This window comes from Watersipora subatra, chromosome 2 (genome assembly GCF_963576615.1).
Source record: "Watersipora subatra chromosome 2, tzWatSuba1.1, whole genome shotgun sequence".
NCBI classification, from domain to species: domain Eukaryota; kingdom Metazoa; phylum Bryozoa; class Gymnolaemata; order Cheilostomatida; family Watersiporidae; genus Watersipora; species Watersipora subatra.
Window position 1 is genome coordinate 16237739 of NC_088709.1, and position 72089 is coordinate 16309827.

Consider the following 72089-nt stretch of genomic DNA (forward strand, 5'->3'; position numbering starts at 1 on the left):
CACATACACACTCTACTCTCAAACCATACTTGTTGGGCTTATTCTTCATGTAAACTCTGAAATGTACCCTACCACGGAAAGGACAAATAGCTTCATCAACGGTGATACTTGCACCAGGCTTGTACAGAGAACCGAACTTGGATATCAAGTGGTCATAGAACGGTTTGATTTTATACAAAGGGTCATGGTTAGGATCACCACGTCTGGCATAATTTTCATTGTCATTTAGATGTAGGTATCTCAGGATGCGCTTGAACTTGTCTCTACCCAGGCCAATAGCATTTGGAATGCATGACAGCATTAGTGCTGAAGTAATCCTCTATGGTAGGTTTGTGAACTAAGCACATGTGGATCACCATAGCAAAGAATTGGTACAGGTCATCAAAAGTGATAGGCTTCCATATCTTTCGGTCAGTGTCAGTAAGAGTTTGATTGGCATAACGGTTAGTCTCACTTTTTAGTAGCTGAAAGAATGTGCGGTCATATATTGCACAGAATGAATCCATTATTGAGCAGCCAGGAGCTAGCTCTGAAGTGTTCAGACCTGAAGTGGAACCGTCAAACCTGTCCAAATGCCTTGGAGAAGGATTTACCCAAACAAACTCAGCTGCTGCCCCACCAGCCCGTCCTCTAGTGCTCCTGACACCACGTCCTGCATTACTTCTGGTACCATGACTTCTACCATGAGCATGAAAACCTCTGGCTCTTCCTCTCTTAGTACTTACTGGACTCACACCTAACAGAGCACACAGAATTTATTGAAAGTCTGCGCATAGATGAGTCATGTAGATTGACATCAAGCATTTGCAGAAACAATAATTCTTCTCAACAAAGGAATCATGCAGGATGAAGAATTTCACAATGAAAGCACAGTTGTGCTAACATACCATCACCGGTAGCAGATACAGTAGGAATAACAGGGTCAGCATTGTCATCAGATTCTGATAGCGCACCATCAAAATTAATCTCCCTGTTCTGATCAAGTGTGACATCTCCAACTGTATACTCTATATATGGGTATGCATATTGAGCAATCAACACAAAGTAGCCCACACAGGTCTTCCAGTCTAATCTATCATGCTCATTCTAAGAGAAGCAAACATAAGGTAGTAAAAAAATTAAACCGCAGAGCAATATGATGTAATCTGATGATAAATTTATATTTTATTTATTATATACTTATTATATTACTACTAGTTACTCTATTTATCAATTATATACTTATTATATTTACTACTAGTCACTCTATTTATCAATTATATTATATTTGCTACTAGTTACTCTATTTATAAATTATATACTTATTATATTACTACTAGTTACTCTATTTATCGACGGTATATATATTATATTTACTACTAGTTGCTCTATTTATCAATTATATACTTATTATATTACTACTAGCTACTCTATTTATCAATTATATACTTATTATATTACTACTAGTCACTCTATTTATCGTATTATTATATTATTCTATTTTCTTTACGTAATTTTTACAGAGATTTTGTTCGTTACTACGACTGAAACAAGGTTCTAACACATAAATGAAAGCTAAAAAAATACTTTCCTTCATCACTGTCACTCTCTGACTCGACTTCACTCCCACTATCATTGATAATTTCCTGAAAAACGTCCTCCATAGATCGACGCGATGTTCTTCGAGTAGCGGCCATTTTGGAATAAAAACGGGCGTTACAATACTGGAATTTCCAAAGCGCAGGATGGTTGTAAATTCGCGGTACTGAGAGGAAACAGCTACAGGGCCGATACTAAAGGCTTCTAGTTTATGATTGGACCAATCAAGAGCTCCTAGGAAATCCGTTTTGTAAGAAAACTATCATGTGACTCGATCGCGAGTATATTCGTCGCTAGGCAACCACGATGAAACCGTTCGGACGAGTGTTCTCGTCGCTAGCCTTCTAAGTGTTAACAATAATACATGGCATATGTTGTATATGTTGTGGACTTAAATTTTCAAGCTAGCCAAAAATTATTAGACTAAACTGTAATCTTTTGACTAGTTCAAATTTTTTAGGCTGGTCCGCATTTTTCAGACTAAAAAACATATTTGGACTACAACATATATATAGATGACATATATTATATATATAATATTAATAATGTTAATATATATATTATAATATTTGTATATATAAAATATATATTATACCACATTGCTATATTATATAACATATTATACCATATTTTACTGTGAAATATAAAAAAAGCAAGATTAGGATGGCCTTTTAATGTAGTGAGCTTCTTTCAGAGGTTTCTGTTCGAATGATCACTTTTTACAGGGACCCGATTGCACCGACAACACGGTATTTCTTCTCCTGTGAGCACGGGAAGAGTCAGCAGCCTTAGCTCGTGACATATAATAAACGTTTTTTAACATCTATGTTCATGAAAGTGACGGTCTAGATTTTTTTTACCAGAAATTTGTTGCGGTATGAAATAGATGATCTTTGAAGGAATATTGGATGACAGTACATCTCTTTTCATTTTTTCTTCATCTCTTGCTCTTCATCATCATCACCTTACACAGCTACTCGAGGAGTAAAAGGTACCCATTAGCATTTCGATTCATCAAGCAAAACTTCTATGACGGTGATGGCTTAGCTAGCGTACAAACAATTTATAAGGCAGCTGACCTCATAATCACATCATTCAGAAGCCTTCGTAACAAGAAAAGCCTGAAACTACGCAAGTTCATATCCAATGATGCAAAAGAAATGAAAGAGTACATGAGACAGCATCAAAGTTTAAGCAAGTTACTAAGGAGGTGTGTAGAGCAAAAGATTAAAAACATTTGTTCGGCACGAAATAAAATCTGCTTTAAATATACTGGAATGGGCACACGTATGCTAAGAACTGTACCTATTACGAAACAATCGCTACAATCAACAGCAGAACAATCACAGCGGCCCGTTTTAATGATTCAGATGACACAATTATCACCACTGATTATTTAGTGACACAAACGCTATTACAGGTTGCTCCACGACCAAAAGAGTTCTCAGATGAAGACACCTATAACAGAACTCGATGCGACAGAGTGCTAGCCTTCGCCAATGACTTATGACGCATCTGGAAAACAAAATACTTATCTGACATTACACAGAGATGAAAATGGACCACTGTGCAGGCGATTATCAAGGACAACGACATACTCTTGCATAGTAACAAAGACCTAACAGAGCGCCAATAGCTTGGGCTGAAACATTACCATAAGATTTGGAAACAAAAGCTTCCGTCAAATTAGAGTATCGCTCACAAAGGGAATAACCCTAAAAAGACCTGTTCAAAATCTTGTACTTCTGCAACAAAAACCTAGGATTCAGCTACTTATCGCAGCACTATACCTTTTATTTCCTTTTTATGAATATTTACACTTATACAGTTTTTATCAACGAGCCTTGGCTGTGTGATTTAGTCATTTATATTAGTCAAGCAAAATGAGCAAGAGAAAATGTGCAAGAATGAAAGAGCTAAAAACTTTCTTGTAGCATTGGTGCAAAAAAAACTAAAATCAGATATTTTGTAGACTGTCAAAAACTAAACAGTGAGCCATACAAATATGTCTGTAGTGTTACAAGAAAAAATAGCTTCAAGAATTAGACGGGGGAAAATTATTTAGCCTCTTGGACTTGACCAACGGATACTGGCAATGGTAGTTAGGTAATGATGCAAAAGAAAAAAAACAGTCTTCACTGCCAGGATGAACATAAATGAGTAGGAAGTAATCCTGTTGGGTCTTACCTCCGCTTCATTAACTTTTAAGCGCCTGAAGGAAATAGCCTTTTAGTACTCCAGTAGAAGACCTTACTAAAATGTATAAATGATACTATGGTCTTCATCCCAAATCTTGAAAATCACATGTAACAACTACAGGAGTTTAACAGATTGGGACTGGACAAGTTTACCTATCACGAAAACTAGAGAAATGTAAACCGCTTGCAACTCGATTTAACTGCTTAGGTCATATGGTTAGTAAGGCAAAGTGGAGATGGAAGAGAAGGTCGCTAACATTTGGTCAAAATCAGTACAGGTCTGTACCTGCATCAATTATCAAAAAGTTATATAAGGCTGCTCTGAGGTAGCTCAGCCATTAAACTGCCTGACTTTTAAAAATATACCCAACATATGGGATATGGAGTATCAGTGGGGTTTTGATTTCTTTCAAAAAAAGTCTAAATTTCAAAAAAATTCTATTAGAGCCAGATGACAGCTCCAGTTATGCTTGAGCTTATTTGTTCTCAAATAAAAAAAGAAAAAAAATTGGTTGGAGCCAATTATTCTAAGGAACATGTCCAAAAAAATGAAATTATTGTACAAATCGACATAAACTGTTCGTGATCATAAAAGGAATAAGGCAATTTAAGCCATACTTGTATGATCGGAAAAGCATTGTCAAGACAGATCATGCATCACTGGAATCCTTGAGCCTGCATTTCAATACCAATTGAGAATACAAAGCCTAAAAAGGAGAACTTGTAGTAATACCAATGCTATCAGTCTCGGTCTCAGAACTGTTCACGTGATCATAAAACCAAAAAACAAACAAATTCATTGAATGCGTAAGAGTAAGGGTATGCATATGAGTAATGTTGAAACAACTTACTCATAACTATATATAACTACTATACTACAACTACTAGACTATAAGTCATACCTTACTCAAACAAAATACGTCTTGGCAAAGTACTAGAAAAACCATCTCATCTCCAGAGTTCTACCAGACATAAAACTGAGTGGAACTGACTGCCCCTCAAAAATGATGCCACTTAGTAAAGGAAATCAAACAGCCACCTACCAACTCAATGAATCTGTTTCCAAAGGTAAACACTATAGTACCGGACATCAGTAACAACAGGTAGATAGAGTGAGAGCAAAAAACTCATGAGTGAGTCGATCACATCAGCAATTAAGCCCATGTCATGTTCTGAAGAAATAGGAGTGCAAAAGTATTTCCTGTTTTGACCTGCTATCCAGGCACTAGAGACAGGTGATTCATTGGACACTTGTGTAGAGGGGGAGTGGTACATAACTATTGTTGCATTTCTAATATCACCTACTGCTTAATTAACAGGGAGAGATCTCTGTGCCTTGATTGAAAAAAGAGATTACAAATAGATACTGGAAGGTCGTCCACCAAAAGACCCAACAGTTTGAAGACAAAATGGTTTTGACTTGAAATGACTAGTGACGCTGAGCATTTTATTAGCAGCTTTAAAAAAAATAGGAGGCAAAACAATAAAACTTAGAAAGCAGAAAATCATTCATATGCAGATAGACCATAGCAAGTTGTTGCCATAAACTTGTGAGGTTCACTATCATTAGCAGAATGAGAGAATACATTTATTTTTATCTTCACTCATGGCTTTACCTGCTTGAGTGATACGACCCTCTACCAGACAGGATGGTAACTACTGTGACCAAAAGAAAATACTCAAAACATTACATTCAGACAAAAAACCATAATTCAAATTTGAAGTCTTGCAAGCATTCTCTGAACTCTGGGAGTAAGAAGACATTGACCGCACCATAGTCTCCGTCGGAAGATTTATTAGTAGACCGCTTTGAAAAATTCTCTCTGAACATTGACAGGCCAAGAAAGCAAGAACTTAGGGAAACTGCTTGCGCAGATGATGAAGTGCAAGTGCATTCTCATAGAGTAACTAAAAAGCTGAAAATTCATATTAGTTAATGGCAAAAAACTGGACTAGTCCACAAATTCATGCAGTCCATTGGCCAACCAGTCTTTCTCTGTTTGTGAAATCTATTACCTGACAAGAGTTCTCACCCTTTAAACAAATATATATCGATTCAGAGTTGTGCTATGTAACTGATAATATGCAAGAGACGACCAAATTTTCAAAAGTTCAAAAAAGGCTATTAAACAAGTGCTAAAGAAAAACAGTAACTCATGTGTAGCCATGCTGGCGACCAGATCATATCCTCGTTTTGGAATCTGCTAACTTGTAGAATAATTGTGTTATTTCACTGTTAACCTTCAACCTGATACTGACATCATCAAGAGTCAGCAATAAAGGTCATAAAACATGCAAAAATACCATGACAGTAATATCAAGGCGTAACTGCTAAGACGCATAAACAACAAAAACCTAATTCACACCTCAAGTAGGAGACAGCAAAATATTCAATTGTTTTTGGTGGCATTATCAGATCGTTGATGGTTCAATGTGGCAAAAAAATCAATAAGACATTTCAGATAGCCATTAGTCTCATTAGTCCTACTATTGGCATACGATCCGAATTTTTTACAATGACATACTTTAGTAGCTAGCAAAGACTGCCCCCCTATTTGTACACTTTTAAACTTTACCCACTGACAATGATGCTACAGGAAAAGTTACCTAGACATATTTTAAACTGTTTGACCGATCATTGTTCTGATGTTTTAGAATATTGCATTTGTGAAGCATATGAAATGTTTGTCTACAGATTTGCTTAACTAAAATTTCATTGTTTTTTGGGAAAATACAATGAATTTTTAGTTTTTGGGAAAACTGTTCTTTTTGGGAAAACTGTACTTGGAGTCTAACTTGATTTTAGTAAAGCCTTTGATACCCTTGATCCTCAAAGTCTTTTATATAAGCTGAAACCACTAAAGTTTAGTTCAAATTCCATTAAATGGGTGGAAAACTTTCTTTCTCAACGAAAGCAAGTCACCATTGTTGGACAATCTGTTTCTGATGAACTAAGCATTACATGTGGTGTTCCCCAGGGATCCATACTTGGCCCTACACTTTTTTCAATTTATATTAACGATTTACCTAACATTTTAACAGTGTTTACTCCCATCTTGTATGCCGATGATACAAACTTGTTTTTAGAATCTGAGGACTTAGATGAGCAAACTTCTGCAGTAAATAATGAACTGAATGAAATCCAAAAATGGTATACTATGAATAAACTAACATTAAATGTAGACAAACAAACTTTATGATATTAAAAAACAATAAAATAAATACAAATTCCCTAGGACCGCTTTAACTTTGCATAGTAAAATTTTAAACCAAGGCAAAAGTGTAAAATTTCTTGGTGTTCACATTGATACAAATTTATCATGGAAGGATCACATAGACCAACTTTTTAATAGTGTTAGATCTTTGTTAGGATGCCTATATAAATGCTCAAATTATTTACCTCACAAAATTTTGGTTCTAATTCACAACGCATTTATTCATTCTAGATTCAGTCACTGTATTGAGGCTTGGGGTAACGCCCCAGGTAAATACTTAAACAAACTCCAACTTCTACAAAAACGAGTTCTCAAGATTTTGCATAAAAAACCTAAACTAGAACACACCCGCCTGCTTTTTCAAAAATCTTCAATTTTTACTGTGAATAAACTCTATAAATTTCGAACTCTCATCGCGTCTCATCAATTTTTCTACAGCCTTAAATCACATCGCATTCCTCAATATCCCACTCGCTGCTCTTTTTCAAATCTAAAGGTACCTCCCTCTAAATCTGCTTCAGGTCATCGCAGAATGTCTTATCAGCAGTCAGCACAATGGAACGCTCTGCCTGATGAACTGCGTAAGTTTGCGAGTGGGAACACTTTTAGACGTGCCTTCAAGCTGTACCTGTTGAGTGATGACTAGATAGTTTCTGGCTGCTCGCTGTTAACTTGTGTCCCAGCGCCTTGACTAGCAATGCTACTGCGCAGTTTGGGCCTCATCATTATTTTCTTTTGTTGTTTTTTCTGCTTTCATATTTTTTGATGAAATAAAACAAAACATTGTGTTATAAAAACAAACAGTGTTTTGTAAATATATAAATTTTAGACAAATCTCTAAATCAGATGTTTTGCAATGCTTTATTACTTAAATAGCAAAAAATGAGGTTTTTTGTCATTGCAGCTAATCATTTATTCTTATGTTGTTTATTTAAATTACTGATTGATTTTGATCAGCTTGAGAATAAAACATTGAATTAAACAAACCAGATAAAAACAAACAGCTCTTTGCAGAACTGGCAGAATTGGGGAGAAAAGGTGTGAGTAAAAAATGTCGATATGCTTTTAGGTGCAACCTGATGGGATCATGCCAAGTGAAAAATATATATCAAGTGTGGCATTTGTGAAAAGATATTAAAATTGGCTTTTTTGACTCCTGTACAACAAGAAAACTTTTACTACTGGTTCTGTACGCAGTAGGTTTCTTGTTGCTGATCTGCTAAAGCAAGCAACCTTGGCTCAATTTGAGGCTCAAATGGTTAAGTCTTGCCTAAAGGAATCTTTAGAGGATAGTACCTTCAAACAAAAACATCACCGATGTTCACAATTGCAAAGTTTCATTATTCTTGTTTGAATTCCTAAGATTTACCTGAACTCTGTTTGACTCGGTATACATTTGTAACCATGCTCAAATTTCTAGCAATTGATTATAAATATTCAATATAGCCTACCTTCAATATATTCAATATAGGCTAAATAGCCTATTTTGTGTAGAGAAATTACAGACATATGCTCTTATTGTAGTGCACTTGATATAGGCTAGCTAAAGTAGGATACAGCAAAACTTACACCTGCTGGCACTCTTCATTACGTTAGATGAAATGTTTATTGTTAGCAGGTGATAGATTGCTGCCCAATTTATGGTGAGTCTTAGCAGAGATGAGTCATGTTTTGCCTTTTGTATAGCAAACCGATTTGAGAAAGCTAATAGGTATGTTTTATTTTACTCTTCTTTGCTTTGTCACTTTTTTGTTTTGCCTTTTTGCTTATAAATTACATACTTGAAAATTTTTAAACAATGTTACTTTAGTCTTGATGGTGTCATGATTAGGATAAAATAAATAGTATATAACTGTGACAGTAAATAACTATGACATGAGCAATCAGGTGTCACTGCTTTATAACAGTATATGTAGGCTATGTGCTACATTTGACTTTTTGATTTGTGTATACTTGATTAATTTGGTTAGTTAATGATGCAGGGTTTTTTACCTTTTGATTCCAAGTAAACGAAAGCACACAGGCAATGCCTGTATGCTTGATGAAATAAGAGTTGATCGAGGTGAGCCTCAATAACTCATTTTTACTTTCTGTTTCACAATAATAAAGTAGTATATACAAGCATACTGCAAAATTTCATTACAGTAGTACATAGACTGACATTTAATTATATATTCTTTGATTTCATACTCTTATAGCAGTGGTGAAAATATTTTACTACACAGCGAGCTTACCATTATTGCTATTGTAAATTCTATATGAACTAAACAAATACCTTTCTGTTTTCATGAATTTGGGTATTGTGCGTTAGCAACGTAGAGCAGGCAATGACAAACCGATGACAATCTCCATGCGTGCAAACCCCAACTAACAAGAACTCAATAGCATGAGCTTTTAGATGAATAAGGCGATCGTTCGTATTTGCAGGCAATTAATGTTACAAATCAAATTATGCTTGAAACTTTACATTGAGCTGGTATGCAAAAAAACTTAGCATGCTGACAAATGTGGATTTTCTGTCAGACCAATCAGCTAATCAGTTTAACAAGGGAAGAGTTTTATGTGATGGTTAATTGCAGAATGTTTACGATTTAATGATATATAAGCTTTTACCAGTGCTAAAATCTTCCTGATGTAAACATCCCAGCAGTTCTGCCCTCAATCTCATTATGACCCGTCAAATTGGGTTATTTTGTACTTCTCAACGAGGTAAATGTAGACACTTCTCTGGCACGCCTTTGTTGACATGGTTGGAGAAAATTTTGTTTCAGATGTTCACCTCAAAGAGTAGCTTTCTGTATTTGTATAAAATGTCTTGAGATAAAAGTGCCTTAAAACTAAAAGCAAACTTTGCTTCAGGCAGAATTAGAGATCAGTTGGAAAAAATATGTGGCGATTGTTACCAGCAAATAAACCTCAGTCTTTTTTCAGTGTTAATAGATGATACCATGTGTATTGCGTAAATTGTGTTGTGCTCTCTATACGTTTTACTAAACGACCTGTTAGGAAATACTATTTTTCTTGGCAGGTACACATCATTTAATATTCATTACCTATTGCTATAAACTTAGGATTAACTGTCAAGCCACTAAGCGCTTTTTTTGCAGATAACCGTCTGGCTTTCAAAAATTATTGTCTGCTCAATTTAGCACACGCAAGAGTGCCAAAGACGTATATTAATAAATATTTTTTAGTGTTTCTGTAATACTGACATATCGTAAAGTGATCTGTAAGCTGTATTAAAATAAAAACTAGCGGTTAGTTGCAATATGAACCTTGGATTACTATGTTTCAAATCTACAACGGATAAACAGCAAATGTTTTAAGCTGCTATCCTATATGAGCTAGTCTTATATGAGGTACAGTGTACAGTATCTAACTTATCTGACAACCACTGACTACTGCCCTAACTTCCAGCAATTTCAGCCCATAGACAACTGTAATGCGATACATTAAACTAGAGTAGCTTGTTACATACCGTAGGAATAATTGATTTGGTCTATGAAACGATTTCACTTGTCTATGAAACACTTCTGGTTGGTTTATTTCATTCGAATTACGAACGTCCATTGAAAGCGATCGATAAAGCGGTTCTTATTATTTGCAACCATTGGTCAGAAAATTTATCACATTGTTTTAAAAGATGTATTTTGATTGGCTTATCTTTCACCTTTTTCCCGTTATGGTATGTGAAACGTTTGTCGGTGTAATCTTGAATATAGTTTGAATAATATAGTCATTCCTTTGTTTTAGTGTACATTGTAGAGTCACGCAAGTTTTAGTGGTGTTACTTATCACTCTATGATTTGCCTGTAAGTACATAAGTTTCTGTTTCCTTTTGCTTTTGATCAAATTCCAGTTTCTTCTTCGCGAACTTATTTAAATATTGGTTAATAATTTGAGCAAACACGTACTGTACGTTTTACTGGTTATTTTAGTAGTCATGTTTGTTAATACATTAAATAAAAAGCTAAGGTATTGCGTTAGTTGTCACGCAAAATGCAATTTATGGCGTCTTACAGTGCCTCGCGTTCCGTGTTCTCAACTCGAGTTGTTGAACTCGTGTTGCTGTTCAAAGAACGCGACCTGGGTTTTTGATGAACTCGAGTTGTGTTACGAAAAACTAACCTGGGTTTGTAAAAAAAAGCAAAGTGAGTCACTGGGGTGTCTCATTTACAGAACTGCATTTGTGCATATTATGTAAAATTTAATAATTGATTAATAACAACAATAATTTATATATATATATATATATATTTAAATTATATATATTTAAATTATATATATTTAAATTATATATATTTAAATTATATATATTTAAATTATATAAATTGGCGATATTTGTGCATATTTATTTATATAAATATAAAGAGACAAAAACAATTGTAGAATGAAAAAGCAACCTAAAAAACAATCTTTTTGGGGGCCAGGCCACTTCTTTTTCAAATGAAAAAAGAGTTATCTTTCTAGAACCTGACAAGAAACTGAATGAACACCGAAAATAAACAAACATAGAAATTATGGCAACGACGTTTAATGATGCACCAAAAATATTCCATATAAAAAATATAGCTAGAAAAAATGAAATGAGTTGTTTAGTATGACACCTTACAGCACTTCGCGTTCTATGTTCGCAAGCCGAGTTGTTGAACTCAAGTTGCTGTTGAAAGAACTCGGCTTAGGTTTTTGATGAACTCGAGTTGTACAACTCGAGTTATATTTACAAACTCGAGTTTGTAAATATAACTCTTGTTGTACAACTAGAGTTGCAAACTCTCGAATTCGTCATTAGCTCTAGTTTTACAGTACATACATACATAGTTTAATTTTTATAAGCTAACAGGTGCCTATTGATGTACCATTGTTAATATAACCAGATATACGGTTATGCTACCGTAATACCAATATATTGCACCTTACTTTTACAAACTCGAGTTTGTAAATACAACTCGAGTTGTACAACTCGAGTTACACAACTCGAGTTACACAACTCAATTTGAGAACACGGAACGTGAGGCACTGTAAGGCGCCATAGCAATTTGATATCTCCAAGTTGTTAGTACTATAACTTCATCTAAGCATTCTTCAAAGAATGGATACTTTTGTTATCATGACATTCTTTGTTCGCATTGATGTAATGTTGATCATGAAAAATACATATTGAGTAACAGCTTTTATGGCTTTTCCAATAGCATGGGCAGCAAAGGCATTGAGATTCATGATGTGCTGTGAATGTCGACTTTCTATACATCCGATATCGTTAATCACGCGGCTAAATGTAAATCCCACATTTTATCTTGCATACGGTCTGTCTGCATACTTTGCGTGCAAGCCTTATCAGTGGTCTAAAAGCATTAAATTCACCATTGTCATTTTCAAACATTCAGTACAGTAACTCATGTGTCGAAGTAATCACGGTGGCGTGATAGCTTTATCATGCATAAAGCAGCCGCAGTTTATTGAAAACCATCATTCCTTTAATAAATTAAATTATGTTTCAAATGCTTGAATGTTCGAACCATTGTTATGTTTCATGAGCTCATTGCACATCCATGCATTGTCTACCGTATCGTTTCCCAAAGTGTGTCTATTCTAGTGATACATACTAGAATAGACATACAATTCATACATACTATTCTATTCTATCATTACGTGATCAACTTCTGTCACCTCTGGAAATGCATTAGATTTTTACTGTACGCGTTGTGCAAAATGCCGACAATCAGCGGGTTCAGCCAATTGTAGCTTCACTTGCCAGTAACCTGACTCATTGTACTACTTATAAACTGGTGTAACAATTGTGATTGATGAGCTATCAAGGCTACGTATCTCCGCTTCATTACTCACTTAAGCACACAATCAAATCTATTCTCCTATTAGACATTAATTATGCAGCTGCGCTACGGTTACAAAACATGGACAATAAAATATATTGTTGCTATAGCTACAGTGAATTGAGACAACACACGTCATTGTTGTAGCATAGATCTAGGAAAAGGGGAAATTTGTGAATGCATATGCTGTACATAAAAACAGGACTTTCCGAGTATTAATTACACATTGCCTCATCGTAATTGATTTATGAACAACGTGTCTTGTCTGTGTGTTGTTCAGCGAGCAGTTTGTTGTATAGTGTGTTGGTAGTGCGGGCTGCAGTTCAATGTTAAATACCAAATAGCATGGCATGGTTTTGCTGAGCATAAAATACAATTTTACTATGTATTGTTTATTGGGAAACATGCACATTTGTTTAAAAGTCAAGAGTAATAACTGGCAAACCTTGTTGTATTTGAGAGGCCAGCTGTAAGTACTACAACTGCTTTGTTGCTGAAAACTGTTAAAACTGAAGAGTGGGAATTGGCACAATGTTATGTAATAGGATATAAGATTGGTACACAATGGCAACACTAATGGGGTTTGGAATAGGATAAATCTGCAACTTAAAACACAAATTTGGCAAGTTGAAAAGGCCTTGTCATAGGCTATAACAAGCTACAACTCCAAGCTTAAATAAAAGTCATGTAATATAATTACATAATGCGGTAGTATCGTTTTGGGAGCTGAGCAGAATCACGTTATTGTTTGCATACAAGTGTAGAAAATAGATGACATTTTTCTAGCACAAGTTTCTAACTGTTATTGTCTCACCATAGGGAACGCTGTTCCAAAAGGTAGTCAATTGACTGAAGCAACCGCTGAGTTTGATGAAAAATGAAAAATCATTGTGTTGTAACTTAAAAGGTTTCCATTGGGAGAGAAATGTGTCAAATGATTCGGTTTTCGGTAAAATAAGTTTGGATAAATAAAACTGCTGCCGGATATCATAAGAAAGTGGGTCAAATACTGACCTGAATCAATAGTGGGGGGGTTCTTGTAAAACAATTGGTAAGTTCTACAATTATTTTGTACCTTTAGCTTTACAAGTCATTTAAATCAAAGTCATATGGTGAGACATCGCTGTTCGCATTCATTTGCGACATGATTTTTGTCTTTGGTTAGCTTTCATTTCTTTTCAAAGGAGATTATTTCACTCATCATTGACTTAGGATTTATAGAGACTGAATGTGTGACAGAGCAATGAGAAGTACCTTCATAATGTGCCTAGATAAAGCCACTGGTATATTTTTAATTCTTATAAGGCAAATGCATGTATTCATTTATAATTTCCTAATCTGATTGAGCAGCTACTGCTCCTATTATATGAGAACAAGGATCAAACGTTCAGCTACTACTTTCAGGCTTTCCCGAAGGTTGATTAGATGTCCTCTTCATGACTAGGGAGTTTAAGAAGATTCTCACAGCTTGCGTAAGTTAATGTTCTTGAGGACTCATTTGCTCTCAACTACTTTGGCTCACTTTAAGGATTAATATTGAGTTTCCATGATTAGTTTTTCGTTAATGTACATACCTGATAACATATGTAAAAAACTACAGACATACGTCTGTAGTTTTTTACAAGGTAATATAATCTGTATTTTGAAATTATGATGTAAGAACACTGGCAATTGTGAGGCTTAGATGGTGTCGTAAGAACATGTGAGGCGATCACTCTCGCTTTTAAAAACGCCTGTAATTGACTCACTCTAATCAAACAGGAAGTTGACATCGCATTATGAGGTCATGCAATCTTTTTCCTTGAATGTAGTATGCAAATTCTTCAACATGCTGGTTGTAACAATCTACCGTTGCATCAATGAGTTGCACAATTCATTCTCCCTTATGTCAAACAGAATTTGCTCATTGAAGGAAATGCTTTGAACTTGAATTTATCTGACGAGTTCTTCACTTCGATTTTTTATCAAATTTATGCGTGCTGTTCAAACATTTTCGCATCATGCATCATATTTTCAGGATTGTCATTTCATATTAATGAGAAAATAACTCCAAGACCAGATTGGACATTTTTGCATTTTGTTGTGTTCCTACTTTGTGCTCGGTCTATGTCAGGCAAAAATATATCATGATGAGTTTAGCTTTCCCTTTACTCACATAAGAAGTCGACATTAATTTCGGTGGGGACAACGTTTCAGATCTAACCAAAAATAATTCTTATGGTAGAGGGGTGTGAGGGTTAATAGTTATTTCCCATCTATAGAGGGCGTTTCTTGGGTGGGAATTGCTGGTGCACTGATTGGGCATATCTCACTACTATGTCATACATAAGTACGTAGCTTCTTCAGAGTTGCATAGTTATGGTATTTTTCTAATCAAGTTTTAACCTCAAAACTAAATATGAGATAAAGGTATTCTTTGGTGTTTGCCTGTGACTTTAGGTTATTGAACTTTACAAGTTTCATATTTTGCTGTCTTAACTTTATTATTCTGCGTACTGCATCTGAAGACTGCTTTAGATTTAAGTATAATTTGTATAATTATTCCTCTGACCCGGCTTTTATTTATACAATTTGGAATCTCTATTTGTCATATTTAAGCGGCTTTTATAAGTGATCAAATATGGTATAGTTCAATTAGATAATTCTATATTGTGCACGGGTGTAAGCAAACTGACGCATGGGATGAAATGTTTTTCGATTATGGAGAGCGGACAACTACTGTCGGAGCCTGTATAAACAATTATTGTGTACTGATAGTCGAGCAGTCACCGCTGTTTAACTCAATTTATGCTTGGTTTTTTTTACGTACAATTAATTTTTCCACAAACCTTGAGCTTATACCCAACTTGTTTGACAATGGCATATGACTGACAATGGCAAATGGTGACAGCTCCATGATCATTATTACTCCAACGTGTAAAGTTTTCTATGATGGTGACATGTCTAGACAGGTGATTTCTCGGTGGCTCTGATTGTATAAGGGGGTTGCGGTTTTTTTGTGGTGGCTATCGTTTGATGATGACTGTTTTTAGAATTGATAGTTCTGAGCAGGTAGCTGGTTTTTCGGCGAAAAACCAACTTACTGCCAAACTATTCAAAGTTTTTTTTAATTTTCCAGTCAAGTTTGATGGATTCATTTATGTTGAGTGTTGTTTGAGAGTTTGGAAAAGGAAGCTGCGCTCAATTATTTAATTTTTATTCTAACTACTAATACAATCTTGCGCTAAATGCAAATTTGTTTATTTGGCTCTTAAATTCATTACGATTTTTAAGATTTTATGCTTAGTTTGACGAAAAATTATGCCAAGTGTTGATTAGGTATTTTAAAGAAGAATACAAATGTTTTAGTGTTGTGAGTAGGTTCGAGTGTGTTACTTGATGGCAGTAGAAACATTACAAGAGCTTTTTTCTCAAGTTTTGTATCTGGCATTGCCAATAATTTAGAACATGTTACATTTGTAGCTGAATAAATTAGCTTTTTAGGAAAAGATATTTGGCTGTACATTGATCTTTTCTACATTGATCTCAACAAGCTGGTTTTTAAACTGAAGAGCAGTAGATCGTACCGTTTCTCTTTGGGACCCTCTTCTACTTGTGAAATACTGCTCAGGTAATCCAAATTATGGCTTGCTTATGTAGGACTCCTAAAACATTTTCACGTAGGCCACACAATCTAATTCAAATTGCCCTCAAATGGAGTAACAACATTACTTCCCTGTAGTAACGGTCATAGTGTGCAACAAAACAACACCTGGCCTAAATAATGAATTCTAAAATAATGCAGCTTGTTTATGTGAAAATTTATTCAAACTAATTGAATAAGTACGCACAAGGAGTCAAAAAACACTTCAGCAAACGTTACATCTGATCATGCCCTGCATATGCTCTATGCCACAAGAATGTCGTCGGTCTATCTCTGTTTCAGCGCTCTAATTCACACTGTTGCTTTACCATTTTATCTTGAGCACTACTTATATAGTGGATTTTGTCATTTTTTCTTCAGCATTCATATGTACCTTTATATAAAAACGTTTGTAACATTTGCATTTTACGTATAGCCTAAGCATTTTGTTTCTTATCACATTCAAAAAAAATTCTCGTGTATATGATTCATGTTTTTAGAAACCACGAGTTTACCGATCAGACCTAAAATTTTAAATATTTTTCTAATCAATCATCTGTATACAAAAATATTCTCTCAGCATACAAAGGCTGAGGTTCTGTATAACACATATGATGTCATGATACTGTGTTTGCAGTCATCAGACCTAACTCATACAGCAATGACTTGGTACATGAAGAAATGTTGGTTACGTCCAATTAACCTGTTTCTTACCGGGAATATTGGAAGTATTTTCTGACAGCCTAATAATCATTTTGATCAAAAGCACCTCACCTAGAACAAAACGTGCATGCTTCAGATTAATGCCCTTGGGTGCCTAATAACAGAATTGAGTAAGAAAATCAGCAAAATGACTATATTTAAGCAAGATTAGGCAGCATGGTTTAATAGCATCACCTAAAGGCCCGCAGTACTTGGAAAGCCTACATAGGCGTTTGCATTTAGCCACTGTCCATAACCAATATTTGATTGCTGATTGTTGATTGAAAGTCGATTTGTGATACTATGGTTACATCTCAGCAGTCACGTCAGTCTATTAAGACTGACAAGGAATATTCTCTCAAAAGGACCGATTTTTGAAATGTTTTATCAACGTTCATCAATCTTCGTAGTGTGATACTTGTCCATGACAATATTTTCACCAGTCATTTAATTATCAACTTTCTACTGATGAAATCTGTGTCCTGAACAAAGCTCATTAAGTTTCTGTGACACAAATTGTGTTGACAAAAGCTCCAAACATACCCTAGGACACCTAAATTTCGCTAGTATTTAGTTTTGTGAGTAGCATACAGAGTAAAATTTCGCTGCAACCTAATTTCGCATCTCCGATGAGTGCGAAAATATAGTGATGTGAAAATAAATGCAGTGGAACAAACATAATTAGATTCCTCAGGTTCGGTTCATCGGTAAGAAAAAATTTTCAATTTGGAACTAGTTTGTAATTGTGAACCGCAGGTAGAATTGTGTGGATGAGATTGATAATGCAATTCGATCGCTTGCTGCCATTTGTTTCTTGGACTATCAATGAACAAAGCTATTTAATTCCGCGTTTTCGCTCGTTCATTATGGTAGTTTAATTTCGTTCGTTATGATAATTTAGTTTCGCTCATGAAATTTTCGCGAGAGGATGCCTCCGCGAAAACGTGAAAATTAGATGAAGGGAATACATAAGTGTATTGGGGTAATAAGTCAGATGAAAATAGGGCCACAGACCTGCATCATGCCAGCAAAGATGAGCAAGAATGAGACCAGCAGTCAAAATCAATGCACCTTGAAAGATTGATCTTATTGAAAAATTATTGCAGATGGACGAAAGTCAGATCTAAAAGATTGACTTAATAATGCCAGAAATAGCCGTATGTTGCTAAATAATAAATATGCTTCTCAATTTGTAGACACACAAGGTCAAATAATCTATTTTGCTACCGACCGGGACACAACTAACAAAGCTATTGTTTTGACGTTCATGAAGACATAGAATGAGGTCATAAATCGGATTAAAAAGGTCGTTCTTGCTAAATGTCATGGACCATCTAACAAATATCACAATTTCACATTTTATTGATATCGATCTTTTAGTTGGTCGATCGAATTTTGGGCTTACACAGTGGCAGAATGTAGTCATTAGCTGATATCCAGCTCGATTAGGTTAAAACAACAATGAGATAACAGGCATACGCTTTTGTCAATAATGGCTGAACGGGTGAGGCCTAAGTAGGCTTATTACTACCTAAATCTTCAGAGATGTAATTCTATCTCTCCGTATACTGTCCAGGAGATTCGTGTCACCCCAGGTAAACTATCACACATAAGCTGAAAGTTTTGGGGGGAAAACCTTCACGTTTTGATGACCAAATTTATGAACTACGATACAAAAAGTGTTATCTTAGTTTCACAACAGTAATTGGTGCCGAATGAAGTAGGTCTATTTAGGTCGATGTTGGAAGTTAGGACTGCATTGTACTTGGTTCGCTTTCTCTGAAGGGAATTAATCATGGTTAAACGTTCACTTGCAACAAAATTCACATTACAGTTATTTGGTATCAAAAGATTCACCATGTCGTACTATGCTGTGTTGTAGTGCTCCAATCTACGGCGGTCTCGTGATGGCCTCGATTAACTGTTCGTTTTTGAGCTTTTAAGAGCTTGTAATCACATTTCCACATATTTTGCACCTACAACACAGCAGAGTAAGACATGGTGAATCTTTTGATACCAAATAACTGTAATGTGAATTTCGTTGCAAGTCAACCTTTAAAGAAATATGATCAACGCTTTGTTTTTCTCAATTAAACTATTTAGATGTTAATTAGTTTTTCCACTTGCTCAAACTGTTAGCATTTTCTCCAACCAAACCCCGAAACCCATCACAAATAATTCAGCTGATATAGGACAACCCATATTAAAAAACAGAACCAACACTACAAGCACAATTCTTACTAAAATATAAAAAAAAATCCTGACCTCTAAAATTAAATATAGCTTTGAATATTAATTTATAGCATTCTTTCTCATGCTTTGCTTTTTCAAATTTGTTACCCAAGAATAAGTTAATTCGGTGTTTCCATAGATATATATACCATAGATATATACATATATACATAGATAGATATATATAGGTATATATATCTATGGGTGTTTCATATGCTTTTCCTTTTGCTGGTTTCATGCTGCAAAACATACTATAATCTAACATTGAGTCAAATTAATGACTTTCTCAGAGTAGCCCACTCATTGGTTAGCATACGAACAAGCTACACCCGCCTATTCCATTAGCTATTATACATCACCGAAATGCAGGTTTGTTGAAAGATCATTCTAGTCGAACTGTAGAATTAATAGAGTTGTCTGCACGTTCTGACACTATAAAATGGACAGTTTTTAATGAAGTTTATGGCCTCTCAATGCATGCATTGATGAATGCTGAACTAATGCTGTCGCCGCAATCCCAAGAACGTGGATTAAAAATGTTAATCTTGGTTTCTTGTGTTCTTTTATTTTCAGCTTTATCTTTAATGAAAAGATATTAATATTTTTATTAATATCTTTAATAAAATTATAATCGCTAATATTTTTTCACCGGCAATGCGACATCTACTTTTTTGCAACTTCTGGGTCAGTCTTTTAGTCTTGAGTTGGTTCCACGAACAGTATTTTCTTCAAGATCAATCTTTCAAATTGAATATTTTTAAATTGACCTTTCATTGATCAAACTAAAGTCATAGACGATAGATGATTTGTTGTACAATGAAAAGCCTCTACAAATGTTATGGACCTGTGTCGCTTGGCAGTGCAGTTTGTTAGGTAGGTGAATTATTGGGACACAGCTTTTGTCAATCATGTTTAGGGAAGATCAGTTATTAGCTAATTTAATTGAAGAAGCCTATTTGTCAGGAGTTTTTGTCAATAAACCTGAACAGAATGAGACTTAAATACGCTATTTAGTGGTTATCGTCTCTGTAAATGTGATGCAATCTTTCAGGATACTATCATACCTCTACAGTCAAACTTTCACACAGAAAATGTGAAGCCTTCACAAAAGCGCAATAATAGATAATCAGTATAGGTTTACAGATGATGCGTATTAACTAAATTTAGAAAAAATCCTAATATTTTGTTGCCTGAGAGCTCAACAGCTTTAGATATGCAAAATTTCTGTGTTTGCCTTTGTGATTATGTCAAGTAGGTCTATATGTTTGTGGATTCTGTTGAGGTAACATGTGAAGCCTTTGTTGTTGAGCTGAGCTTAGAGAGATATCTGTCAGCGTAGTGACCTATTGATGGCTGCCCTACACCTCCCGTACCCGCTTACGATGCCGTTAATAATCCCCTATGGTATTCACTACTACACAATGTGTAGTACTCATTGGTAGTTCATTCTCATTATTCCGCTTTCATTGTGTTTTAGTCAGCTCCTTTGAGTTCCTGTCTAGTAAACTGTAGAACAGCCAGAATGGCACTTGATTATAACTTGTTTGTTTTCTATATCGACTGTTTATTTAATGATACTTAAATGGAATAGTATACATGTATATCTAAAGCTAACATTTGCCAGACACAGTTGGGTGACACCTAAACCAACTCTTCCACCTCTACAGAAGGTTCTCGATACAGAAGCTCAGTTTACACATGATGTTTTCATAGAGCAGTTAGTGAAATTCCGCCACTGATTATCCGCTGTCACTGTCTACCTCCAATACATCTGTCCATCTTATTAATCTCTGTCATTGTGCCTCTTTGTCTGTTGCCCACCGCTGTTAACACTTACCGTGAAACCTTTATTTTAACGCAATTGCGTTCTATTTTTCAACTCTTCTCTCATAGTGATATTCAAATAGAAGTGGCGTTCAAATAGGGGTGGCGTTCAAATAGGGGTGTCGTTCAAATAGAGGTGGCATTCAAATAGGGGTGACGTTCAAATGGAGGTGGCGTTCAAATGGAGGTGGCGTTCAAATAAGGTTGGCGTTCAAATAAGGTTGGCGTTCAAATGGAGGTGGCATTAAAATAAGGGTGGCGTTCAAATACAGGTTTTATGGTATTTGTCTCAGTCCACCCCTAATACATCTTTCTGCCCATACTCTATACCTTTTGATATGTTTTTGCCACTGGCTACCTGTGATATACCTCTCTGCCATTCTGTTCACCTCTGAAACTCTAGTTCACCCCTGTTTACCCATGATACACCGTTTCACCACTTAGTCTATCCTGATATATCTCTCTCTCTCCCTATTAGCCTTGTCCATCACTGCCCACCATCGATACACCTCTTCGCCACTGTCCACCCCTGATACACTTTTCCGCCATGGTCCACCGCTGGTACACTTTTCTGCCGCTGCGCATTTTTATCCACTTTGCCATGGTATACCTCTTTGGCCCTGTACATTCCTGATACACCTCTCAACTAAAGATTACCTATAATATGTCAACTATTACTTCTAATACACCAGTGAGCACTTCTAACACACCAGTGACACCCTCTAATACATTTTAACCTCTTTGCTCCTCACAGTTCTTCCTGAATAAACCTACATTTTTCAACATTGTCTGGCCATAGTAGGCTAGCACTTTCACTCCACCACTGTATACCCAGTACTAACTGTTAGCAAACTGAATTGTGGAAATGGCATGATAGGTGATGTATACTGTTTGTTTATATATGTAAACGCGTAGTATAAACATTCATACTATTGTCTTAGAGTGAATCTGTACATCTGCATCCGCTGCGGGTGTATCATATGCCAAGAAAATAACTGCAACCCCATATCCCAAAAGTTATGCATAAAATGTCTATATCCTAAAAGACTACAGAAAACAGGTTGCGGTTCGATGATAAACTGCAAAAACATTTTCGACTGCCCGCCATCTGTCAATATTTTGGGCTAATGTTTGCATAACTTTCGTAGCAGACTGTAACTAGGCGCATCGTGTTGCGGTTGGCAGACCCAAGCTCTGTCATGTATCTTAGCATAATACTGCATACTGTTTGTCTTATATCGGAGTTAGTTCGTTAAGTCCCCATGCCAATGTATTATGTATAGACCATACATAGGGGGCTAGTGCAGCTTCGCTCATGCGTGCTGTGTGGGTATATAAGCAAAAGGACCCCCCATGTACGCTCATCATATGAATTATTTGCGCGTGATAAAGAGACCAGCTTGAACAACTTCATTGCTTTTAAGATTCCCATCTGGGATCTTCACAAGAGTTCTACGATAACATTGATAGCATCAAAGCTGCAGGAGGCTAAGAGTAAGTTAGCAGGCTTTGTTTGAGTATCACTCTATATCCAGTGCATGGTCTATAATATTCGATACAAGTTAACGGCTTCATAGGATATATTGATATTAATCTGATAATTATTGTGGATTTTAATGAGATGTCGAACTCACACCGTTCTTGCATGTACTCGCAATTTGATGTCGCATGACTGTCACATCGGGCTTCTATCAAAGGACTTTTGAAATACCATCGAATCTCCATGTTCGGCAAATATATAGCTCCGCTTTTTAAGGTCAACTTTTTAACAAACAAATTATTTAGATAACCCATTCCGTAATACATTCTGGAAAGTAATTTCATAATTACATTCCAGAATAACATTATGTTACAGAATAACGTTACATTACATTATTACATGTTTTTATTCAGAATTGGCAGCTAATATTAAGTATGATTACCTTACAAAAGAATTTTTGGGGATGTGACGGCTTTGAATTGTTTGACTATAATTTCAATTGAAAATAGCAAATATCAGTTGGTCTGGTTCATCTCATAGTTAATTTTCAGCTTCCTGTTTATCAGGTTCTCGTACTAAATGGAACCTGATAAACCTACTGATCTACAGTAGATTTACAACCTACTGTAGATAGCTTGTAAATTTGAGCAATCATACATTGATATATGTGAGCATTTTGGTCTGCGCATACATTTAAAAAATATACACAATAATTTTCTATTATCATCGTCCGTCCCGTAATAATTTTATTCGAAAAAAACCAAAAAGTAAAACTATCACATTTTACAAATCATTGGTGCAGATAGGTGAATTCTATACCAAGAGTGGCAGCAACTGAAGCAAGTAACACAAACAGTCTAAAGAATTACCTTCAACTGAGCTTTATTTGGGTCGGCAGAGTCTCATCTATTGACCTGGATTTATAATTTTGATGTTTGTTTTATAGTTACAGTGAAAAGGTAAATCTCATTCTAGCGCAACCAGTATGACAGCTCTGTTCAAGCATTAGTGTTAACGATAACATTCTGAACAAATTCTGTGGAGCCGCTCTCAACTCAAAAAGGACAAAACACATATTTTTGGCATATGTATTTTATTTCCTTGGTTCTTGTCTTATATTTTTTCATCTAATGGAAATATTTTCTCAAATGCGATTCGGCAGGGTTTTTGTGAGGTTCATAGCTACTGCCATTATCCGTTTTTGAGATATGGTGTATTGAAGGATTTGTACATTCATCCAAAATGTAGCAAATTAGTGTGCCATTGCATAATAATAAATAATAACAGTAACAACAAAGAGTAGCACATTGTCAGAAGCTCCATCGTTAAGTATTATCCCTCAAAACTGCCAACTAAGTGACAACTCTCTAAGATCATTGCAAACACAGATTACTGCAGGTAAATAAACATTGCGTAAGATTGCACCAGGTTCACCAGATTCTTTCTCAGCGTTAACATTTGCTAGAATACCTTGCTATATTATTGTTACATATAATTGTATGTCATTGTTTAGTCAATAACCAGACCTATATGTATTTCTTTCCAAGCAACTGCAGGAATAAGGCCTATCATTGACCCCGGAACTGTCTGAAATTCTATCACCTAGGCCTTGGTAACTCAAGTCAAACCAATAACAATCCTTCGAATAGCTGACACAGAGCTACGGTGTTCTTTAACCGGCAAATATGTCATCTTTTGTCACTTCAGATGTATTGAGCTGCAATGCGGAGACTGCTTTGTAATAATATATACCGAGTTATTAAACATTAAATTTGAATAATTTGGTAATTTGTCTGTGTAGTTGACTTGGTGGCTTCCCTCAGGGTTTGATCGGCTTGACTTGAAACTAGCTTATAATATAATGTTGTTCAAAGTACATTGAGTATCGCTGTCACCAACCAAGGTGTCAAGCCTATCTAGTGCTGTGTAACGATTTGCAGTTATTAAGGTTAATCATTTCTGACAGTTGAAGTTCAATGTTTCTTCTTGCCACAAACTCGCCAGAGTTATCTGAGCACAAGATACTCGCCTACCTAGAGTTATTGGTGTTCGTTTGTGGAGTTGTGTATGTGTGAGAGACCTATAGTCTTACCCCATGATGTATTATGTTTGCAAATCATACCCTCTAATACTTGCTATTGAGCTTATATTTACACCTGACCTAGTCACACAGGTCGAAGTTAATACCAAAAATATAACAAAAAAAGCTATTTGCTTTGAGATATTTTTGCATTGTTACTGAAATCCTGCCTTCTGTGTAGCGCAACAATTATTACAGCAGATGAAAAAACTTCAAAGACCGTTTTCGAGATATACAATGATCGACAAACCTACTAGTTTTTGGATTAGAGCTCAGTTTAGTTAGTAGCGCTTTGTAATCATAAAACAAATGATTTTTATTTAATTAGATAAAAAGAGTACACTTTAAGCTTTGAAACGGTGTATAGATTTATACATTTAGAGCTGAGATGAGATGAGATATGAAAGGAGAAGATTTTTCGATGAGCAATGAAAAGTGGGTTGCCATAATTTTGCATACCCCTTTAGTCACGCAGGATAAAGATAATACCAAGATTTTAACAAAAAATTGATTTGGAACTAAACCAAAAGTCATTTAGCAATCGGTGACAATGTCGAATTTAATTACTCATATAGGGAGTATATCTATATACTTGGCTAACAAACCCGTCGCAACAGTTAGAAACTGTCATGGTATGAAGCATAGAATATGACGAAATCAAGAACGCAGAAATGCTTTTTAACATGAATTATAAATTTCATTGTCGTAATCCATTGATCCATTGACTCACTTTAGGACAAATACCGCTGCGACAAAGCATACTATATTCCGTGTAGCGTCACTAGCTGATAACTACTAATTGAAAACTTCATCCATGACACAAGCCACTATTAAATTTTAATTCGTGTGACGTCGAGCTATTCTTGTTTACATAGATTATTATATTGCACTAGCATAACTTCAGTATTTTTGCTATTTTTTGGCCACTAGAAATATTCCTAGCATTCCAGTGTTAACTAGAACCAAACCTGGCATGCAGTTGTCAACAAAACTGCCTTATAAATGTGAAGATGAAATTACACAAAATCTAGTAGATTTTTTTATAAATTTTTTGGTAGTTTTATATAATTTGTGATTGTTTTTTATGTTTGAGGTGATCTGACTGCCAGGATGTTTCAATATTAAAATTGACAACACTTAATCGCAAAAATGCTTGCGAAATGATGTTACTATCGTTGCTATAGTTGATATCGCCTATCACCTTCAAGTTGCAGCATTGCACTTCTCTCTTCTGTCGGTCTCTTTACAACTATAAGTATCATAACCGTACTTTCGCTTGATCTTAGCCTTTTAACCGCGATCTATTTTGTCGATTTAAATCTTGAAACGTTCTGGCAGTGAACGCACCTCAATCATAAAAAAATCACAAATTATAGAAAAATATCGATACTTTCTGATAAAATCTACAAAATTTCGTGCAAGTTCATTTTTAGCAGTTTAACAAATTAGCAATTTCATATCACATTTTTTTCACATAGAGCCATGCCGAAGCTTCATGGCACACGCACCAGTCTGTCTAGCATGTCTTTCCGAGCAGTCCATGTAATATTGGTACAAAGTTGACGAAGGCCTAGTGACTGCACAGTAGGCGGTGCGAGCCAAGAGCACCAATCATTGTTGTTGTTACTTAACTACTAGATACTGACGAAAAAAGTTAGTCTATGCTTTGGCCATCAACCTACATTGCTTGATCAATCAATTATTTTAGCATATATTCTGCTATATAATGTAGTCCTTCACTTTTCACTATCAGTTTAACCTCTTGTAATATCCTATTCGTAACAAGTTTTTGAGCGTACTCATTCCCTTATTAACCTATTGGCCGAGTAGCCAGAAATTTTTTGTTTTTAAATCCAAGGACACGCGAATGTTTGTCTTCAAAACTCTTTCCGTACGCTTTGTAAACAACCAAAGCTAACATCTAGTGTATGTTTTAAGTTCTAGATGATGTATTGGTTGAAGTTCTTCACCTTGTGTGTTCTGTGTACCGGAGGGGCTGCCCTGCAGTCAAGTAACTACAGTTCAACTGAGCTTAATATGTGCATACTAGAGCACATGCTGCTGACCTACACGGACAGCGACAATCTGACACTCACTAACATCGCCAAGCTCTTTGACACAATCACAACCGGATATCATGACAAGGCCCCAGCTCACAGTCCCCGTGCAACCACCGTGAGTGTTCATGTCTTCATTTGCTCTGCAGCCTTCATTTACCTGTGAATGGTTTCAAATAATATGTGTAGGACAGGCTATTTTTTAGCATGTGGGGTATAAATCATTAAACAGAGGCTGGGTGTCTCTTTGGCTAATTTCGTTCATACTTGGCAAACAAGCTGAATAATTCTTCTCCCAGCTATTAGAAAGGTAACACTGCAGTTAGGCATAGTCTTGAGTACTAAATTCTATTGGTTTATGAAAAATACATATAGAATATATATATATATATATCAAATATATATAGAATATATATATCAAATATATATAGAATACTAGCTGTGCTACCTGGCGGTGCTCGAGTAATACAAAAGTCTGGATAGAAATTGATTTGTATTTAACATATAACAACATTTACCATTCTAACCTTTAAGCTACATATCATGAGAGAAGTGTTTTGTGTAATTGAAATAAATTAAGAGAAAAATGAAAACAACTGTAAAGGTGTTAAAACTTTGTCAAACAACTGTAACTTTCAAGCTATTAGCCTGGCACATTGCCAATGGAAAATTGCCTAATGACGATACTCCATGACATTGCGCCAGCATTGTTGTCCAGCTGCAGTTATTTTAATAATAGCTATAGCCGGAATGCAGACAGACATATGACATACACACGGACATACTTTGAGAAATATATATATAGATATATATTTCTATATATTATATTATTTCTTATATATAGATTCTATATATATAATAGAGGCAGGATTTGCAGTCTTCTGCGTGAAAGTGCTCAATAATTAAAAAAGAGCAATGTAAAATTAAGTAGCTAGGATGAAAGTTTAATTTCGGTTTAAAATAATTTGATTACTAGTAGCTTCATATTGCAAAGCAATAATCATCAGATAAAATTTTATCTGATGATTATTGCTTTGTCATATAAAACTATAAGTAATAAAATTGTTTTAAACTGAACTTAAACTTTCATCTTACTTAATTTTATATTCTATATATATATAATATATATTGAGTATATATTCTATATATATAATATATACACATATAGAACTCCGTCATTCTCAACTTATCACCTCATAGGAGCAAATACATCTCTGCTTGATACAAATTTTGTAATGATAAACCAACAGATAAGTGTTCTCCATATTTTATATTATAGTATATATACCTATGTATATTTAATAGAATACATATATACTTATATGTAGTCAGCCTGTACAGCCAAATTCACATAATTCTCCGATCCCGGGTTCTTATGTCTCAAAACATCAGCCCGTCCAACTTCTATAAAAACTAGGTCTTAACTCTCGAATCACTTGATTTGTTCGTTAGAAAAAACCTAGACAGGACAAAATCGTCCAAATTTCTCTTTGAATGAAGAGTAAATAAAACAATTGCTATAAATAAGTAAAGATATAAAAACAATAATGGTTCCGTGTTATATTTGTACCTATTAAAACTTTGTCACGGACTCAACAGAATATAAAATGTTGTACAAGCTTTTAGGTTTTTCTTCCGAGGCGCCATCAGATTCAGTAATTGTAAGGGTTAGCCATTGAGTAGGTGGCTTCAACATTCACTTTTAGAATAAGTGACTTCAGCTTTTATAGTTAAACAATGAATGACTTTAGTAGACAGTACGACGGGCAAATTTGAACTTGGGAAAGGTATTTTTGATAACACAACCCTCTATGACGAATCATGAAAAGCTGGAAAAATAGGCAAGTTGGGATCGTGTTTTTTAATATTTGCACAACTTTGCAGATTGTTTAAATAAAAAAGCAGGTGGATTTTTGTTCGAGTGAAAAGTTTTCAATCGCTGTCCAAAACTATAGATATAAAAAGTAGTTATTGGAAAAGTTTTCTGGTACATACATGTAGTTTTCATGTTGAGCAGAGCAGGATTGTTCAAACTGTGAGTAGGTCATCTAGATTATGAGTTAGCTGCCAGAGCATAATTTTTCCCTGGCATTCTTTAGACAAGATCGAGAGGATTTGGCCAGTGAAATTACATAATTCCACTGACTATTTATTATTTAGTGGGCCAAATCACTTCCCCGATGTTATCACACCGTGGTTTATCTAACACTCGTAGCTTGACTCTGAAAAGTTGACAGCTGGATATTGGCCTTATACTTCATATCTGAATTTCCCGCAAATTGAGTGACTTTTGGGCTACTACCACATGTCGTTTTAATAATATAGACCAGAATTTGATTATTCTTTGCTTTGATTTCTAGGTGTCCGCTACAAGTTCCTGTTGGTTCATCGTGTCACAATTGTTTGTAATTGTTTGCTTTATCCGACTAGCTGGCCTCGCCGGAATAAACAAGTTTCATTGAATACTTGGAAAGTTTCGCTTAAGAAATTATAACAATAGCCTCTTTATTAACCGGAATGTAGTTGTTGCATGAAGAGGGCAAAATACTGATGAAAGCATTTTGTTTGTTTATTTAGTGAGCTATTGATAAGCTTACGGGCAGTTACAGCGGTTAACAGTTACTGCGGTTAACAGGGAGCAACACAACACTGACTGACATAAATAGCTCAAACGCATGTTTTCTTATCTTTCATCACAGATAACATTTGATCTGACGTTCTTTTGATATGACATTTTGATGTCTCAGTTTTTCGTAACATGATTTCCTGTTGTGATTATTAATATCAATTGATTAATATCAAAAGTGTACAATGTTGGCGAATTGATTTATTCAAGGATTAAACATGTAGTAAAGAAGTTATAAAACTGAACGAAACCTAGTAAGACATAGTTTTCCCAGAAAAATGTCCTTAAATATGCATAACACAATCCCGCTTTTTACTTATTCATGTAACGATTGTTTCATACTTGATCATGTCAATCATCTTATACTGTGAAAGTAAAAGGTTGTGAGGGCATGTATATTTGTGGCAGCGGTTGTACAGTCCCATATGACTTCTTCAACATCATGCTTATTCTTTCAACATGTAGCTTAGTATTTATTTGTTTTTATCTCACGAGTTGAACACAGAACCTGGGACAATGAATATCATGTACAGCTTGTCATGTGTTGCATTCAATCGATTGACCTTTTTTGTAATGGTGTGGAGTGCTATAGTGTGGTTACTGTGATTCATGAACATCCTTAGAGAGGCGAGGCTGATATATAATTACAAACCATCAGCAATATTGACAATAATACAAATATCCGGAAACCTTAAGCCAACGTCACAGATGTTAAGAAGATTTATGGCGAAATGTAAACAGTTGATAGTTGTTGAGCTATCGTAACGTATTTCCTGGTCGCTGATTCCTAGTTTCCTCCGAGCCTCAGTTTGCAATCGAAATTCCGCTCTTTCTTGGAAGGTCTTTCAATCCAGTCTCGATTGATGCAATTCAGAATTTAGGAATGTTTCGGTCGGGATACCGATTACAGAACCTAAGTATGATTGTTTTGGGTAGCGCTGAGCATTTATCCAAAATAAGACACGTCGTCCATATCATCAGTCACGTCTCGAGAGATATTCATTTCAGGAAAAATATGGAGTGTGTTATTTCTATCGAGTGTTATACCTGATCTTCTTGGGATAAATATAACATATCCTCTTAAGATGAATATGCCCTCGCCTCTCGAATTACATCATAGCTTGTACAGAATATCGTACAACCATTATTTGGGCACTCTATTTTCCGTTCCAATTGTCGCTTCTGTTGGAAACATTTCATATTCTTCTGGTTGTTCGATATCTTCTGCAGTGTCTTCTGACCTTCACTCCTCTTTTGCACAACTAAGCTAGTTGAATTTAGCATCCAAACGATTTTGTTAACAGGCAAAACTTTTTACGTGATGCACTTTAGAATACATGTATACACTTTCGTGCGAGAAATAGCCTTAAATTTTTAGCCTGAAAATACGTGGTGGCGCAGATTCCATCGTAAATTCGCAAAACTTTTTTCACATACATCAAAGTATCAAGACCGCGTTAAAAAGGGAACTACTACTAGTCTGATACAGTTACTCATTATTCCTATGGTGTTGCATTCGAAGTTTGACGAAAATCCATAAAGACTTGGAGCTGGAAAACGAACATCGATATCAAAAGAAACAACGAGCAAATTAAATGTTATTGATGTAGTTGAGTCATTATTAGTTCGGTTTTGTGGACACTTTTCTACTGATCACTTTCTATCATGTGTTCGTAACGATCAAGAATGTCAAATAGTTGCAGTCAAATAGACTTGGCGTTCAAATAAAGGTGGCAGTCAATTAAAGGGTGGCGCTCCATTTTTCAATTCTTTTCCCATAGTGGCACTCAAAAAGAGGTGGCGGTCAAACAAAGATGGCATTCAAATACAGGTTTTACGGTAAATATCCTGCTCTGGTGGCCACTATCTCTATGCATCTCCTCAAAGTTTGAACCAAACCTGTGACAGCTTAAGGCTGGTTCACCCTATATCATCGTATGTCGGTATTAATCACTCAATACTTCGGCAATTGTCTGCGATAACAATGTTCACACCATCACAAACCTATATGCGTTTACCTCAGCGAGCAGCCCGTTGTATAGCCTTCTCATTTTACAATGCAGTCACGGAAACGATGAAATACTAGTCCAGCAGCAACTGCCATAAAAATATGGATTGAGCAGGCCATGATGGCCAATCACCATTGCCGAATAGGTACACATTGCACAGGCTGTCGAGAATGCTCAAGGAACTATCAGCAAAGTTTGAGAGCTGCAATCTTGTATGAAGTATTTGCATTGCGTCGACGATGCCTTCGGTTTCAGTGCTCATAATCGATGAGCGATCACCGAGAAAACAACGATGACATATGATGAAATGGTGTGAACCAGCCTTCAGCCGCATAATATTTGATACAATGGATATGCTATTGTGAATTAGTGTGATTTCTAAGATGGCAAGTCGACCATCGCAACGAATTTCTATAACAGATATGCTGGGCGATGTATAGTTCAATCACAGCCAACATTCGATATTGTAGCTGATCTGTTATACTGCCAAGATAGATTACCCACGCAAATGCATCTATTGCTTCTACTGGTAGTTAATGTGTTACAAAATAAATGTTAAAATATGTATATATCATCATAGATACTGACTCTGATCTGCTGCTCTGCTTGGTCATCATAGCTAAACAATCGTTTGAAAATTAGACGAGTTTAATTGCAGGAAAACGGACTTTGATACGTACACAAACGATGAACAATTTAATAGTTATTGATGTAACTATAATGATGTAACAGCAGATTTTTCAGTATGTTCTTATTCGGCCGACATTACAGATTATTCAGAATTTAACAGCTGATCAATTTTTAGCAAACATTTTTCAGTTATTGACTAGTTTAGAATAGCTAATCATCTCAGTTAGACTAATAATACCTAGTTGTGTTTATAGTAAAACTAATAGAGTTTGTATCTTGTATGGAGCTCAAAATGAAATGCGAGGTCAGACTCTTGCTGGTTGTAAAAAAAGAGAGCTGTTTCTATCAAACGAGCCAAACTACTACAAAAAAGACCAAAAAGATTTGAGAAAGAATGTCAAAACTTTTCCGTGTAGCCATGTTGATATTCGTCTATATTCCTATAACAATGCAATAGCAATAATAGTTTGATAATGATAGTGAGATGGTAACAGTAAAATGATAACAACAATACGGTAACAATAATAATACTTCAATGACAATACGGCAAGAATAATGTGATAACTACAATAAGATAACACAATAACACGATATCAATAATACAATAACATTTATAATAATACGATAACAATCATAATATAATAACAATCATAATGCTGTAACAATCATAATACGGTAACAATCATAATACGGTAACAATCATAGTATGATAACAATCATTATATAATAACAATCATAATGTGGTAACAATCATATTATGATAACAATCATAATATAATAACAATCATAATGTGGGAACAATCATATGATGCATGTTTCATGAACCGAATACAGTTAGACATCCGTTACATGTCTGCAAATTTTGCAAACTGCCCTTACTTTCTGTAATACTACAAACTTCTGTTTTAGGCCTCTACAACAAAATAATGCATTTTTTTTAATTTAAAATATATTGGGAATAGATACAAACTTTGCTGAACAGTTATGTATTTGCTGCCTGGAAAGATCAGAGTGCGAGGCTATTTTAATAAACACCACGAATATGGCTAACCTGCAACATGTGGCTATTTTATTTTGCAATACTAGACTTTTGTTTGGACGCCTTTTGTTTAGACGCCTCATACTAGATGTTTTTGTTGACAGAACACATTGCATAGTTGGAATTTAAAAAAGTGAGCTTTACTGATGCTATCACGTTAACAACTACTGCGTGTGATCTATTTCATGGCTCCTTTCATTCACGAAAAAGCATGCTTGGTTTTAGTTTACAATAATGAGCAGCTATTCATACTGTGCCCTCAGTATGTGTGTCAAATTACTTCTAGCTACTCCATAGTAATCCTGTCAACAAATATTTTCAGCGCTGAGCTGACTAACGAAATAAACGGGCAGAATCTGTATTGTCAGGTAACTGGTACAGTCAAAGTCACAGTGGCAGTTTTCATAGTATTTCAAAGGTTCTTGAACAACCATATGTAGTTGTCATATCTTATTTAGTCAAACTTTATTTTGAGAAAGACTACGGTCCATATTTTTAAAAGCAGACCAAGTAGAGGAAGATAGTAATAGCAATGCTAGTGGAAATAGTGGTCGTCAAATGTGTCTTCATTTTGAAAGATGGTGTTTGTTCAGGACAATAAAAAAAAAATTATGCAGATTGGTTGCAAGGGTACACAGTGCTTGCAGAGATTACATGATACAGGGAACAGGCTCCGTAGAAGTTGAATTATTGCACATTTTTCAAAAACACAAAAAGTCGCATTATTATAAATCTTAAAATATTGTTATGAATAAAATATTGTTTTTTGCACCTTTTTAGACAAGTGCTTATTTTATGTCTTGCAGATCTGCATCAATGAATTCACTACTAGCTGTATGTTATAAGTAGACTCACTACTAGCTGTATGTTATAAGTGGACTCACTACTAGCTGTATGTTATAAGTGGACTCACTACTAGTTGTATGTTATAAGTGGACTCACTACTAGCTGTATGTTATAAGTGGACTCACTACTAGCTGTATGTTATAAGTAGTAGACTCACTGCTAGCTGTATGTTATAAGTGGACTCACTACTAGTTGTATGTTATAAGTGGACTCACTACTAGCTGTATGTTATAAGTAGACTCACTACTAGCTGTATGTTATAAGTGGACTCACTACTAGCTGTATGTTATAAGTGGACTCACTACTAGCTGTATGAACTCAGTAAAAGATATTCAGATAAATCTCAAGGGAGAGCTGACTGTTGCTCAGCAGACCCAGTAACTGATTGTCAATGTACCTACATGTATGTACCTACATGTATGTACTTCCTATAGGTACATGTCTGAGGTCCACAGATGGCTCTTCTCACCTGTATTCAACATCAAAGACAACTTTCACATTAAAATTGTCTCTCTATATTTTTTCCAGAAGGTTTTTAGTGTATCACTCAGTTTTTGCTTTGACAGGGTGGAGAGGATGAGGATGATAACATAAAGACGAGCCACAAGCACAGAAGTACAAGAGAGATACACATGGCTGGTGTGGCTGGTGTACAAGACAACCTGAAGTACAGTGGTCAGGAGATCTGTTCTCATTATCCTGAAGAGATGCTCCATGAGGTAGGTACCTCTAGGACTCGATCGCCTAAATGTATCACACATCTGAAGGGGCATAGGTTTTTATATAGGCGCAAAGTTTTAAAATACAATTTGAGTGGCGGAGGAGTAGATGCCCAAGGTTGTGTACTTGAAACTTTGGTACCAACAGAATGTGTAAACTGCATATCTTTTCAAATAAAACTGAGCCTATTTTGAACTCTCTCTGGCAACAAGGTAAAAATGATAGTGGCTTGTCAAAAACGCTTAGTTTGAGAATTATCATGGTATGTAACTTGATATAATAATACATACATTCGCTTAGTGAAACTACCTAATTATTTCTGGGCTAAGACCGCTTTCTACTAAAAGTGTTAAAAACCATATAAAATTGAATTGCGGGTTCAACAGTGCGGCTGTGAGCAGAACCCACAAAGATCAGCAACGTTTTACATAGGGAAAATGTTATTTTATCAAACTTGCAGAAAATCTTTACCTTGTAGTGCCATTGAAAATTAGTGCTCAAAATTATATCTCAGCGACACGGCTCTCATTGTTACTTCCATTTATCCTCGATTCTTGTACAATTTCAACATGCTTTGCTTAAATCTTTGCTTAATACCATAAAACCTCCAACCGAACGCCACCTCTATTTGAACACCATCTATATTTGACTGTCACTATGGGAGAAGGGTTAAAAAATAGAGCGTCATGGCGTTCAATTAGAGGTTTTACGGTATATTAAAGTTTGATGTGAATTGGATGTGCCAAATTAGTGGTAGTCATTGCATGTCATGACTTAATTGATTGGTAATGATTTCATGTTCTTTAAAGTGTCTTTTACTGCTTGGAAATCAACACAAGTATGGAAATTCGACCTTTTAAATGAATTTTTTCCTAAATATAATTTTGACGCCAATGAATATATATATATATATTATTACATATATTATATATATATAATTTATGTATATTATATATATAATGTATATAATATATATATTATATACATATATAATTTAGTATATATAAATATATACCCCTGTGAATGGCGTTTAGACATGCAGTGTATATGCCCTAATGCTAGAAATAATCTGTTACATTGTTCATCTATGACCAGACCACTCGGTGCAAATAAAATGTGAAGGCATAGACTACAGCGCAGGGGGTGTAGATGTCTCTGTGCCAAATACAACAAACTCCCAGCAACCATCACGTCATCTATTCATCATTATCTCATTATTTCTTATGTCTGTTTGCTTATGGAGAAGATGATCATTAACTTTGCACTTTTTCCCATGCATTTTCTCATAACAAGTATCACGTTTTCACATTTTGTTATTGTTGCTTAAAGGTTGCGAGACAACTGGCCAGGGTAGGGGTGGAGGAAGTAGGTATTGGCAAAGGGAGAGATGGAGAGGGGTCTCGTGTACTCGCTCTAAATATAAAATCTATGGAAGAGCTGTCAGGCGTTTCATAGGAAATAACAAGTGCTGACACGAGGTTTCAGCACCACTTTTGTTTGCCTTCTTGGCTTATTCTGAACATGTTATCTATCGAGGTAAATATTTTGAGGGATGCTGCCATTACCACCCGCACTTTATCTGCCGTGGTAAATGTGGCATTCAGCCAACCACTATTCTTTGTGATTGGGATGAAAAGCTCGGGGCAAGAAGTGCAACTATTTGTACCAGTACCATAACATTAATCTCTCGGTGTTGTAGTGCTTGCCGGGGAGTGTCGTTCTTGAACGCAGAGGCTATATGAATGGTATGGATGGCAAACTGACTCAGGAGGTGTTTGAATCTCTCTGTCCCTCTTTGCTCTTCCAGCTGACTATGACACCCTGCATCTACCATCCTCACACCTTTCTTGTTGAGAAGCCAACCAATCATCCGGTCAGCGCTACAAATACCAAACCGTATCTAGGTAGGAGGCTTATTAACTGGTCACTATGTAGAAAAACTACAGCATTTCAGAACATACATCGAGATGAGTGTATCAAAAGATGAGACAGCATTTACTGCTGCCATGCTGGGGTTATATCTTTAATCAGAGCATAGGCATTTACTGACCTGTTATTATTGATTATATAATCGCTGCTGTAGATACAGCTGTTTGTTTTTTGTCTCTACTCTGTCCAGCCCCTGTGATCATCTAGGCATATGCTTTCTCTCCCTTCAGCCAACAAGATGGGTAAGAATGCTGGATTGGTGTCAAATCATTATTTGTAGCTATGCTGACTGTTTACATATAGCCCTATGTGATCCTCTGCCATGTGTCTAGCTTTCTCCTTTTCTTGTGCTGCCTCGTTTAGGGCTATCTATTTATTTGATTGTTCATTTATTATTTGCAAGTTTTAAACACCACTTTTATCCACAGTCCTTTAAAGACCAATTTACGGAAAATTTTAGCATATTTTATTAGAAAGTATCGGTGTTTTTCTATCATTTTCAATTATTTTTATGTTTGAGGTGAGCTGACCGCCAGGATGTTTTAAGAGTAAAATCGACAAAACGTAATTGTGGTGAAAGCACTCAGATCAAGCAAAAGTGCATTTATGACATCTATAGTTTCAAAGAGACAACAGAATAAAGGCGTTTAACGCTGTAACTTGAACACAATAGCCGATATTAACTATAGCAACGATAGCAACTAGTAACGTCATTTCGCATGTATTTTTCTTTTGCGTCTTTTAACCGCAATCAAGTTATGTCGATTTCAATCTTGAAACGTCCTAGCTGAAAGATTGCCTCAAAAATCCAAAATAATGGCAAAAGATAGAAAAATACTGATACTTTGCAATAAGTTCATCTTTAAGCAACTCTGAAGATCTATTCATCACATTTCAACATTAGCTGAGTTGTCTTCTTTCGCTCGATTATAATTCATTACGTTTGTAGAAACTGGAGGTTTACTATTAGGGTGGTTTTAGTTCCAATTTGTTATAGAAGTAGTCAATGCCTTGTTAATATTAATTCAAGCGCCCTTTGCTTGAAGTTGCTCTTTCTGAAATTAGAACTTTTGAAAAACAGTAACCGTTAAAAATAAAACTTTGAAGGATTCCGCAAGTCAGGAAATCTAGCATTAGTTATGTCATTCTTAGTTTAGTGACAGCTATGAAAAGGTTTAGAGGCCAAATGAAGTGATATCGTTCTGCAAGCAAGATAAATTGACAGTAAGGTAGTTGGAGTAATAAAAGTTACGAAACATTGGTCAATTGGTCAAAAGATTTATTGGAATCTGACTTGATGGTGTGTTTGCGCACCGCTGAGTGTTTTCATGTGAATTGTATCTGTGTGTTAGTTGGTCTAGATTCTTTCTCTTCTTTCTTTCCGCGTATTGTGTTGTGTGCAAGTAATCATGAGGCACAGGAAATCAACTAGCAGTCTGTTGTTGCAGGCTAGAGTTAGTTGTCTTCTCTTGTATCGCTCTAGAAGTTTGTGCCCGTTTATAGACGCATTTGTTTTTAGATGGTTTTCAGTCTATTTCAGTGATATAGACACTGAAAATTAGTTTTATATTAGTTCAAAATAAAGAATGTCATCGTTCGCAGTTTAAATATAATAGCCTTATTTTCATAATATAATGATGTTTTCAGCATGGGTAGGTGCAGTAGCAGCCGTACTTGTGATCAGCTTGTGCGGACTGGCCATTATATCTTTCATCCCTTTGATTAAAAAGTCATTCTATCAACAAGCCATTCAGTTCTTGGTAGCCTTGGCAGTTGGCACGCTGGTTGGAGACGCCCTTCTTCACCTCCTACCACATGTAAGTTTGTGTACTAGCATTGTTCAAACTCATTCACAAATTCCTGTAGTAGCTTCTCTTAAAGAGAGAACAACTTCAATACAGGCACGGTACATAGGCCTAATAAGCATACTGTAACAGTCTGTAAAAATATTGAGGAGCAGTGTACTACTGTACACATGCTCCTTGATATTTAGGTGGAGACGAATTCTCTTCACCTGTAAAAATGTAAGGCCTACAACCGGTTATGTCAAGCTTGTATTAAAATATTGCACCTGTTGTAATATATACGGTCATAATACTGCGCTGCGCTCAACTCTGTGGATATCATATGGCCTTTTGATGTTTCTATGAATACAAAACCGTTTGGCATTGATTGCAATTAATCAGTTGCTAAATCTCTTGGTGTACCCTGTTGACTTTTCAGTGAACTTCTAAAGAGTCTCTTTTTGCTTGTTTCCCCGAGAGACTTTCTCCTTGCGACTCATGCATATTGTACTGTGTCGATGAGTAAATAGTAGTATTCGACATGCCTGACGTTTGTCCCCCTTTGATCTCCTGACTGATTTGTTTTTGTCTTTTCCTGTGTACTTGTTCAGCTATATGGCATTTCAACGAATCGGTCTTGTGACTTGGTGTTGTCACCTGTCGATAAATTTCATTCTTACGGTTAGTCAACATTCAGAAGTAACCCGCAATCCCTGCCAAAACAGATTGAGTGTCAAGGGCAAGCTGTAGAACAGCCTATTCTTAAAAAAAACTCGTATTATTAATGTAAATATTTTTATACTTTTTACATCAAGCCTTTTCCTGTCATTAAAAGTTGATTGAAATATTTGGTTGCCGAGATTTCTTAAGCAGTGTAAAATGATAATATATGAAGATAATACAATATAAAATAATACAGTGATAATATATTAATCTAATACGGGTCTTTCAGTCGTTTTAGTTAAAAGGCATGAATTGTATATGTAAAAGTTTTTCCATAGAACAACTTTTTTTATTGGCTGACAAGCCAAATGTCTTAGTCTTGGAAGCGCATTGATACTCGCACTCATCTGAAGGGGTGCGGTTGTCTTCTCATTGGATTTCTTGAGAAAACATGCCCAATCAACAGGTTTAAACTGATTTTATATTATACACTTTGGAGATGTGAGTTTTGTAGTGCAGCACTTGACTGATACATTATTTGTTAGCAAATTGCTAACAAATAATGTACAGTCTGTCTTATTCAAATCATATAGATGTCTCCGCAAAACATTCATGGTACGAATATAATAACTATATAAAATATGTCACAGGGTTTTTACAGCTTCTTGTCAACAATTGCATCTTAAAGACGAACTTGCACAGAATTTCTGTAGATTTCATCAGAAAGTATCGGTATTTTTCTATTATTTGCGATTGTTTTTTGATGTTTGAGGTGATCTGATTGCCAGGATGTTTTAAAATTAAAATCGACAAAACATGATCGCAGTTAAAACGCTCAAAAGAAAAATCAGAAGAGATGTCATATTTGCATTTTTTCTTGCTCTGAGCGTGTTAACCGTTTTGCCGATCTTAAAACATCCTGGTGATCAGATCTCCTAAAATGTCAAAAACAATCGCAAGTGGCTGAAAAATACCGATACTTTCTGATAAAATATATTAAATTTTTGTGCAAGTTGATCTTTAAACATAGTAGATAAATTTCTTGTATTAGAGGCTTTACTAGCAATTATTGTTTTCTTAAAAAAACATACCTGTGCTTTAAGAATGACAGCTAAATAAATAAATAGCTATTTCTGTTGGCGTGGTTCGATCAGCATCATCTCAAATAAGTTTATTTCATGTAGCATTTAGTTGTTTGCTTCTAGGCGCTGAGTGAACACGAAGAAGCAGAGACAGACCTCCGATCATCGAGGTACCACGTTTGGAGGGCTACCATAGCTCTGCTCGGCATCTATGTCTTCTTCAACGCTGAAAGGCTGCTCGGCATCATCACAAGCATCAAGCGTGATAGGAAGAAACTCCAGGCAAACCGAAGGGTAAGGTTTAGTTATCTTCTTGCTGCTTACTAGTTGTATTACCAATTCAAGTGTTCAAGCTGTGTATTTTGATGTCTTACTAGCTCAACAAAGCCGACATAGCCTTACAAGGCAATAATAAAGCTTCTCTGTTTACAAGTGAAAATTCTGTGCTGTTTATGAATAACAAAATGCCCTTTTATTTCTACATATTGCTTTTCTCAGTTTCAATTGATTGTCCGGTTTTTAATTTTTTTAAAAATAACATAGAAGCAGTTGGAGTATGTCAGCAGGGTGTGTAAAAGTGTGTATTCATCTGAAAAATGTTTGTACGTACATGTAGTTGTATATCAGCTTATATCAAATGCTGATCTGTGTCTCAGCATGCACTTATAGCGAAGTGGCCAAATACAGTAAAAATCATGATGTGAAATATTCTAGTTTCCTGAAGTTTGTTAATCTAGAGACACTAAATAATGTATACTATATTATTTATTTTATATTTATATATGAATTATATATTAAGATTATGCATCTGTTAAGAGTATCCTGAGGCTATTAACTTGTTCTGGAAATTGACTAACTATATATAATTATAATATGAGTAAATAAATGGTATTGTATATTTAAATGTATTATAGTTATATACAATACATTTACAAATGTTGTATTGTAAATAAATAAATATTATTTAAATAAATGGTATTGTAGAGCTTTTATACCTCTAGACGGGTGTACGTGCGGGTTGTCTAATGAAATGTTTTGAATAGTTCTGACCATGTTCCGGCTCATCTATATATGAATACGTATTTAGTAGTAGAATATATTAGTGGAACACGGTGAAACCTGTAGTGAAAACAGCTGTAAGATGGAGCATAAGTGATAATAAATTGATATGCAATATAAATTTTGCATACTCAGCAGGTAATGAATTATGACAATCTATGTAAAATACAAATAATACTACAACGAAGCACATGAATATAATAAAAGTTGAATAATGAAAACATAAAATTACCTTTTTCCTTCCTTAGACAACCCCTTGTTGATAGAGCTTACTGATTACTAGTTTACAACTTGTGCTGGCGGGCTTTGGGTGTTTCAAATAAGGCAGCATAATGTATATTGGGTCACATGACCACCAAATATGGGTATTAAAATTTTAAAAGATGAGCAGGAGGCAATCAAATAATATCATGTCAGTAGAGTAGTTGGTAACAACATCAAGTATCTTGGAGTTGTGAAATGTATTACGTTGTGCTTTATGCGAGTTCAGATTCCATTTGATATAGTTTATAATTAACTGGACCTTTTTATTTTGAACGACGTTTTTGATAATTGGATTTGTCGTATGATTCCGTCAGTAAAACTAAGAGTATAATATTGGTCATCTGATGATCATCACTGCACTTGATAAAATTAAACCTGGGCGGGTTTTATATACAGCTATAAAAACTAGAAAAAACAGTAAGATATACAATATCTGTAATGCATATGTTTGAAACAGTATCTTACCTTGAATTGCGGGTAAAGACACTTTGAATAGTGTAAAGCAATATGAGTGAGTGATAGGGACAGATGATTATCTCTATTATGTGTGGAGTCCCCTAATTCGAATAGACGGGTATAGCTGGTCATAGCTGGTCGGTGGAGTCAACTGCAGAAAGCTAATCATATCAATCTATGAAGCCATCTAGTACACAACCTGATAATCTTACAGTTTACCTCATGATTTATCAGTTTACAGAAAAATATAGTAATGATTTCAATACTCTAGTCAGATTGCGGTAGAATGTCCATTCTATCACAAGTGCTCATGCTACAGTTGTTACCTTTGAAACAAGTGGGACAAAATGATTTTTTTGTATCTTTAATTTACCTACCTTCATCTTTGCAAACATCAGAATATCGCCATATCTGAAACTATTGGGATGTTGTAAGATATTTTACCAAGGTGTCGTAACATCTTTAGCTGCAGTGGTACTGAAGGGAACTCTGAGTCGGCGTGTTTTATGATGTCGATACATTAAATAGCTGTAAATAAGTGTGTCTTGTGTGAATTGGTGAACATTGGAAATTGAAGATATTGATAAAGTCGGTGAAATTGGTGAAAAAGTGTGAATTGATGAACTACAGACAAAGTGCAATATCGCTAGAATAAAATTAATGTGCGTACAATAATACACACAGAATAAAATAGTCATATAAATAACATTCAAATATCACAGCAAAATTTCCACACCAAATCACACCAAGGTTCTTGTTAACATCGGTAGGTTTTTTATGCAACATATATGATGTTTCGACATTCGTTTCAGACATGCGCTTGACGTGGTGTTTTTATTAGTTGAATTAAAGCCAGAGGTTATGCTGGTTTTAAAACACGACCCGGTTTTCAGTACATTTCAGGATTTTTAATTAGTAATTGAACGGAACTGAACTCGATGCGCCATAAATTGACACCAACTCAAGTTCAAACTTTCCTCTGGGAGTTTTCCAACCTACTAAACACATGCCCCATTCACTCTTAATTCTCAATAACTGACTCTATTGGTCTCTGTCCTCGTTTATGGCTGACTTAATCCATTCTCAATGATTTTTTATGGTTTTGTTTTTTAAGTGCGCAATCATTTCTCACATTGTCATACAGTCTTCTATCTTTTACGCTACTCACTCCAAATGACACTATTCTAGTCTGTTTTATTGAACATGCTTACCTCTCGTAGACAAAAAACCCAAACTTTGCTAATCACAGCGGTAACCTGGTCTAATTTCCCAAAAACCTTCACCTCCATAGCTTCAATCTTACCCGCGTATTAGTACTGCACTGACCGAGGCTGGTTCTGTTCTTGGTCTGGTCTTTTAACCACAGGTTAACGCTGCAAAAAATTTTGAGTTTTTGTGAGTTGCTAGCGCTTAGTCCCAAATCAGGTTGGTTTTAGGATAGCCTCCATTAATACCAAGGTCGTTTCATCAAGTAAAGCTTTCTTTCTCATAATTATCAGCGGTCTGAATGGATTACTTCATCAAGGCTGGTGTCGTGACAACTAGGCCTGCTTGTGACAACCCGCTCACAGCTTCCAAGTCTATAGCATAAAAACTGCTTCGAAATAATAACTATAATTGTCAATTTAATCTGATGCAATGACTGGCAATTGGCAAATGCAAGTGAGAAGGACATTCTCAAGCACCCGATTAAAGCACCTGAAAGCACCCTGATAAATGATTCAGTGACGCGCTGGCGGCAGCCATTCACAATCTGTAGCCGAATGCTGCGTTTCCGATTCATTCAACAGCAAAACTACATCAATATTCATTGCTAATTAATAAAGCTATACGCTTATACCACACTAGCAGTAGTTTTCCTATTTTTGGTTTACAGCCAAATGAGAAATAAACATTATTTTTGTCGATTCATCGTTTACATTCTACTTGCCGTCAAATTGGGTATTATCATTTACAGTAAAAAAGATCAACTTCATGCCTGTCGGCTCCCAATTTAGGCTCATGTTCAGTAGATGAATGTATCGTATCGCCTGATCAGTTCTGTAACATTCTCTAACAACCTTTTATCATATTTTGTGTATTCATCTTCAGCATTTTTTCTAGTTCCCTGAACTCTTGCGCACGACTTGCTTGCATTTGATTGGCAATTGTTCCATTGTTAGAGCTATCTTAACGATCATCAGACTTCCTCATAAGCTCGTAATTACCGTTGTTATCAGTTAGTCTAGTCTCTTTAGCTGTTGGCTCATTTTTTTGGCACATGATGAAGAGACGTATTTGTGTATATTATTAGACTGAAATCTTACACTAGTACGAATAGTTCATAGATGTATCTGTGTGTATTCTTAGACTAAAGTTATATACTAATAGTAATAGTTCGTAGATTTATATGTGTATATTATTAGACTGAGTTCTTACACTAGTACAAATAGTTTATAGATCTGTGTGTATATTATCAGCCTGAGGTCATAAGGTACGGCCACACGTAACGATTTGTTCGTTGGTTCTGACCGAAATGAACGAAAAACACAGAATTATTTGGCCGAAATTCACAGAATTGTCAGAGCTGTGGATGCACACCGAAATCATGGATGAAATGCTTTCAATCGGCTAAACAAATTATTAGCAAGCTCGATTCTAGCAATGTTAGCAATTTATACAGTCCGAGGAACATAACCCAACACGCAAGAAAAATACTAGTGCAATTCAACATAGTCCATACGATGCAACTGCTTAGATAGCGCTATTGTTGATTTTTATCGTTCGGACACTATGGCTACGAATCGTTTCTTTTTTAATTAAAGCAATTTTTATGTACCGGCAAAATTTCCGCTGTAGAAAGAGTTGCCATATTTAGCGCAATCAAGTCAATTGCATCATATTTACTATGGCGAATTGCACTAGTACTTTTCTTGCGTGTCGCGTTATGTGCCTCGGACTATATAAATTGCAAAGGTTGCTAGAATCGTGCTCGCTAATAATTTGTTTAGCCAATTAAAAGTATTTCGTCCACGATTTCGGTGTGCATGCACAGCTCGGACAACTATGTGAATTTCGACCGAATAATTCTGTGTTTTTCGTTCATTTCGTGGTTTCGGTCAGAACCAACAAAAAAATCGTTACGTGTGGCCGTACCTTTACAGTAGTACAAGTAGTTCATAGATGTATCTGTGTATATCATTAGATTGAGTTCTTACACTAGTACAAATAGTTCATAGATGTATATGTGTATATTATTAGACTGAGTTCTTACACTAGTATAAGTAGTTAATAGATGTATATGTGTATATTATCAGACTGGTGTTTCACACTAGCACAAATAGAAAATTCTAATAAAATTAGGACTTACACTGATACAAATGTAAATATCATTCATGCACAGAAAATAAAAATATTAGTAATATTTTGCGAGTGAATTGTAATAACTAAAACATGCCACAATCTTTTCATCTTTCTCATCTAAGAGAATAGTGAAACATGTTTTTAACATACAGGAATGGGCCATGATTTATTGCTCATAACTAATTAGTAATTTACTTTCACATTTTAAGATTGGTATATTTCACATTAACTTGTTCAAATCTACAATGTGTGCATCTTATTTCATTGATAATTGCTTACCACGAATCTGTTTGCTGCATTGTAACAAACTTTCTCCATGTCTCTAATCTGCTAGTAAATTTTCAAATTCAGTCGTCAGTACACACACTCCTATGTATACTTGTTTAGGATAGCCGTAGCGATAGGATACATAACCATAGCAATATGATAATCTCTAGCTTCTAGGGAGTTTGTATCACTATGTTTCCATGACGCTGTTCATTCCCAAGTTTGTGTCATCAGCAAGATGAAAATGACAAAAATACGCAAATCAAACGAGTTTTCTTACTCGCAAATTTTTATCGAATGTTTCATGCTTGTGAGAGATGGACACAGCACTTGCGAATGATGCGCAAGAAAATGCATTGCAAGCTATTCCATTTTAAACATTTTTACACTTTAGTCGCTCTTATTGCGATTTGAGTAGCTCCCAATGCGCCGCTCTGACCTCTGGTGTGGAAATCCTGATCTTTTTGAAAAATCCACGGTTGTCCATTGAAACGCTTATTGCATGATAATACAATGTGTGCACAACTCCAAGTCTGCATCTCCGCAACGAAAACATGAGTGTTTGCACTTGTGTGGTAACGCGAGCAAGTGCTGTGTGTAATATTTAGACATCTATATTTAGTTCTATTGCTATGAACTTCATGTTTTTCTTACGTGTTAAAAATGAACTAACACAAAAAAATTTGTAGATTTTTTCAAAAAGTATTCGCGTTTTTCTATCATTTGTGATTGTTTTTTATGTTCGAGGTGATATGATTGCCAGGATGTTTCAAAATTAAAATCGATAAAACTTGATCGTGATTAAAACGCTCAGAAGAAAAATACATGCAAAATGACATCACTAATGGTAATCGTTGCGATAGCTGATATCGGCTGTTGTTTTCAAGTTGAAGTGTTACGCATCACTATTCTGTCGGTCTCTTTGCAACTACCTATAGACGTCATAATCGTACTTCTGCCTGATCTGAGCGTTTCGATGGTGATCAGGTTTTATCGATTTTAATCTTGAAACATCCTGGCAATCAGATCACCTCAAACATCAAAAATAATCACTATTGATGGAAAAATACCGATAAAAATCACTAAAAATTTTGTGCAAATTTTTTAAACATCGCAAGTCTTAAGGCTGGTTCACACTATATCGCCGTTTCTCGGCATTGTCATTTCGGCATTGGTCGTCGCTTATGTGAACCATAAATTGATGTCATCGACAAAGCATCGCTGACACGTCAGGAAAGTTTGAAGCTGCCAAACTTTCCCGATGCTTCACCGAGCATCGGCGACCGCTTTTCAAATGTGAACTATTTCGGCGATAGTCGTGGATAGCGTGATCTATTCTTATCTGTTTATGACAGTCGCTGCAAGACTAGTTTTTGATTCCTGCATGCGAAAACAACGAGGTTTCTTTGAGAAAATTTAAAAACAATAAATTTCGCAGAGTATTTCCTGATGCAAACGCGAATTGGTTTGTGATAGTGTGAACATGGTTATCATCTACAATCACCGAAGTACTGTGGCATCAACGCCGAAATACAGTGATATAGTGTGATCCAGTCTTTAGAGAAAATGATATGCAGAATATGACACTCACACACATGTATGTGGTGTTATGTAACATGTCACTCATGTCAGCTCCTTGATTAAGTTAGGTACAAGTGATTTTAAATTAAGAAGAGGTGGAAATAGGAAAGTTTCTTATAGCATAATCTGTATTTAATAACTTAGATAATCAGAGCTAACTGCTCGCTGTGCAACGCTCACTGCTGCCATACATTATCTCGCTGTCTGACAAGTCCAGCAGTTTCTTAGATCATGTACTGTAACGCATGCAAAACCCTTGTATACTCAATGGGGGTATATAGTAGCGATATGCTTTCAAATGTTTTTAGGAAACTATTGAGAGTGAGGATGATATAAAGTCGATTGCTTCGTGTGGCTCCTGTGCAGCTGTACCATATTTGACTGGCCACACAAGCCATGGTATGTAACTCCTATGTCGTAGTCCTATACTCCTATATCGACACTCAGCAAACATTGAAAGAGCCTTTATTATTTTTGCCCACTGTTTTAAGCACATCGTCTTATTTTCGTGTGTCCTACATGTGGGTACATCTGATTTCTACTCGCCCTAGGTGAGAAAGTTTGTTGTATGTGGGTGCCATTGCTTTTTATGTTACATATTCTGGATTTGTCTTCTCAATCTGATGGTGTAATGCTTCAATTTGTTGTCCCAGTGCACACTAGTTGTGGTTATGTAACAGTGTGGGGTTATCTTCCATTTAGCTTAATATTAAATGGGCTTGTGTTATAGAACAACTCGCTGTTGTTTGTCCGCCTCAATGTGTTGTATAATGCAGCATGCATTTTTTAGTGTGGTGCTGTGTTACTTGTGGATTTGTCTCTTTACACAATGCATAACTTGTCTTATCACAGAGATTTCTGCTAGGAGTAAAAGTTTGAACGGTAGGCTACTGACATTGGTCAAATGGTACTAACGCTAATCCTTCTACTAACCGCTTGGTTTCTGCATGTACCTGGTTTTGAAGGTTCTCTCTACGCATGCGCTAGTGTCAAAGAATTTATCCACCTTGTTGACTTTGCTGTATGAAGAAAGCTAGTTGTTCCCGCAAAGGTTACAATCTTTTTTAACGGTGGTCCTAGCTCTCATTGCATATGTTGAGTTACACTGTTTGCTGATACTTATAAATTGGTATTTTCACAGTCCAACTCTAGTATGTTAATAGTCATGTGGTTTAGCATGCTTGCCAATCTCGAACTTGCAGCCCGGACTAATGCAGGTCTGTAATAGCTCTGAACATTTACTGTTGTAAAAGCTTCCTTTGAAGTTTCATATTTTGCTGTTTTAGAATCCTCTAGGTTTGTTTTTAATAAGAATTATTTTAAAGCAGCGGTTCATAACCTTGTTGGACATACTAAACACCTTAGTTTCCTCATAACCTTGTTGGACATACTAAACACCTTAGTTTCCTCATAACCTTGTTGGACATACTAAACACCTTAGTTTCCTATGCGCTTTCACTGACCCTTCTTTATTGAAAATTGAAATATGACTTTTTGTTCACGGCAAGACAAGATTTTTATCACATTAAATACATGGGTTTATCTTTTACTGGCGCATAAAATGAACTGTGCATCAATGTCACTGTGTTCAAAGAGCAAAATCAATATACTTCATGAACTTGTAACAAATTACATATCTTTTCGTCAAGACATGACCTTGCAAATCAGTGTTACTTCAGCTGTTGCCTTTGAGAGACCTCATCAAACCCCTGAGACTGACTCCCTGAATCCCTATGGTTCAATTGAACCCTGGTTAAGAACCGCTGTTATAAAGGAATATCTTTATCTTCATAGTCAGGTTGACATAGGGTCTGTGTTAACTGAAAACAGAGGTAAATTTAGAAAGCGTTAAACTGAGCAAAAGGGAAAAGATATGCTTGTTTTTTTACTTATAGTTTGTGCAATATGTTCAGTTTTAGCACTTTAGGAGTAAAACCATTCATTAGTAAATTATTGTCTATTAATGTGTCAACGTCATCCAGAAAATCAGGTAAGTTTGCATTTTCTTGCTTTTAGCGTAATAGCTGACGTAATATTTTAAGCTGTGCCAAATGACTTACAAAAACAGTTTCATAGCTATGATGTATCTGTGAAACAAGATGCCTGCAAGATGCCTGCGGGATGAGGTTACATTTACAGAATGTATTTGATATAAGACCAGCTGTATTAGTTTACACTTTCAAAGTGAATCATTAGTAAGGATTTTTATTAACTAAAATGATGTCGACAGAAATTTTTTCCATTCATTCAACTTTTCATTCTGTAGTACCCTCCTTGCATCCTACCTATCCATGTCCAAAAATGTTCAGTTGTACATCGTATGAATCGTTTTTGTACAGTAACTGCGACTCACTCTAGGGCAGCCTAGCTGTTGAGTATGTCCTAATCATCTTTTAACACCTCATTTTCTTTCAACTTTACGACTGGGACTGAAGAAGACTGGCTGTTGATGCCAATGTCTTTCTTCAAACAGTTTCTTAGTTGTCTGTCGGTCAATCATCACCTAATCATCTGTCAACCAAAAGAATGAACTTTGGCATTCTGAAGTTACTGGGATCATTTTAGAGCTTAGCAAAACACTCTTGCAAAAAACGAAATTTTAACTGAGTAATAAAAGTATTGGAGTTGTCCAACTATTTCCACATATGTGAAGCATCTGCTAACATTAAGCATAGAATTTCGGTTTGATATTGGGTACAAGTTTAACGCTGTAAGTCAGTCATTGTTGGTTGTCCATACTGTGTCATAGATTATCACTTTTTCTTTCTTCGTAAAAAAAATTCTTCAAATGTAATACTTTGCTTGTTTATTTTATAATTCATGCAATTGCAGCAGCTCTAACATGTGTTTTAAGGTAATACCATGTGGAATAGAAATGATCTAAACTGGCAAAAATAATTATAAAAAATTCAAACACATTTAGTTTCTGACTTTTTATACACCATAATTGCATACAAAAGTCAACAGTTATTTCTTGCAATACTAACCAATTTAAAGCTGTGCGCATTAAATTCTAAATACAGCTGTGTTTTATTTGAATCACTACCTGCATTTTGAAAAAGCATCTGATAGCATTGAACCAGCCATCCCAAGTTGGGAAATTCTACTACAAGGTTAAGCCAGGGTTTTTTCCTTTTCCCGTTGCAATATCTATTCTCGTGTTGCAGAAATTCGAGAAATGGCAAATGAAGCTCACCAAAATCTGCATGTTTCTACACGCACCCCTTGCAGAAACTCGACAGATCTGGTAAATGTGGCAGGCCACCATAGCGAAGTTCCACCACGAACCAAGAGTTGCCACTTTCCAGTAAGTCTGGGTTTTGTATGAAGGGCTGTGACTAACAACTCCGCATTCATAACTCAAACACTTTTGAGAAGTCATTTTATCAATTCATTCGCACAGTGATGCTAATATATACTACATTTTTATGTTTCGAATTGGTTCAGAGTTGCTTCCACTCCACAGCATAGAAACTGTAAAATCCGAACTCATTCGACACCATTTTGCTTCGGTAAGTTTGTGCGAAGGAAGTCGCTGTGAGAAAGCGAGTTTACTTTAACAAGTCGTGTTCTGAGAAATACATTGCGAATCTTGGAACGATCTAAATACTTCGTGCAACTCCGAATCATTGAAACGGTGGGGTGCGAATTTATCAGAAGCGGGCAACTCCGAATTCATTCGAAGCATAGAAACACAATGATACATTACTATATGACTTTCATTAAGCTGTTGCGCAGTTATGTGTGCGGCAATTAAGCTTTTTAAGGCCTTGGTCAAATTGTAGTTCTTGACAACTTTTGCAAATCTTCCAAGTCTTAATTTTGAAGTTTTATTTTTTAAATGTGTCTCCCTTTCTAAATTTGAACCTTCAAATGTTTAATCATTTCTGCGTATTATTATATTATATTCTAATTTTTGTATAATTTTTATTGAAAGCTGTAAATAATTTCGGGTAAGAATCCGTTATGGTAACAGACAGATGATGACAAATATATAAAAGTAAAAAGTTGATAGTTTCACACGCTGTGTGCCTTTAAATCTTCAGATATTTCCACAAGGGTTCATTGTCAATGCTTATTCATCCATCATGTTTTAGTGTATCCCAGAGAACACCGCTTCTCCCAAGCATCTCAGCATGCCAATGTTAAACCAGGTTATTGAAAAGCCAGTGACAAACTCTAAGCAGGTAAGGAGTTAGCTGTTGTGTAAAGGAATAAAGAATGTGATTGCTAAATGCGCACATGTGATCATAACATACTAATGGTGTGGACACTAACACAATTTTGATCTATTTTATGTTCACATCAATTTTTAGAATAGCCTCACTTTCTGTCAAATGCAATCTTTGCTGCGCTATGTGATGACAGTCAATGATGTGCAACTATCAGCGAATTAAAATGTGGGACGCTAAAACATTTCATGATGTGTCCGAATTCGCTGTAGCAATGCTTTCACATTGCGACAAGACAGGGCGCTCGTTAGAATCACTGTTGTGCAGAACTGTTTCATAATTTTGCAACTCGCTTTAGTAAGGGAAGTACAGTAGGCGCTTTTACAATATAAATAATCCGTTCTGAAAATGTTTACGTTAAAGGGATTTTACATTATACAAATCTAAAAATACATGTAAATTGCCCAAACCACTCCAAGATTTTCCCACTCCAGATTTTCCCTTTGGCCCTTCAAAAAGGAAAAAATTACACCCAACTTTTTATTTTAATGACTGTACAGTTACTGAGGTATTATTGGTTTGTATTGACAACTTTTCCTTTTTTTACCACGGTCACTTGGTTTAGGATCAATGATTACAGTACTTTTATGTTAAGGGGAGCACACACCTTCAATTTAAGTTGATTTTTTATGTCGCAAAAGAAGAAAGGAAAGATATTGTATTCATCTAAAATAAAGTAAAACAAAAATATATCTTCACTATTATAATAAGCGTCATTTCTGTTCGTCCGTCCATCCCATGACAGGGTTAGGGGTTAGAGGTCAAGGTTAGGATAAAATATTGCTTTCTATGAGACTCCAGCTCGTGACACTCAGCTTGGTACAAAGATACTAGCACCTGCACCAGTCGACTCTCTTCAAGTATTTCTGAATAACTGTGCACATAGTTATTCTCTGCACTTTATCCACACACATAATGATCTCTCACAGCACACTGAACTCTCAGAGTACTATTATATGTAATAGAGATACACCTACAAGATGTTTGTTCTCACAAGTACGGGAAAACTTTTAACGCTAACTAGAGAATCTCATTATTCAAATTGATTTGTGGAACTTGGAACGGATTGGCATGAAGCAAAAACTTTACACATGTTCTTTACCTAAAGTGGAGTTTACGTAAAAGAAGGCTAAATTATATATATATATATATATATATAAATCAATAAAACAATAAAACAGACTATAATTTTAGATAAAACACTTTATTACTATTAGTTTCATGCTTGGTAAGAACAATCTTTAGCAATATTAATTTGCTCTGATTTTATCATTGAGCACTCTGCTCGGATCTTACGCTTTTACTTATGTATATATATATATATGTATTTATATATATTTATATATATATTATAGAAGCGTCTACTGTTAGGCCAAAGAGACCAGCACCCAAATTTATTTGTCAGGTTCATTTTGTTAGTAAAAAAGTTATTCGTGAAAATATACACAAAAGATTACATGATGTTTATACAAGGTATTCAGCTTTGTCATTGGAAATAATTAATTTGCGTGATAGAGAGAGTCCATTTTGTAGCCCAACTAGCAATGTAATTCCAGCCATTTAAAGGTTAGCTAAGGATTGGCTTGTCAGTGTAAATACGTGTCGTGCGATTGTAGATGACAGCTGGAGAAGCAACTGTGCCCCTCATACAGTGTGGTTCCCCCAGCTCCGCTAACAAACTTCTCGCAGAAGTCTCAACAGTCAGCCCGAGCAAGTCAGTTGATAGCGGATCTACGGAAGAAGGGCATGGCCATAGCCACTCCGTACCAAACTCATGGTCCTCTGTAGCCTACATGGTTGTTATGGGAGATGGACTGCACAACTTCACAGATGGCTTAGCGATTGGTGAGAACTGAGAAGTCATATGGTACCAATGTCAGGTTTTGACTTTCGAGATGTCCTTAGCATGCGAATGTTTCTAAAACATGCGACGGAAAATTTAAGTCCACACCTAAAATAATTTCCATCGTGCCATGTTCGGTTTTTGAAGCATCGCAGGCTCCTATGTGGAAGAGAAGGGGCTAAATGAGAAAATCAAGAAAAAGAAAAAAGTTTAAAAGTTGACAGGTATTGCAAATATCTGCGACAGAAAAAAATGTATTATTGTATGTTCTTGACTAATGGATTATGCAGTCAGACCTGAAAGTGCATGTTATTTAATTTAGTTCATTCTACAGCAAAAAATTGATGATAATAATTTAGGCAGGTACATGTAACATTAAAAGGAATTTTAAAATAAAATAAATTATTTAAACAAAATGTAAAAAACTAAATTACATACAAAAAAAACTGAATTAATACAGTAGTCATCAGTATAAAGAGATTTGTGTTGTCACTTTAAAGTCGTGGAGGTGTAGCCCTGGAAGTACAGGAGATAAGAGATGAGTAGGTAAAATGCATAGCTTGTCTAATTTAAAGTATAAGAACTTTATAGACGAACTTAAATTACCGTACTTTTCGGACTATTAGCCGCTACTTTTTTCTGATGATTTGAGCTATGCGGCTTATATAAGGGTGCGGCTATTCTGTGGTTTTTTCTTTGACCGCTAGGGCGCATTAACCATAATTTACGGTTAGTGCGCCTCTAGCGATAAAAGAAAATGCGAAACAATGCCTAATGATACTGTTCCGTTAGGCACTAGGTTAAAAAGCGTCGGTTAATACGAAACAGTGCTGTTAGACACTGTTCCGTTTTAAACAGCAAAGTTGCTGCCGTGTTAAAAGCCCCATCCTGAGTTCTGCGGCCTATACAAAGGTGCGGCCTATGTATTGTTTTATTATTGTTTTTAGAAAATAAAGCAGATACGGCTTATATAGGGATGCGGCTTATAGTCCGAAAAGTACGGTATATATTTTTAATTCCGTGTTTAATTTTTTTACTTGATATTCAATTTTCATGACCAGCCTACCCGTCTACACTCATTGTTGTTTTTTATTTTACTTCTTCACAATAACTACAACACGGCTTTGTATATTTGAAAAAAATCTATCTGACGGTATTTACTTATGTTTTTTCTGTTAGTTGTCTTTGTAATTATATAGATATATATATATATATAGTACTTTATTGGCAATAATTTCATTTCACAAATAGAAATGTTTTTCAAATTAGGCCATACAACAATAGATCAGCATTCTTTTTTCCTTTTATCACTACTCTACTCTCAGGCTAGCCATTTTGGGATCCATTATGTTAGAACTAAAAAATGTGTATATGAAACACTGTTAATTATTGTTCTAGCAATGAAAAACTAGAGTATATGAAGACAAATGTGCTTACGTATCAATTTACAAACTTTGAATGTCATGTGTTAAAATTGCTTTGTCGAGGTCAATTTTTACTTAGTCTTACATCATGTTGGAAAATTCAGATAAAAAATTGATCGTAATTCGAGATGTGACAGCATAGAGGGAGGTAGTGACAATAATATAAAGATCTGCCACCTGTGTGGTTGTCAGCTCAATGTTTATGGAATCGATGAAGATAATAGATTTTGTTATGATGTCAGAATGATAGTGTCAAGCGGTTTCCAGAATATGACATGCTTCACGTTGCCTTGGCATGTTAGCAGTTGCAGTGTCACCAAACCAGTGCGTGCCAGCATTAGCTTAGTCAAACAATGTCTTGCCAAAGGCAATATCAATATTTTGTTTTTCCAAGTAAATGAGCTCTCAATCATAATGTAATGGGAGGATACTGATTGCAATGCTCCCCGCTATGAACATGCTGATCATAAGTAGAACGCACTAGTTATAACTCTGTTTGATTAGCTAGTGTTCGCAGTGGGCATTGATTGTGCCGATGGGGTCACTGTCGTAATGCTGTGCAAAACCCTCTAGAATATAATTGCTGCCTTTGATATACTGAGAGTTTGTTATCATTGTTGTCTACTCTGTACGCTTCAGCAAACAGTTTTAGTATGTTGTCATAGCCAAGCAGCTGCATAGTGAAATTTTGCCATTGGCATTTGTTGGCTTGTGTACCACCTGGCATCGTGCCTGCTAGTTCATATAGTACTTTCTGCTGCACATCACACCTTTCAGTTTGTCCTAAAGGCTGGTTCACATTAAATCGCCGTTAGTCAGAATTTTTCTTTCAGCACTTATCGTCGATTATGGGAACCGTGAATCGATGGCACCGATGAAGCATCGCGAACACGTCAGGAAAGTTTGCAGCTGTCAAACTTTTCCGATACTTCATCGACGACCGCCTTTCAAATGTGAAACATTTCGGCGATGGTAATTCACGGTCGCTGATAGCGTGATTTATTCATATCCGTTCATGATAGTCGCTGTGGGATTAGTTTTTGATTCCAGCACACAAAAACAATAAGGTTCCTGAGCAAAAATTTAAAAAGAGAAATGAGAACACTACGTCACGAAGTAATTCTTGATGCAACCGCAGATAGTTTTTTATGATAGTGTGAACATCATTATCATCGATGATCGCCGAAGTATTGTGGCACCAATACTGAGATACGGCGATATAGTGTGAACCAGCCTTAAGCTGTGACTATTCAGGCTAAAGTTTGGCTCCAACGCATTTGATGGCATTGTCAATAGCTCAAAGCATATTGATACTTGCTCATCATCTCATTGGCTAGTTTTAATATCGCGAAGCGCATTGTTTTGGTTTTAAAAGTTAGTAATATCGATAAACCTAGTATTAAAATCATGTTCTTTTCACAACTAAAAATAGTCATCAATGCTAAACTTTCGACCGTGTCTCTGGAAGATAAGTATTTATTTACCTATTAGTGTAAATCATGTTAAAACATTTAGTCACAGCAGCATTGACCTGGTTAGCCTTTCTGAGCATCTGCGCTCCGCGTGTGACTATACGTTCTCTTATACTCACGAGCTCTATGTTGCTCTCTTAACTTCTTGCAAGCCAGAGCTCGTATCCAGTAGTACATTTTAGCTACCAAATAGTTGTCTGAGTGGCTTGTATCTGTGTCAGTTCTTGCTCTTTGCCCAAGTGTGCTTACCTTTTGTGAATAGCTCATTGCAATGTGTAATTTATTCCTTGATTCTAGGTGCTGCGTTTGCATCAAGTTTTTCAGGAGGAATGAGTACATCTCTAGCTGTGCTCTGTCATGAACTTCCACATGAGCTCGGTTAGTATCCGCTCTTAATCCTCTACTAGCTAGTACTTGCATTGTCAATGTAGTGTAGACAACTCCAACTTTAAAGAATATTTTAATTACCAAAACACTAGGTTGACATGAAAGACATTTTAGATGTTTGAAGGCAGATGTTTTAGTCTGTACAAAATAACCACTTTTTTACTATTCTAGTACCCTGGCAGTCCTGTACACTGAGCTATCGTCAGGTGTAATAGATATACGCACAGTTAGTTCGCAATGCAGTAGGGTGGTCAAGCGGCACAGTTAGTAGTGCGCCTGGCTGCGAAGCCAAATATCTGAGTTTGATTCCAGTACAACACATTGTTTTTTTTAATGCCCTGAGTGTGGCCTCTGTTGTCGGACAAACACGGCTTTTATTATAGTAAAGGTTACCATCTCAAACTGTTCGCTAGCTTGTTATTGAAGTTATCAATATTGGTCATCAAGCTTCTAAGCCGACTCAGTTATCTTTGTTCTGATATTTTAAGGCAGGTTTTTGAGTTGGGTCTTGTACTGTTGCAACATAATGCACTCTTTGTAGCTAAATTCTCATGTCATGGGCTCATGGCCGGTTAAGGTGGCTATCAGTGTACAATACATTATATATATACAATATATATATAATATATATTATATATAATGTATTGTACACTGATATATATAATATATTAAGTATATATATATACTTGATATATAATATATCAAGTATATATATACGTATAATATATATACTTGATCATATTTTTATATAAACTGTTCAAGCTTATGTAAAGCTGAGGTTATGTAATGCTTATCATTATCATCGCCAATTAAAATAGTGAATTTATGTCATGCCGCCATAACTTACATGCAGATTGAATTTGCCAATGGTTGTTTTCTCTTCTATTTCCTTATAGCGTCTGCCATGATTTCACATGTTTTTTATCTGACCTCTTGCTTTTATTGGCCAGAAATCATGGCAGGGGGTTAATGGCAAGAGCATATCATGCTACAGGGTGTGATAGTATGTTACACGAGATACTGCTCCATACACTGCTGATTACCTTACAAGGTTGTTTTATCTGTTTTACAGGAGATTTTGCCATGCTGCTCAAGACTGGCATGTCTATGAAGCAGGCGTACATGTGTAATTTGATGAGCGCTTCTCTTCAATGTCTCGGAGTTATCATAGGCGTACTTATAGGAAATGTGACGTCAGCAACCCAGTGGTTATTCGCATTTGCAGGAGGCATCTTTTTGTATGTCGGTCTCGTAGATATGGTGAGGGTGATTATTGATTTGTTGACAATTCTGCTCTACCTTTTTACTCATTTCTCAACTACCCTCAGATATTGTAGCATTCCAATTTAATGTCTGCTTAAAGGTTACCTTGCACAAAAATGTAATAGATTTTTTTTATTGTAATGATCATTTTAATGGCGATCAACTTTAGTCGATTTTTATCTCAAAACATTCTGGTGGTCGGTTCTCATCAAACACCAAGATAATCGCAAGTAATAAAAAAACAGTGTCTGCTTTACGATGAACCTGCACAAAATTTTATTAGAAAGTATCGGTATTTTCTATCATTTGCGACTGTTTTTTATGTTTGAAGTAGTCTGACTACCAGAATGTTTTAAGGGTAAAATTGCAAAACTTCATCTCTACTAAAAAGCTCAGATCAAGTGAAAGTGCTATTATGATGTCGATAGTTGCAAAGAGACCGACAGAATTCAAACTTGTAACGCTGCAACTGCAATGAATAGCCGATATCAACTTCTGATCGTTTTAATCGCGATCAACTTTTATCGATTTTATTCTATAAACATCCTGGCTGTCAGATCCCATCAAACATAAAAAAATCGCAAATAATAGAAAAATACCAATACTTTCTGATAAAATCTACTAAGATACTAAAAAAAAATTGGGTAAGTTCATCTTTAACTTAATTTATGTATTTTTAATTATTCTTATATTTTATCTTTAATATTTGCCATATATTCTTTTTATCAATTACCAAACTGTAGTGTTGCGAGCAATTTGGGACGTCGTATGTTGTAAATCAGTTTGTATATTGAGATAAATGTTGGTTCAAATTTTACTTGATGTGCTGAAAACTTTGTTTGTAGAAGTGATCATAATTCGAGGTAAAGGTGTTCCTTTGAACAGATCATTTATTTATTCCCTGATTTATATTAGTGTATATTCTGTTGTAGCTTCCAGAAATAACAAAAATTGATAATAAAAGACCGTGGAAGCAACTCCTCCTACAGAATTTTGGACTGATGTGCGGATTTGTGTTTATGCTGCTTATAGCAACTTTTGAGACAGACATAGAGAATATTTTCGTTCCAAAATGAACCACCTGCTAGCACCTACAATCACTCACTGCCTCCACTCCAGTAACCGATCTGCATCCGAATTTTATCATGAATCTTCTTAGTTCTAAAGAGGTGCCCACTACTTTTAGTAAATAATACAGCAAATATGGTAGAAGTTCAACTGTGTGAAAGCTGTTTAACATTAATACAAGTTATTGGTATTATATTAACACCTGTGCAAACTTACATGTTTGTCCATCCTCTCTCATAGTCATTTATGTATTATGAATTATTTTTTAGTGTGCAGATATTATTCTATCATATCTTATAATATTAACAGTTCCATTATTAAACCTTTCTCAACAAAAACTGAGTGAAGTGGCTATGTCCAAGTTAACATTCAGTAAATACGCGGCCAATTTAATAAAATGTATCTGTTGCTGCAGTTAGTGACGTCTGCTCGCAACGTTTGTGATAACCGGTAAAGTTTTAGTAATACTCAGCATAAAATAGTTAAAAAATTCTTCCCTAGACTTGATTTAGGTACAAATTATAACTAATAATTTTTGCATAACTTGTTAAAATTATCAGATTTCAAGTGCAACACAATTATTCTGGTGCTTAGTTACACGAACGCCTGTGAGTAGCATATATAGTTTTGTGCAAAAAATAGAGCTCCGTTGCAAAAAATAGAGAAAAACATATTTAAAAAAAAAAATGTTTTAGTTTATCTACAAACCTGTAAAGGGAGCTAAGTTGGATCAAAACATCCTGCTGCTGTTAGTAAAACACTGCTCTAATTTATGCTTTTTGATGTATTTTACACATATTTCATATTACAATATATATATATATAAAATATATATCACCAACCGTGTCTAGTGCTAGACAGTGCTGCAATAAGGTTAAAAATGGTGGTCTTTACCAGTGTTTGTCATTATGCATTCTTGCGGTTAGTTAAGCATGGTCTACATACAAATGGTTTAGAGATATGAATAAACTCATGGTGCTGGACACCAACCGTGCAAACACTAAATTTTTAAAAAATGTCAACTCTTTTATTGAACTATTTTAAGAATTTACATTCGCTTTCTCGCAGTTAATATGCTCATTGGTCACATTTTTCTATAACTAGCAATGTCAAAAAAAAAGAATGTACTGTTTGTATCAAGACGAAGATTTATATAGGTGTTTTCAAATTCTGACAGTTTGACATATAGCAAACTGTCAGAATATGTTACCACTGCTATGTTTCTACACATAGCAGTGGCTTGTGGTACAACATCTTCAAAAAAGTACAGAGTCTAGCCCAGCTGTACCCTCACAGACAACCTTTTGTTCACCGTGTAGCCTTATATGAACATTATTTAGATAGCTGTAAAACCCCAGTCAGTAGTGGTTTAGCATACAGTGCAAAAGGTAGCTCAAGGAAGGTGAGCCTAACATTTTTTAGAATGAATAAGATTAAAGTATTATTACATATTAAAACTTGCAAAACTGTTTCCTACACATTCTTTAGCTAAGCTATACAGAGTATTTCAAGGTCAGGTGCTTCTATGTGATACTGGATAACCATGAAAACCGATACAACATGCATCATGGGTCGTATTGTTGGCGACTAAACTGGCAACACCAGCTCTAAGCTGCGAGGGTGAATCTGGGCATCCTGTTAGAATGAAGTAAAATACCCAACAAAGAGTCTGAATAGACTTTTCAGAATGCGTGCTGAGACCACACTCAGAGGGACCACACTCAAAGAGACCACACTCAGAAGGACCACATTCAGAGGGACCCCACTCAGAGGGACGCACTCAGAGGGACCACACTCAGAGGAACTACACTCGATGGCAGGGATAGATAATCTTATCCTCTGGCTAGCCGCTGCAGCAGACCAAAGATGCCAGTATTTCTGGACATGTTCCTGCTCACTGAATTACATCTTTGTACTGCTGAGAGGGGGACTCGAGTAATGCAAAATCTAGTGTTCCTCAATGCCTTTTGCATGCAGTTTTATGGAAATAGCACAAATCAATTATAAGCCCAACCTTTTTTAGGCCAGGCTTGAACGTCATCCGGCTTAAAAAGGTTCGTGTTGTGGTGTATCCATTCCACCACGCAGTGAAAAATTAGCTAGGAAGCAGACAAAAGAGTGACAAGTCTATCTTGAAAATTGCAGATTGGAATGTAAGGACACTTCTTGATAAAAATTTCTCAACTCGATTGAAGTGGCAAACTGCACTGGTGGCAGAAGAACTTCAAAGATACCAGATTGCTGTCACGTTTCTCTGCGAGACCCGTCTAGTGCTCTCAGGGAGTTTAGTGGACAGTGGCTACACATTCTATTGGATTAGCAGTGAAGAGCAGGAATGAGGATAGGATTAAGTTGGCTTTGCCATCAGAAATTACATAATCAAAAAGATAGAGCAAGACTCAATCGGAGTGAGTGACAGAATCATGACTCGGTGCCTGCAACTAAAAATGAATGTGTACTTGGCTATCATAAGTGTCTATGGTTTCACTATGACAAATTTTTAAAATGTTAAGGGGTGCTTCTACCATTTGTTGAGCTTTGTGCAAAAAAAGCATCCCTGGCACAGATAAGCTGATCATTGCAAGAGTTGGATGTGATCACCAGAGTTGGTAGGGAGTTACCGGACATCAAAGTCTAGTGTCTAGTCAAGTCTCACTGTCTGGAGTTGCATCCCAGAATGCAACTCCAACAGTGAACTTTTTCTTACTGTTTTTTCAGAGAATAATCTCATCATCACTAACCCTATTTTCAAACACAAGGATCATCATAAGATGACATTGATGCGCCGAAGGTCTAAGCATTGGCACCTACTAGACTATGCAATTAAAAAAACAAGTAGACCAGACAGATGCTTTGGACACCAATGTTCACAGAGATGCAGTACAGTCAAAATACAAAAGAAGAATTGTCCAAAACTACCAAATAAGCTAAATGCTAAAACAAGAAAAGAAATGAAGTTAGATGAGGAGAAGGTAATAGGAGGGATCACTGAATGATAGAAGACTAAATAGTTTGGCTTTCAATGCAGCATACATGTATGAAAAGCTGGGCAGACCATCTGAGAGACACCAAAATCAGTTCAGATAATATGATGGTGAAGATAAACCAGCTGCTTGAAAAGAGAAATGTTGCATGAAGTCAGTATCAATGACATTGCACCAGAGCAAACAAAGCGAAACTTTCAACAGTGAAGAAGCAACTCCTACAATACACCAGAGAACTAAAGTCACACTGGCGGAAGGAAAATGAAAGAAACCTTCAGCGTGCTGTCAATTAGCATAGTCTCAGAGAATTGTTTGGTCCACAGAAGAGAGCAACAGACCAGCTAAAATCGTTTGATGGAGAAACAGTCCTACAAAATATGAATCAGATTCAGGATTGCTTTGTCAAACATTTCAACCGTCTCCTAAATGTCCCAGAAATCACAGAGCAGTGTACCTTAGATTGGCTCTCTCAAAAACCAATCATGATCTGTCTGGATGAATTATCTGACAAAACAGAAGTTATCACAGCAGTCACCAAAACGAAAAAAAGAGCACCTGGAGGATGTGGGATCCCAACAGAGGTCTGGAAATATGGTGGTGAGCTGCTGCGAAACACACTATTCGAACTGATTAGAGACATATGAGAGAAAGAGGAAATGCCACGGAATTGGAAGGATGCTAACATCACACCTATATTTAAGAAAGAAATCGAAAGGACTGCAGGAACTATCGAGGCATCTCTCTTCTGTCAATCGCTGAAAATATTTTGGCCCGAGTACTACTCAATAGAATCAATAAAATTATATCACCAAATTGTTTGCCTGAGACACAGTGTAGATTTTGCAAGGGATGTAGTACAATGGGTAAGGTGCTCAGCCTCCGTCAGTACAGGACAAATATCTAAAACAAAACATGACTTCGTACACTGTTCTCATTGATTACACCAAGGCCTTTGATTTGGTCTTCAGATAAGGTCTCTAGATAGTTCTGAAGAAGTTAGGCTGCACTGACAAGATGATAAACTTGATAAGATCCTTGCATGGCGGAAAACAGGCTCAAGTACTTCAAGCAAGTCATGCTTCAAATAAGTTTGCTGTAGAAAATAGTGTCAAGCAAGGCTGTGTCATGGCACTAACTATTTTCTTTTCTCACTTTATCTTAGCGCTAGGCCTAAAGTTGCTTTTCAAAACAACAGCAAAGAAGTCTACATTCAAACAAAACACAAGGCCAATCTCTTTGGAGTCTCTCAATTCAAATTTATATCATGTACAACCAAGTTTCTTGTCAGTGGGATGTGGTTTAAAGATGACGGTGCCATGGTTGCCCACTCAGCGAGAGACTGCAGCTGCTTATAGATCGATTTTTAAAAGCATTATCAAAATTCAGCCTAAAATAAAGATCAATAAAACAGAGTGTCTGTATCAACCTGTAAAGCTTCTGCCTTCCTCACCAGATCCTAAAGATTTTTTGATAAAAAGCAAGCCGCTCACTTGCTGTACAGGTTTCAGATATCTGGATAGTGTAGCATCTACATGTAGTAATGCCAAAATTGATAAAGAACTTAGTCCCAGAATTGAACCTGCCAATGCTTCTTATGAAAAGCTTCAGAATCGTTTGGTAAAGGAACAAGCGTGTAATCATCCAAGCTAAGTGTAAGGTTTACAAAGCTGTAATCCCAACATCCCTATTATATGGGGCTAGGACCTAGGCAGTGTACCAAATGCAAGTGAAGAGACTGCACACAGTCATATTGAAACAACTAGGCAGCATAATGAATCTCACCTGGAAAAATAAGGTCAAAAACATAAAAACCCAAAGACCGGCTGGCTTCCCATTAATGGTGGACATTCTGATAGAAAAGGCCTAAGATGGCTAGGACATGTGCACAAAATGAGTTATGAGCAACTGCCGAGACAACTATTATATTCACAACTCTACAGTGAAAAGAGGAATCAGGGCACGCCCATACTGAGATACAAAGATGTAGCTAAGCGTAACAGAAAGTTGAGAGAGTTTGACACAAACAGATGGTAAGAGAAGGTGGAAAACAGAGCTGCATAGAAAGTGGTAAAGCCTAAAGCGTAAGCCAGTCATTGTCAGAACGACCGGCTGCAAGAGAGAGAAAGACTTTCACAGCTCCAGACCTCGATGGAAACGCAGTAAAATCACTAAGTAGAGTTGTTTACTCTTGCTTGGAGGTATTTCGATGCGCCGAATCATCTCGGTGTGATTGAGGGGCCTACCAAGCCGAATTAACGTTAAATCATTAACCTCTTCAGAGATGTAAAATGTGAATGTCCGTTCTTTGATAGAGACGAACGAGCTATAATTATTTTGAGACTTCAATTTGACACGCTCACGTGCGAGCAACTCCATCTCCGCAGCGATAGTTGTTCCAAAAAGCCATAATTATAAGATATAAGCATTAACATCTTTTAACATCTCGTCGAATTTTTGGCAGAGGAAGTTAGCTTTTCTTGTAGTTTTAATATGGCATGAGTCATTTTATGAATATATCTACGTTCTAGCGTGGCAACAGTTTTTTTATACGTGCAACCAGTGATTGAGAATGTATACGAGCTGGCTGGCGTTTCTGCTGACTTTCCTGTTGTCAGAAAGCTCGTCCAAAGAACTGATTCAGGTTAATTTGGTAAGTGCTTTATAACCTTCAGTCTACTTCTTTGAAGGTTGGAATCTGAATTGCAATACATTATATGAGCTCGTATCCCTCTGGTGTTCCAATGTACGTAGCAGATTATACGATGTCATCGTATTTCGCCCTAAAATAAAAAAGAGGCTTTGCGATGTTATCAGTGCTGTCTTATCGGGGATAATTCCGGTTGTTTGCAGTACATCCAAAGTTATTACGATTGGTATTACAATGTGTAGCTGTGATTCAAGTATAAATGCCTTGGCAACTTTAATTTCTCGTAAATCTCGTAGAATACATCATACTGGACCACCTAGGGGTGTAAGGGGTATGCCTCATATGATAAATTAGGTTTTGCTTATTTTAATTCAGTTTTCTGAGTAGTTAATATAATATTAATGTTTGTTTGGTGTCAGTACAGGTAGAGTTAACCTGTTATATGTTGGCTCGTTCCTTTGAGCTCCCGCACTGTCCGTGGTAGGAAGCTATTGTGGTATGTATTTTTATTTGTCTGTAAGGAAGTGGGTTGTCCTTTGGATCTAGCTCTGGTTATCGTGTTGCTCTCCACGTTCATTAGCTCGTCATAGGATTTGACTAATGCCGGGTGAGTTTCTTCTTTGCTGAGTATTCTCATCAGAAGTCTTAAGCGCTGGTGCTGTCGTCTTATCTTTAGAGTTGGCAAGTCAAGCTTCGCTCGTGCTTCGCTTACTCCTCTAGTTCCTTTAATTTGAGCAATAAACCGAATAGCTTGATTCTGTACCATCTCTAGATTATTTACTTCGCGCTTGTTTGTAGGGTCCCAAGCAGCAGCAGCATACTCTAGGTGGGGAAGACATAGTGATTTGTACGCTAGTATTTTGGCTCTTTGTGGAGCCCAGTACAAAGCACGCTTGATGATCCCTAGTTGCCATTTGGCGGTGTTGATTTTTGAGTCTATATGTTTGGTGAATTTAAGATTGTCTTGTAGTGTCACACCTAGATACTTGCTGTCAGACACCTGTTCCAGAGTTATATTGTTAAGTTTATACGCTGGTACAGGAATAGTGTTGCTTGCATTGAAGATTATGATCTTGCTTTTACTCACATTGAAGGTCATACCCCATCTGTTTGCCCACAAACCTAATGAGTTGAGGTTGTTTTGGAATGAGTCTATGTCATTAGCATTTGATACCTCCTGGTATACCAGGGTGTCATCAGCAAAGAGAGATACTGGGCAGCTGACACTTTCTGGCAGATCATTGATAAATAGGAGGAAAAGAACCGGTCCTAGGTTAATTACTCGTGACACATGGTAGTTTTAGGATGACGCTATAGAGCTGTTCACTGGCGCCCCTCAAAGAGGTCACATATTATTGGTAACAGTCTTAAAACTCCCTAGACCAAATCAAACTCAAACAGAGTATTCAAAATGGACGAAAACAGACTGGGCAGCATTCGGTAGTATGCTGAGAAATGAATGCGAAGGAAGTATGCAAGCCTTTACAACGGAAGAAAATCCCTATGAAATATGGAAAACTTTCAAAGCCATATTACTGATATGCAAAGACAATTGGGTACCTAAAGGTAAAACAAACTCTCACAACAAACCATATTGGAACCCCACATTGTCAGCATTATCCAAACAGCTGAGAGCAACAAGGAAAGAATTTAAATATCGTTCTTCCTCTGCTAATGGATCAAAGATGGATTGTTTCAAGGAGCAATTCAATCTCGAACTGAACAAAGCCAAAAATGAGTACGTCGAAAAACAATCTAATGAACCAAACTCAGCAGACAATTCCAAATTTTGGAAAACATTCAAGAAAGTTTTCTATCACCAGGAAGATCGCTTAATAGGCGACCTGAAAGATAACCATGACAATATTTTACACAGTGATAAAAGCAAGGCAAAATATCTCTTTAACCATATATTTGGAGGTGGTCTCCTAAATATGAATGCAATGCCAATCCCCCAAAAACAAATCAAGGTATTCTAGCTGAAATGTAGAGAAATTTGTCTTACTTAATGAGCCCATCACAATAGCAGAGATAGAACTTGCTCTTAGAAAGCTGAAATCATCAAGAAAAAGTACAGACTTCGATGGCATTCACCCAAAAATACTAAAACAATCGAGTCCATTTCTTCTCATAGCTTTACACTGCTTATTTAACGCTGTTCTCAACACACAAATATGGCCATAGGACAAGCCAAACTTAGTAATATTCCTTAAAAAAGTCGATAAAGCAGACTACACTGATGTAGGATCATACCATCCCATAACCATCAGCTCCCATGTGGGAAAAACACTAGAAAGGATTTTAGAACAACGACTAAGAGCTAACATAGAAAATAATATATTATTACCAAACTCACAATTTGGCATCAGAAAAAACAGAGGAACATTGATGTACCTTCTTCAACTGATATCAGAAACACAACAATGCCTTAAAAAGAAGCGACACACTGCAGCCATTTTCTTAGACTTCAAAAGGCCTTTGATACTGTATGGTATCAAGGGATGGTATCTAGATTAGCTGTCCTTGGGGTCTCTGGTGCCTTCTTGGGGATCGTTGAATCATTTCTCACCACAAGAAATATTCAACTGAAGGTAAACAACTATATACACACACCACAAAAATGTACAATAGGATTTCCACAAGGCAGTGTTTTGCCTCCATTGCTTTTCATTATATACATACACGATATGCTACTACAAGTAGAAGGCACTGGTCTGCAATTTGTCGACGATTGTTCCATACTGATGTCAGATCATTCGTCATCAGAGCTTCAAGACATATGCAACAAAAATTGCACTATTTTCCAAGAATGGATGACAAGATGGAAATTAAAAATTAACTACCAAAAAACAGAATTAGTAGTTTTCCATGGTCATCTTTAACCCCAGTCATAAGAAACGAGAACATTGAAATTGTAGACTTCACAAAAATACTTGGAATCTGGGTAGATAGGGTCTAGAATTTAAGAAACAGATTAGCTACAGCATTAAGTCGTTTAATACAAAAATGAACATGTTAAAATCGTTTCTGTATTCAGGAATGAGCTGTCAAACAGCAAAAAAGATTCTCATTCATGGAATTATTCCCAAGGCTCTACATGCATGTTCTCTTTGGAACTTGACTAAAAAAGTCTCGCTGCATCCTCACCTCAAACTCCTTCTTGGAGCTCATTTAAATCCTTAGAATCATTACACGTTATTATTGGGATACCTCCGATAAATATTCAAATGACAAGAGAAAGGCTACAGTAATGCGGTGTCTGATTAAATCACATATGTTGCACATCATTACCGTTTCTCCTCACAGCTCACTGATAAAAGCATTAAAAGCTGATATCAGGAAGAGAATCTCCAGAAATGTAGATGTTGATAATATCGACTCTAAAGAACTCAGTAAAACAAACATTAACAATCTTACAAAATCAGAATGGCTGAGAAGATGGAAGATACAATTAGTTAATGGGAATTGCTCACTAGACCTAATTGCAACTCTCCTAGTAGACCATTTATTCAATAACCCAATACCGCTAGAGACAGAAAGGAAAACACTTGATGCACTGTGTGATCTGCTAACTGGTCATAGCAAGCTGCAACTATTCCAATATACCATTGGAGCAACCTATACACCTGTATGCACATGTTTGTTAGAAGACGAAACTAGTATACACTACCTCTACCAATGCTCAGACTATAACACTCCTCGACAACAGATATATCCTAACACTATGAAATGGGACACAGTTATTAAATTCATCGAAAAAACAACGCCTATACTATTAAAACTTCTTTACGTAAAGACAATACAATTATATAGTGCTACATAAATATACTCATGAAATAATATATGCATATATGTGAGTGTAAATATAAATTTATTTTATAAATCATGTAATATCAGGCCTGCAAATAGAGGCAATTTCTATTTTTTTTTCTTGTTGATTGTTTAAAATAAAGAATTAACTAACTAACTAAGGTAGTTTTACTTATAAAAGGAAAACTTATACTGTAACTACTTGACTAATATTCTGTCTGATACTGGTAATATGCAGATGCAATTAATAGTAACATCATCCTCAATAACGCTTGTCACACATAGCCTGACACACAGGCAGTAAATCTAGCTGTCATCCCGTGCTAAGAATTTTTGATTGTGTCTCCGAAATCAGAGTGACCTCGAAGTACTTCAAGCAATCGGTGGTCATTGCTTTTCTAACTCTGCTATACATTGAAACACAACAGCGTTCATCGAGTTAAATCTTCGAGCAAGTTCCTATGCATCGACCGTTTATACAGATAACTTTTGTTTAATTCATTTCGAGCTATTTCACATAGTCTCACCACAATTCCACAATGCACTGGCATGTCGAGCATTGCTCACATCAATCGGGCATCACTGCTTGGTTTTCAGGAGCAAAACTGGTTCTTGTCTAACAGCCTGTTCCGAAGCCATATGAAAACCGCCATTTAGAGTCAATGTAGGCTACGTAAACCGAGCTGTAGCCAACCAATACAAGTGATTGACTAGCTTAGATATTCATATAGAATGTGTCCATGATTTATTAGCACTTTAGTAAGAACACTATTGCCAGAGATAATTTAAATTTTTAAAAGGAGATTAATGCCTACGCAGCATAAGAATGTAAAACAGAAAACAATATTGTTCAAAAATTGATGAAAATGTACTAGAATTAAGTGTCAACTGTGAGTGTGAGAATAGAAGATTGTTAACAATGATTGATATTCAACATCTGCCTGAATGCTAGGTGGTTTCAACCTGGAAACAACAGGTAAGGATGTTATGCTCAAAAAGGCTACCGTTACCAACCTAAGGATGGCTGACCCTAAAATTACTACATCAAAAAGGGTTCTTTAAATTGGTATAACTTGTGGTCACCCCAAGCCAGTCATAAACAAAAAAAACGCAAGCATTCCACTTGAAAATTTTGTCACACTCAAAGCTCTCTAAAGGAAGTCTAGAAAACTTATTTTTTTTACTTTCTATTTTATTGTTTCTATTTGATTACTTATTTCATCTCCTACATTAAGAACAGTCACCCTTTCTGCAGGTTAGAAAGTATAACCTACATACATGTAGCTTTGCAACTAGCCAAGGTAAATTGCCCATCCATTTTAAAAATTTTGCACCCACCAATGTATTTTTTAAAGTTCAACCAATGGTTTGTTTAAGAAATAATAGATAAGATACTGTTTTCTTAGTTTATTGTTCCATTTGTTCTCAAATTTCTATATTTGACTGATTTTTTTACTGAACTAAATTTCTGATTTGTTTGACCAAATCTTGCTGACTTATTGCCATAAACAGGCCATCTCTTTTTACTTCAAGGTTTTTCGTCATGGTGATCGCTCACCCATAGAGATATATCCTAACGATCCGCACCAAGCCAATGAATGGCCAGAAGGTTTGGGAATGCTGACGCAGGTAGTTATGCATAGTTACAGAAGTTTGTCCTTTCTACTCATCGGAGATTTAAAGTTTCAACATTTAAAAGGCCGAAGTATTTAAAATATTGAGTTTTGACATTATTTGTAGATTGGGAGAGAACAACAGACCCGCCTTGGTAAATATCTAAGGCAGAGATACAGTAACTTAACAAGTAGAATATTTAACAGCAATGAGGTAAGCAGGCTTTGATAATAACCTTATATTGTCGTCAATGTTTGGTTTATGCACATCAAATACTTTGTTCAACCCTTGTCCTATCAGGTGTGCGCATTATACATGTAGCATTCCCAAGTACAATCAAACCTCTACACAGAAAATTAATGCAGTCAGGAACCTGCTTCCTATGTTAAAACTCTCCTTCATGTCAACAAATATTTTCTCTAGAATACATTCTATTTCATTCAATTTGTTCCACAGGCCAAAACCTAATTGTCAATGCTTCAGGTACTTACGTCTAGCATTACAACAAACTCATGAGAAACGATGTAAAAACTTAATGTAAAAAACTTGATTCTATATAAAAAGCTCAATTAATAATGTTACCATAGTAACTAATAAAAGACATCCATTTTTTCTTTACCATCGATACATGATAAACAGGATTGTAGGTTTGGTATTGCTTAGTTTCAGAGTTTGAGGTGGTGATACAGATACGAAATTTAACATATTCCAACTCATTTTAAGTGAAATTGAAACTAACTTAGCTTATGTGTTTTATGTTAGCTTTTTACATTATATTGGTAATTGTCACCAGACTTTTCACTTACAAAACCACATTGTTTAGGAAATTTTCTAAAGTTGTATAAGAGATACTTGGGAAGGAAGGCAAATATTTGCTCATACCTTACATCATATGTTTAAAAATGTGTATGGTGAGGTTATTGTTGGTGGGCATATGGCTGTCACCTAAAGTTTGTTGTTCTTGATTTAAGAATAGCTCTATACATACAGAAGTATGATGTGATGCTACTTAATAAATTAATTCATGAGTTGAAAAGCTATTCTACATGCACTATGTGGTTCTTAAAGATATACATCAGGAGCTCAGACACAGACCGAACTTTGATGAGTGTCTATAGCAATTTAGCTGGTCTCTACAACACATCTGTGGAATGGGATGGAAGATACATAAGTTGGCAGCCTCTGCCAGTGCATACCGTACCTGCAGAGATGGATGAGGTCAGCTTACTAAACCTTTTGTCAGCATCTATTTATGATGTTACACGGAGTGCCTCGGGTTGTGTTATGTAAGAATATTTGTGGAGGTACTCTGAGTGCGCAGGTACTCCATGAGTGGGAAGCTACTCCATGAGTGGGCAGGTGCCACATGAGTGGGCAGGCACGCCATGAGTAGGCAGGTATTTTATGAGTGGGCAGGTATTCCATGAGTAGGCAGGTATTCCATGAGTGGGCAGGTACTCCATGAGTTGGCAGGTCCTCCATGAATGGGCAGGTGCCACATGTGTTGGCAGGTGCCACATGTGTGGGCAGATGCCACAGGAGTGGGCAGGTACCACATGAGTGGGCAGGTGCCACGTGAGTTGGGAGTTTCATGTGAGAAAAGAAAATGATTGTGCCCTGCTGCTCTTCAATTTATAAGACTGTTTCACTAGTAACACACAGCTAAATATCTTTTCTTTCCAATCTTTTCATTTATTCAGTTTCAAAGCAAACTATTGGCAATGTCATACACCTAACATTGGTGAAAATTTACTGTCAAAAACTATTGCATGTGCTATATTTCACTGAAATCAGTTTGTAACAAAAAAATCAAGTCACTCGGCATTAATTTGTTATTTATACAACTTAAAACAATTGTACTCCTTTTGGGCATTCTGCAGCACTTATCAAAAATTATATTGTTACTCAGAAAAAATTTAATCACTGTGAAGGCCGAATAAAAAAATTGACATGTAACAGCAAAACATTAAATACATGTAAATCCTTGAAGATTTGCTCATGTAACTAAAAATTCAATATTCCTTTTTAGAGCAGCTAATCAACACACAGTGTGAGTTTCACTGTAAAGTGAGGCGTGAAGCATTACAAATCGTAAGCAGTTTGAGATCTGAGTATACAACTTTACACAGAGTTGGACTATTAAATAGGATAACCCAGCGCAAACCTGTTTACACATCTAGGAAAAATATAGATTTCTATCATTGAATATTTCAGCAACACTTGGAC

The 72089-nt window shown here is 36.0% G+C and overlaps 2 protein-coding genes and 1 long non-coding RNA gene across 6 annotated transcripts in view; 2 read left to right on the forward strand and 1 right to left on the reverse strand.

The window, feature by feature from the left end:
* The window catches only part of LOC137387467 (uncharacterized), a 15886-nt gene extending 11357 nt beyond the window's left edge, over positions 1–4529 (reverse strand). The window contains exons 1-2 of the long non-coding RNA XR_010977909.1: positions 4395–4529; positions 3766–3831 (exon numbers count right to left, since the gene is read on the reverse strand). This is a non-coding gene — a long non-coding RNA (uncharacterized lncRNA). The remainder of the gene's footprint in view (positions 1–3765; positions 3832–4394) is intronic.
* Positions 4530–10683: 6154 nt separating this feature from the next.
* LOC137386945 (zinc transporter foi-like) lies at positions 10684–59450 on the forward strand. Of its 4 annotated transcripts, XM_068073185.1 has the most exons (16): positions 10684–10803; positions 14230–14297; positions 26704–26940; positions 34539–34691; positions 36392–36596; positions 36852–36863; positions 38269–38438; positions 40274–40444; positions 47428–47518; positions 47972–48001; positions 50287–50426; positions 51217–51306; positions 52968–53196; positions 56388–56468; positions 57550–57737; positions 58673–59450. In XM_068073185.1, exons 3-16 carry the CDS (start codon positions 26710–26712, stop codon positions 58814–58816), a joined length of 1935 nt encoding a protein of 644 aa, XP_067929286.1. In that variant the 5' UTR covers positions 10684–10803; positions 14230–14297; positions 26704–26709; the 3' UTR covers positions 58817–59450. The 4 variants fall into 4 exon arrangements, with proteins under 4 accessions (XP_067929286.1, XP_067929285.1, XP_067929288.1 ...); XM_068073184.1 differs by lacking the exons at positions 10684–10803; positions 14230–14297 and adding an exon at positions 22578–22699; XM_068073187.1 differs by lacking the exons at positions 10684–10803; positions 14230–14297; positions 47972–48001 and adding an exon at positions 22578–22699.
* A 4696-nt stretch (positions 59451–64146) lies between these two features.
* Positions 64147–72089, forward strand: part of LOC137387328 (prostatic acid phosphatase-like) — a 20268-nt gene continuing 12325 nt past the window's right edge. The window contains exons 1-4 of the mRNA XM_068073713.1: positions 64147–64442; positions 69783–69878; positions 69990–70076; positions 70932–71081. Of these exons, the coding sequence (XP_067929814.1) occupies positions 64362–64442; positions 69783–69878; positions 69990–70076; positions 70932–71081 (414 nt within the window). The 5' untranslated portion in view covers positions 64147–64361. The remainder of the gene's footprint in view (positions 64443–69782; positions 69879–69989; positions 70077–70931; positions 71082–72089) is intronic.

What these genes read in the sequence shown, in the direction of transcription:
- LOC137386945 (XM_068073185.1), top strand. Translation starts at nt 26,710, where the DNA reads ATGATGTATTGGTTGAAGTTCTTCACCTTGTGTGTTCTGTGTACCGGA. An exon ending in CACAGATGGCTTAGCGATTG is followed by an intron (nt 53,197 to 56,387) that starts GTGAGAACTGAG and finishes CCTTGATTCTAG; the next exon opens with GTGCTGCGTTTGCATCAAGT. An exon ending in ATGTCGGTCTCGTAGATATG is followed by an intron (nt 57,738 to 58,672) that starts GTGAGGGTGATT and finishes ATTCTGTTGTAG; the next exon opens with CTTCCAGAAATAACAAAAAT.